Source organism: Thamnophis elegans, chromosome 5 (genome assembly GCF_009769535.1).
Source record: "Thamnophis elegans isolate rThaEle1 chromosome 5, rThaEle1.pri, whole genome shotgun sequence".
Taxonomy (NCBI): Eukaryota; Metazoa; Chordata; class Lepidosauria; order Squamata; family Colubridae; genus Thamnophis; species Thamnophis elegans.
The window spans coordinates 84,472,546-84,544,634 of record NC_045545.1 but is presented as its reverse complement, the minus strand read 5'-3'; the positions used below and the strand labels follow the sequence as shown (position 1 = coordinate 84,544,634).

At 41.9% G+C, this 72,089-nt stretch overlaps 2 protein-coding genes across 2 annotated transcripts in view; one reads left to right on the top strand and one right to left on the bottom strand.

The window, feature by feature from the left end:
- The window catches only part of PCK1 (phosphoenolpyruvate carboxykinase 1), an 18,469-nt gene extending 2,871 nt beyond the window's left edge, over positions 1–15,598 (bottom strand). The window contains exons 1-8 of the mRNA XM_032217298.1: positions 15,311–15,598; positions 14,474–14,740; positions 10,750–10,931; positions 8,517–8,720; positions 6,898–7,085; positions 4,275–4,437; positions 2,104–2,328; positions 1,866–1,997 (exon numbers count right to left, since the gene is read on the bottom strand). Coding sequence (XP_032073189.1) covers positions 1,866–1,997; positions 2,104–2,328; positions 4,275–4,437; positions 6,898–7,085; positions 8,517–8,720; positions 10,750–10,931; positions 14,474–14,697 — 1,318 coding nt within the window. The 5' untranslated portion in view covers positions 14,698–14,740; positions 15,311–15,598. The remainder of the gene's footprint in view (positions 1–1,865; positions 1,998–2,103; positions 2,329–4,274; positions 4,438–6,897; positions 7,086–8,516; positions 8,721–10,749; positions 10,932–14,473; positions 14,741–15,310) is intronic.
- A 20,745-nt stretch (positions 15,599–36,343) lies between these two features.
- CTCFL (CCCTC-binding factor like) lies at positions 36,344–68,021 on the top strand. The gene is made up of 7 exons (XM_032218609.1): positions 36,344–36,841; positions 48,479–48,509; positions 49,167–49,343; positions 52,860–52,993; positions 65,063–65,187; positions 66,172–66,326; positions 67,933–68,021. Exons 1-7 carry the CDS (start codon positions 36,344–36,346, stop codon positions 68,019–68,021), a joined length of 1,209 nt encoding a protein of 402 aa, XP_032074500.1.
- Positions 68,022–72,089: the final 4,068 nt, after the last annotated feature.

Genomic DNA, 72,089 nt, shown 5'->3' with positions numbered 1-72,089 from the left:
AGAATGTAAACAGTTCTATCTATCTTAAGGTACAAAGAGTCAGGGAAGGGGATTTATGTTAGCTAAGGCCCCTTTGCCTCCACAAAGGTACTGCTGAGTAATGCCTGGGGTAGGAAGAGAGTTCAGTATTGTGAATGGCAGGAAAATGTGACGTTCTCTGATCAAAGGCTAAGAAATATTCTATAATTTCTATATGTACCATGGCAGCTATTGTGTTTTGCAAATGAACTACAGCTGGATATATTAAGCCCAGGGGTGGGTTTCTCGGCCCGTTCCAACCAGTTTGGTTGGAACGGGGCCGGTGGCGTCCTCGTGCATGCGCGCAGTGCACGCATGCATATTAGCATCTGTGCGATGCTCCAGCTGCTCCTGGAGGATCGCGCAGGCGCTGTATGCATCCTGCACATGCGTGGAAGCGCAGAACTCATCAAAACCGGGTAAGAAACGCGGGCGGGCAGGTGGACCCTTCGGCGTTCCCGGAAGTTACTTACTTCCGGGTTCGCCGACCAACCAGTTCGCAGGGACTGCCACGAACCGCCTGAAACCCACCCCTGATTAAGCCCTATAGCTGGTGCCCTAGAGAAATGTTGGGACTGCAATTCCCACCATATCAGATATTCTGCTAAGAAACATCCTTCTTTTCTGCAGCAGCCTAGCCGACTTTTTAAAAAATGCAGGTGGCCTAGAATCATGGCTTAGAAGAGGCCACAATTCAACCTCTCTGTTCAAAGAAGGAATTCAAATTAAGGCATCTCTGGGAGACGGGTGTCTAGCTCTGCATAAAGATAACTAGAAAAGGAGGACCTCTCTCCGCTCATTTCTCGGTACATCTTCTAGATCAGGGGTATCAGACTCAAGGCCCGGGGGCCAGATCCAGCCTGCGGGATGCTTAGATCTGGCCTGCGGGGTTGCCCTGGAAACAGCAAAGGACTGACCTGCAGTGCCTCTGCCAGAAAAAATAGAGCTTGTGAGGGCCGCACTTGGGACCCCCAGGCTCTGTTTTCACTGGCAGAGCACTCGGGCCACCACGGTGCCCCCGACACAAGTGACATCATGCTTGCCACACCCACCCTAGCCACTCCCACCCAAGGTCAAACACAACTTTGATGCGGTCCTCAATGAAATTGAGTCTGAGATTGCTGTTCTAGACTCATCAAAATAAAATAGCAGTAATGTGTTGAGGACTCGGAAATTCCTCGACATATGACTTGGCTAGCTGCCAGGTCGTATGTCGAGGAATTGGCTGATTGGCTGGGGCGCAGCATCGCCTGTTGCTAGCCGCTAGAGACGCCCTGGTTGACTAGGGAGCAGATAGGCTCCATATTCCTGCAATAGGGATTGAGTGGTGCTATGAAGATGCCATATTGTTTTATTTGTTTCCTAGTATGATTTGATTGTTTATTAGTAACCTATGACTATCACTAAGTGTTGTATATTATGATTATTGAGGAATGTATTCTATGTTATTTTGCTTTACGTACACTGAGATCATAGGCACCAATCATACTTGGCCAATAAACAATTCTTATTCTATTCTATTCTATTCTATCACTAATGAGGAAATGGACTGTCACTAGTCTAGTATCAAGACACTCATTGTTAATTTGTAGTATTTAGCTGAAATCTGACTTCTTACAATTTAAGACAATTAATTCTATATCTCAGGCATAGAAAAGGTGAGATTGTCATCTTTTACGTGGCACTTTTGTTATTTTTTTCCTCTTCTTTTCCTTAATGTAATTTGTCCCCAATATTTATCTTTTTTTTCTAATTTTTCAGACAACGTAATTTACACAAATGACTCTGAATTGTTTTCAGTACTTTTTTAAGCTGAAGGAGCCGTTATCTTAGTTTGGGGTTCTTACCTTCAGGTCTCCGTCCTCCAAATATGATGCCCTCAATTGGGACTCCTTCTGGATTTTCCCAGGCAGGGTCAATAATAGGACACTGGCTAGCAGGACAGCAGAATCGGGAATTGGGATGAGCACAAGGCTCCTCTGTTCAAATATATTCAGACAAATATATGTCACACTTTCATCATTGCAGTAACCAAAAATTCTACCCAAATAGTAAGAGAAATGGAAAGATAGGTCTCCTTCGTACCATTCTCGGCAGTCCATGTTTTCTTTTTCCAAGATAAGAGAGTGACTCCTGGTGGAAGTTCCTGATCAATACCTTCCCAATATACACCCCCATCACTAGTTTCTCCTACGTTGGTGAAGATGGTATTCTTTTTTATAGTCTTCATAGCATTGGGATTGGTTTTCACAGAGGTTCCAGGAGCAACTCCAAAAAAGCCATTCTCCGGGTTGATGGCTCTTAAATTACCTAGGAAACATTAGATAAGATGCTACCTTCAGATAATCATTCACAAGATGGCTAAGATGCCAGAGAGGCAGTGGGAATCTTTTATATTATCACCTCCTCTTCTTTCTGTCCATTCATCACAACTTATTCTCCTCCCTCTGACTGTTTATAGAGATTCTCAGCCATCCCAAGTCATTGTTGTTCCAAAGGTGCTTTCTCAAAAGGCAACTGAACTTTGTTTTTGCTTGAAGATGTTTCGCTTCTCATCCAAGAACTGAAGAAGCTTCTTAGATGAGAAGCGAAATCTCTTCAAGCATAAACAAAGGAAGCCCAATTGCCTTTTGAAAAAAGCACCTTTGGGACCTACCTCTAAATATTCATCAACCCAGTCTTTGGGTGGGATGCAGTGGCTAAGACACTGAGCTTGTTGATCAGAAAGGTCGGCATTTTGGTGGTTCGAATCTCTAGCGACACATAACAGAGTGAGTTCCCATTATTTGTCCCAGCTACCGCCAACTTAGCAGTTCGAAAGCATGTAAAAATTCAAGCAGAAAAAGTAGGAACCACCTTTTGGGGGAAGGTAGCAGCGTTCTGTGCGTCTTCGGCATTTAGTCATGTTGGCCACATGACCATGGAGAAGTCTTCGGACAGCGCTGGCTCTTTGCTTAGAAACGGAGATGAGCACCGCCCCCTAGAGTCAGGAATGACTAGCACATATGTGCAAGGGGAACCTTTACATTTACCTTAGTCTTTACCCAATTCTACTGTAACGTTTCCTTACTTTCACCTCTATTTTTTTGTCTTCCTTAATTTCATCTGGTACTCTCGGGTTGAACTGGGATTACCGCTCCCAAAATTTAAGCTAGTATGGAAGGATAGTGACAGCATGGGGGCAGGCCACCCTAACTTTGTAACAACCGAAGTTGAAATATCATGTGCCTCTTAAATGATCATTTAAGTTTCTTCTCCTCCTTCACTTAATCACCTGCATTCACAAAATGTGCTATTTCCCACCCCGCCCTTCTAGTCTCTCCTGGGAATGTCGGAATAGTCTCCCATTTTGTCCAACTCAGTCTCATCAGTTACATCCTCAAACCCCCACAGCTTCAACCTCTAACTGTCTACCATTGAACTCGCCCCATTCCTAAGAGGTCCGTAAAGGGGGCGTGCATAAGTGCGCCAGTGTCCCTTCCATCCCTGTCCTCTTGTCCCCATTTATTTATACTCATTTCCTTTGTCCATGTCCATGTTTATATTTATCCCTGTTATCTTGTAATGTTTGACAAACTAAATAAAATAAAATAAAAAATGAAATATACTTCAAGGGCTTGCCACATCCTTCACCACCTCTCATTCTATAAAGAAATCCAGAACATTAGAGAAAGCCCTTGGAGAACAATCGTTCTAACGTTCCAGGGCTTGGCATTTCCAGAACCCTTGACTCCAACTAAAACTGGTGTAACTTATAAGGATTGCCGCAAAAACTGCTTTTTGGCCATACTTCTGGCAAGCTCAGTAGCTCACTGGAATAATCTCACAGTTGAAATTGAACTGCCCCCCTCCCCACCCTTTCTGAAGGCTCCCAGAAAGACACTTAAAACTGAATTATTTTGTAAAGCATTTTAGCTTGGATTTTGCCATCAATTTATTTTTACTGGTAAGTGGGTGTAACTTATGAAATCATTTTGTTTTAGAAGTTTTTAATTTATGCCGTGGATATTTTACTGTTGCCTTATATCATGCAAACTGCAAAGTCGATTTTGACTGCCCAAGGATATAAATTCAATATATAAATAGTGCACACAAATGCCTGTCTCAAATGTATACAAATTAATCATTACTTTTTCCTTTCTTGGAACAACACCACAATTGATGGGAGGGAAAAGATATAGATGAGCATAGCTTCCCCAGCTAACCGGAACAGAGCTTTGGACCATCAACTCCCAGCTGAATTCTAAGTAAATTACCTTTGTTGTCGAATTTCATCCAAGCAATATCGTCTCCAACACATTCCACTTTCCACCCTGGCAAAGATGGATTCATCATAGCCAGGTTGGTTTTTCCGCATGCGCTAGGAAAAGCTGCTGCAAAGTATTTTTTTTCACCTTTTGGATTCGTGATACCTAAAATCTGTTTAAAAACACAAGGAATGTTTTTTTCCCCCCCAAAAAAAACTCAACATGCCGCATCAAGCAAAAACATTAAGATAGAATAGAATTCTTTATTGGCCAAGTGTGATTGGACACACAAGGAATTTGTCTTTGGTGCATATGCTTTCAGTGTACACAAAGAGAATAAAAATAAATTCATCAAGAATAAAAAGGTACACCACTTAGTGATAGTCAAAGTTACTAATAAGCTATCAAATCATACTAGTAAACAATAAAAACAATATAAATTGAAAAATACGAGCAACATGATTATAGTCATAAGTGTGTAGAGATAGATACTAGGAAGGAAGAGAAGAATAATAGTAATACATTCTTGGTAAATTATTGACAGCGTTGTGGAAATCACCATATTTTTCGCACTATAAGACACACTGGTGTATAAGGTGCACCAAGATTTTGAAGAAGTAAGTAACAAAAAAAGGACATTTTTGCCTTCCCCAGTCCTGCTAAAGCCTGCAGAGTATTGCTGGGGATTGGGGGGGAGGCAAAAATGCCTCCATTTTTAACTCATTTTTCGCAAAAATGGGTTGTGGGGGTGAGGCTTTGGAAGGCCCAAAATGGTTGTATTCAGTGTATAAGATGCACCAACATTTCCACACTCTTTTAGAAGGGGAAGTTGCATCTTATACTCTGACTTCAACTCCCAGAATACCACAGCCACAGGATGAAGTTGAATTCTTAAAATTATCAAGGAGTTGAAGTCCACAAGTTTTAAAGTAACCAGGGTTGGACAGCTCTACTTTACACTGTGCTAAAATTGTATAGCTGTACATACATTTTCTTCAGAGTGCCTATACTTTTCTCTGTTTGAGGAAATACCACTTTGAGATGAGAAGCAGAGCATAAATGTTATAAATAAATAATTGCATGTCTGCTGCCTAACCCTCAAGGACTCTGGTTGGCTCACAAATAAATATGTCCTTCTAAATTTTTATTTTTACTCCTATTCAAAGCATTCGGGGACTACTACTTTAACTTCAAAATAGGCATCTTGTGAAAAATAAGGCAGGCATACAAAGACTGAAATTTATCTCCCATGCCTAATTCATTCTTCTGGTTGCTAGGCATGAATTTTCCATATTTAAATATTTTGCTCCTTGTCCAAGCCACGTTGTGATGGAGACTGTAACTTACAGCATCTTAAAAGCATCACTTAACTATTGGAATGAAACCTATCCTCATCATTATTTTGGGACCATATAGGTAATCCTCAACTTACAACAGTTAATTTAATGACCGTTCAAAATCACAACAGTACTGGGCTCATGACTGTTTTTCACACTTATGAGCATTGCAGCCTCCCCAGGGTCATGTGATCAAAATTCACACACTTGGCAACTGACTCATACTTATGACGGTTGCATTGTCCCAGGGGCGATCTCCTTTTGTGGCCTTCTGACAAGCAAAGTCAACGGGAAAGCCAAATTCACTTAACAACCCTATTCCAAGCTAAACAACTGCAGTGATTCGCTCAACAACCATGGCAAGAAAGATCGTAAAATGGGACAAAATTCACTTAACAAGAGTCTCGCTTAGCAACAGAAAATTTGGGTTCAATTCTGGTCATAGGTCAAGGATTGCCTGTAGTTGAATGATTCTGGAAGGTTGTCGGTGGAGAAATTACTTTGGTTTTTCTGGGAACACAGCATCTCCACATAATTTTTGAACTTGTAGGTGTTATATGGCTTAATTTAATAGCATCACCAAATTGGACATCCTAAGCCAAGTATGCTGGACACACTCAGGGAATATAACATACTGAGAATAGGTATTTATTCTGGTTAGCAGAATTGACCCGAGAGCTTACAATCTTCATTAACAACATTCTAGTTGGGCCCCTATTCTCTGTGACCTTATTTTTCCCCATTCCTGAAATCAGAAAGAATTTGCTGATTCAAACTCATATTTTTCCCCCCGTGGATGCCTATCTATCGAAACATCCTTACAGAATTCAGTGAAAATCCTTCTCCTTTTTTTTAATACTCCAGAGATGGGATCTAGGAGGAACTAAGCAACCATGAACTTCCATTCATGGGTCTATAGCTGTGATGGCGAACCACAGGTGGCACGCAGAGCCCTCTCTGCGGGCACGTGAGCCGTCACCCCAGCTCAGCTCCACCACGCATTCGTGCGCATCTCCCATCGGCCAGCTGAGTTTCAGGTCTCTGCGGCACATGCACCAGGGGCGCATGCAGGAGACGTGTGCCCATGCACAGAGGGTGGGGAGATTGTGCGCACATGCACGGGGGTATCACAAGAGAGGTTGTCACATGTGCATTGCATTATGGGAGCAGGCGCTTTCAGCAGGTGACAACAAAAAGGGTAGCCATCACTGGTCTATAGCCTTGCTGGCCCTGGATTGATATCTTAGGCTGTTGACTGGAATTGAAAATAACTCAGTTGTTAAAACCTTTCTCACCAGCATGTGCTCCGCAAGCCAGCCCTCTTCCTTGGCGATCCTGCTGGCAATTCTGAGAGCAAAACACTTCTTTCCTAGAAGAGAGTTTCCCCCGTAGCCACTTCCAAAGGAAATGATCTCCCTGTGATCAGGGATTTGAGCAATCAACGTCAACTCTGGATTGCATGGCCAGTTATTCACGAGAGGCTCTGCAAAAGGCAAAATAGAGTTTGTTACTTCGGATTGAGTACATGAAATAAAGGTTACATCTTTTTTTTTGTATTTTTGGCATGTACCCTTTCAAAACTAGAGAGCATGAATATACAGGTAGCCCTCGACTTACAACAGTTCCATTTAGCAACTGTTCAAAGTTACAACAGCACAGGAAAAAGTGACTGATGACCATTATTCACACAATCATTGCATCATCCCATGGTCATGTGATCAAAATTCAAACACTTGGCAACCGGCATGTATTTATGATAGTTTCAGTCTCCTGGGGTCCTCTGATCTCCTTTTGTGAACTTCTGACCAGCAAACTCAATGGGGAAGTCAGATTCATTTAACAACCCTGTTACTAACTTAACAACTATCATTACTCACTTAACAAATGTGGTAAGAAAGGTTGTAAAATGGGAAATATTGTCTTTACAAATGTCTCACTGGGCAACAAAAATGTGGGCTCAGTTGTGGTCATAAGTCAAGGACTACCTGTAGAATAACAGAGTTGGAAAGGATCTTGGAGGTCTTCTAGTCCAACCTCCTGCTTAGGCAGGGAGCTCTAAAGCATTCCAGACAAATGGAATCTCTTCTTAAAAACTATCAGTGTTTTTAACTTCTGGAGGCAAGTTGTTCCACTGATTAATTGTTCTCACTGTCAGGAAATTTCTCCTCAGTTCTAAGTGCTTCCATCCATTGCTTCTTGTCCTGCCCTCAGGTGCTTTGGATAATACATTGACTCCCTCTTCTTTGTGGCAACCTCTGAGATATCAAACACTGCTATCATGTCAACCCTAGTCCTTCTTTTTATAAGACTAAACATATCCAGTTCCAACAACCATTCTTCATATGTTTTGGCCTCCAGTCCCCTAATCATCTCTTCTCTGCACTCTTTCTAGAGTCTCAACAACTTTTTTACATCGTTGCGAAATTGGATGCAGTATTCCGAGTACCTTACACCAAGTACCTGTATTACTTTCCTCTTTTGTCTGGTTACAAAAAAAGTTGAGTTGTAATACAGTGCAGAGTTATTTGCTTAGCTAGCAGTGATACAGTGGCTCGTAGCAGACCACGTTCTTTGAAAAAAGCTAAGTCTTCATGGGAGCTTTGAGAAAAAGATGTAATGGGAAACAGTGGACCAGATTGCACTTAATTTTCTCATCCAAGCTACAATTCAGTCATTTGGAAGAGCCCCAAAATATTTAGGAATGCTTTGTTGGTTCTTTCTTTAATGAATAATTTCTGGTTTGTTGCATTTAATGACCAACCAGTCCCAACTTACCATCTCTTATTCAAAGAGATACTTGGCAACTCCATAACTACAGTGCTCTGAATATTCTGCTTGGTGAATAAATTAATGACAATTATCTTTTGGGAAAGACAGGATGAACAAAGTACATTTTAGCTTAAGAATGGCTTACTTTTTAATGGTAAAGGGCACCCAACCGAATGGAGGCATTTTACAAATTCTCCATCACCCAGAGCCTCTAGGACAGATGTTCCCATACGAGTCATAATTTTCATACTGGCCACCACATAAGGAGAATCAGTCAGCTCAATCCCAAACTTGGATAAAGGAGAACCAATCGGTCCCATGCTGAATGGGATGACATACATTGTCCGACCTGCAGAAGAGAAACAGAGGATAGAATCCTAAACAAAATTATAACTCTCTACTAAGTTACTATAGTAGTTTTAGGAAAAGATTGGACAACCATTTAATCAAAATGGTATAGCATCTCCTGCTTGAGCAGGTGGTTGGACTACCTTTGGGGCCCCAGGGACCACTAAATTCATAATTTTAAATCCTGCAGGCCACTAATATGATCTGCCTAATGACTGGCTGGATGGTGTGGCTAGGTGGTCATGTGATTAGGTGGGCGTGGCCAACTTGATGTCACTCACATTGAGGGGTGCCTCGCCAGCATCTACTCATCCCTCCTCTCCCAGCCACTCCTCACCTTCCTGCCCGGACTCCTTAAGGCCCCAACAGGAAGCAGTTGTTGGAGCTAAGCAGCCACCATGAGAAAGAGTTGGCAAAACAGCTCAATTCAGATTGGATCTGACTGAGAAGGAGGCTCAGCAGAAGCACCTCCCTGAGGACTACGAGCATAGGCTTTCCAAGCAAAGGAAAGACCTGCAGGAGTGCAAGGCCAGGTACTGGCACCTGGAGGCTCAGTGAGCTGAGATGGTTAACCAGTTCCAGGCCATGATTCAGTCCCACTGGAACAAGGCCCTCTGGCTGTTTGCCACCAGTGGCACATCCCTCCATTCCTTCCAAAATCAGCATGTTATGGCCAGATTCCAAATTCAGGAGAATTAAACAAACATTCTGCCAGATAATGGGAAATGGATTTATTGATTACGACTCTTTAGCCCCATGTTTTACTGCAAATGCCTGCCAAATTCCAGCAGTATATCATTAAGCTGTTCCAAGTTTAAGTTTAGAAGATAAGTGTAGATTGCAGTCTCATTCTATCTTTGTGGAGATTGTGCTCTCACTAAGGAAGTTCATCAAAGAGGACATATCAATAACATTGGGAAATCTTTAGGTTTTGCAGAGGTTCTGGAACATTCGCAAGGGAAGATGTTTGAAAAAAATAAAGGGGAGGGCAGCTCTCATGCAGGGCTACCAGGGAAGGAAACACAAGTGGAGCTAAACAATAGGAGCTAAACAATAGCACTCTATATTGTAAGTTGTTTTTTTTTTGTTTTTTTTTTGCTGAAGATCAGTCTGGGCCATTCTAACCCTTCACAAAATACATTTTAAGAAGTAGATGACTGGATTCCAAAACAGTAGAAATAGAAATAACCCTTATATACTGCTTTACAGTGCTTTTACAGCCCTCTCTGAGCAGTTTACAGAGTCAGCATTTTGCCCCCAACAATCTGGGTCCTCATTTTACCCACTTCGGAAGGATGGAAGGCTGAGTCAACCTTGAGTTGCTCAGAATCGAACTCCTGGAGTAAGCAGGGAGTTAGTCTGCAATACTGTATTCTAACCACTGGGCCACCACAGCTCTTCCACAGTAGTTCAAGAGTGACATACTGCTGTCCATTCAAATCCAGATGTGACTTCTAAGTAGACTAGCAAATCTAAAGAGAGCTAGTATAAAATAACTGGCATTGTAGGCCCCCCCAAACAGAACTATAAGTAAACCATCATTCTACTGGTTTTCCCTTGGTAAAAATAATTATAATAAAGGCGTCATTGGTTGTGGCATTCACACTCACTCCATTATTAACAGAATTTGCTCTTTTTTGTTGGGCTCGCAAGGACTGCTTAGCCATGGAACAAATGAAAAAAAAAGTTTTGTGAATATCTTTGAAGCAATGTTCTTCTATCTCTTCTATGTGAAGAGTTGTGGTGGCGCAGTGGTTAGAATGCAGTACTGCAGGTACTTCTGCTGACTGCTGGTTGACTGCAATTTCGAATCTCACCAGACTCAAGGTTGACTCAGCCTTCCAGCCTTCCGAGGGGGGTAAAATGAGGGCCCAGATTGTTGGGGGCAATAAGCTGACTCTGTAAACCCCTTACAGAGGGCTGTAAAGCACTGTGAAGCAGTATATAAATCTAAGTGCTATCTCACCGCAGGTAGGAAGCTGCAGTATTTTACTTCTAAACATAAAATTAGAGGTTTTTTGTGTCTCTACCTTCCATGCACCCAGGGAACCTGACCCTGAAGGCTTTCTCAAAATCTTCTTCTGACATCCACCGTCCCAACTGGCTCAATCCGCTTTGGGGGATTGGGATGGTGTCTCGCTGCTCTGGTGTCACAATTACAGTTTTGCTTTCAATTCTGGCCACGTCCCTTGGATCGGTGCAGGCTAACCAGCTGTGGAGACGAGAAGCTGAACATTTACACTTGTCATGTGAGCAATAAAAATGACAGAAATCCAATTCAATTTCTCCTTATTTCAAGACAGTCTAGCACCATACAATGCTGGATCGTGAAAGGAATATTATTTATTTAAGTGCAGTCAAACCATTGACTCCTGGTGATGTTTTGCTAATGAAGATGACTTTATTCTGTATAGAGACATTTCAAAAATGGGGCACAACTCCTACTAGGTTCTCAGCTATCTTTTTAAAAGATATATATCTTATATTTTTAGGGAGGAGAAGCAGGAAAGAGATAAAATAAGCAATAACAACCTCATTATATAAAATAAGCCGTATATTCCCCATTTCTAATTGGAATGAAAAATAATGGAAATGCCTCTTTATATTTATTTCCAAACATTAAAACTTCCAGACGCTTTATATTTACTTCCAAACATTAAAACTTCCAGAGGCTTTATATTTATTTCCAAACATTAAAACTTCTAGAGCTTGTAGAATGGAATTTTCAGACTCCATCATTGGAATATTAGAGAATATTAGACAAGATACTTTCAGTCCGGGAGAATCTTTAGGGCAGTGTCCCCCAACATTTTGGGCACCAGGGACCAGTTCCATGAAGAGAGACTTTTCCACTGCCCAGAGGGGGTGCATGATTTTGCATGCTGTCTGCATCCCTCAGATGGGGCTTTGCTTATTTGCTCTAGGCAGAATGCTACTCATAATTCATTTGAAGCTGCTGCCTTAACTTAGAGACAATAATGAAAAAAAATGAGAACTGGGGCTGCATTTCCTTGAAGGTGGAACTACGCATATGAATGCATGCATGTATGTATCAGTGGTAGGTTTAACAACCAGTTCGGTGATCACAGGCTTCGGTCCTGGGGAGGAAAACAGCTGAGGCATAGCAATCCGCTCTGTCGTGCGACTAAGTGAGAAGATATAGGTCAGTAAAGCACAAGGGTGGGCTGACGAGCCCACTTATTTGTCAGAGCGAACCAGTCCAAACCGGTAAAATCCTACCCCTGGTATGTATGTATGTATGGTATGGTATGTATGTATGTATATAGCAGTGGTGGGTTTCAAAATTTTTTAGAACCTCTTCTGTAGATATGGTCTGCTTTGTGGGAGTGGCTTGCTGGCCATGTGACTGGATGGGCATGGCCAACTTGTAAAATGTGGTGAAATTCACTTAACAACGCTCTTGCTTAGCAACCAAAATGTTGGCTCAGAAACTCTGGCATTTGAAGCACGCAAGTTTTAAAGCTGTCAAGTTACAAGACCTTTGCATCCCTAACCCTTTAGGAAAAAAAATCCCAGGGGTGTTGAAACTTGACAGCTTTAAGACTTGTGGACTTCAACTCCCAGAATTCCTCCTCTCGCTCTTCATCTTGATGATGTGCAGACAGGCGAAAGGAGGGAGCTGGAACCAGTTCTAAACGGCACTGTAGATTTGTGGAACCTCTTCTATAGAAGAGGTTAGAACGGCAGGAACCCACCCCTGGTATATAGCCAGTTTGATCTAATGGTTAAGGCACCAGTCTAGAAGCAAGCAACTATGAGTTCTAATCCAGCCATGAAAGTCAGCTGGCTGACTTTGGGTCAATCACTCTCTCTCAGCCCAACTCACCTCACAGGGTTATTGTTCTGAGAAAAATAGGAGGAGGAAGACGTGTTGGACATGTTTGCTGCCTTGAATTATAGGTAAAAAATAATAAAGGTTGGATACAAATTATATATATAATACAAATATTTGTGCATGTATGTGTATATATATATATATACATATACATACATACATACCTGCAATATATACGTGTGTGTGTGTGCGTGTGTGTGTGTGTGTGCATATCTCTATCTCTATATCCATACCTATTCCTTCCTCCTGATTTTCAGATGTTGCTGCTTGCCTATGATAGGAAGGAAAACATTAACGTATCTCCTTCCTATGCTAGTCTCCATATTGACTCCTAAAATAACAAAGCAAAATTTTATGAAGCATTTTAGAGTTGCATATACTGTAAAGAATAAGGTGGCCAAGCTTCAGTAGATTGTTTTAGAATAGAATAGAATAACAGAGTTGAAAGGGACCTGGGAGGTCTTCTAGTCCAACCCCCTGCTTAGGCAGGAAATCCTACACCATTTCAGACAAATGGTTATCTAATCTCTTCTTTAAAAGATCCAGTGTTGGAGCATTTACACCTTCTGGGGGCTCCAATTTTTATTTTATTTAGATCTGTATTAAGACTTTTAGGATATCTTATATAAATGAGACAATGAAAACTCATTTCAACTAACCTCCAATTAATTTATTTAACCTCTAATTGTAGGGAAAGTCTGGTAAATCAAAGAAGACCATCAGTTCAATAAAGCCAAAGATGCACACTATGCTACTTGGGTCAAATTACATTACTATATTGGTGTGATTGCATAAGTTGTGCTAATCACAAACTGGTGTTATTGTTGAATTGGCATAAATTGCAATGGAATTTGATCTGTGACATGAGAAGTCTGTGGTATCAAGTACTAACAAATCTAAGTTTCAGTGAACTAGGAAACTAAAGATGAGATAACTGTCTTATTGGCTTATTCTTCTAGATTCCAGCTAAATTGTCTGTTTTATTTTGTGTTCTTAAAGTGCCATGTGTGTAATTATTCTTTTAAGCAGTTGAAGAAATAAATTTATAAGATTTCTCCCTAAAGTTTGGAAAAAGGGAGAGCCAGTCTGCACTCTATATACCCGTTTCTAGAAATTAGATTTATAGTTGCTTCACCAGACCAGATTTAACCCCCCGTGGCTTAAATCATGTTACATTTACTCTGGGCACAAAAGGTTGAAGGCATTACTTGATTTTATTCCATCTTTTCTGCACAAAGAAGCTAGATCCCAAAAATTAAAAATCAGAATGACTGCAAAGTGACAAAGAAAGGTGGTATTTTTAGAAGAAAACTAATGATTTTGAGAAATATTGCTATCTGAAGTTTTCTCCGGCTAAGACATTCAATAATGAGAAAATCTTTATCTATTGATGTTTTGATAGCTACGTAGCCACTAAAAATATGGCACATCCATTAAAGAGAGGCAGTTCTGTATTGGAATAATGTAAAAAAAAGAGAAAGAAATGGAACTTCAGTTTTTATTCTTGCCTACATTGAACCGTCCAGGAAGAACATAACATTAATGGCATTAAAACACTTATGGACAGTTCCCCATTGCTGAGCTGAACCGCTCTCCATCCCTCATTGATCTAGTCGGGTATGGCATTTGCTGCCCCATAGCTGATCCCTATCTTGTCTTTATTGTCTCTCTTCCTGGTTACTTCTCTCTTCCTGGATATCCCTCCAAAAAGTTTTGTACACACTTTTAGGATGCTTTTGGATAATGCTGGAATAAGGGATAAAACGCAGAGGAGAGAAAAGTTACTTCAACCCCTTATACCACCGCTAAGTACAAGTTGGGGAAAGCCCTAAGGAATGGAATATGGTACAGTAAATCATATATTTGGCTTTGCGCAACATACAATAGTGGTGCCTTACCAATTTTCATATTTTCTAAGCTTCTTGATCATGCCTTGTTCCACCATGAGCTCCAAGATCTTTTTGTTCTCATCCTCTGATCCATCACAGATGTGGATGGCCTTCGGTTGGCACAGCTTGGCATTGCTTTCAATGAACTTTCTCACATTGGGTGCCAGGCTCTTGAAGTCTCCTTGGACCACTTTTGGAGTGGCATTCATTCGTGTTTTCACTTGGGGTGGCATTGCCTGTTCTTTACCACTGATGAGGATGGTGAGAATATTTAGCCTGTGAGATGAATTGCGAATTATACAGAGTAAAAAAATATGTCTTTAGTTCATTAAAATGCATAATTGTTGGCAAAAAAAAACCCCTCTTAGGGTGATATTGCCATCAACGGAACTGAACCAAACGAATGGATGTGCTATCTATTTCAAAGGGTGAACAACACATTATGCATTAGGTGTTTGGAAATTATCTCCACCAGGCCACTGTCATTGGTTGAGTTAGAACTGATGGGTTCTGGCATCCAACAAATCTGAAGAAAACTTATGTTAGTAATCTTTACTTATACTAGCAATATCCCAAACTGAAAACATCAAAAGTAGAAGCCAAGAAGAGAAACACCAGGATTTTTTGCATGGCGTGAATAAGTTCTAGAATTAGAATTAGAATTTACTTTATTTGTATGCCGCCCTTTTCCCTGAAAGAGACTCTACTATCAACTTACAACTTTTCTCAAAAAAGAAGCATTTTTTTTCAGACTAAGCAATACAAGTCACCCCAAACAACTCCATCAATTTTTGGTTATCAAACTATCAAAATGCACGCAGGTGATTTATATATGTAAACACTTACTTTACCAGAGTAGTTTCAGTTCTTAGCTTTGGAGAAGATTTAGTTGGTCCTTTCAAGGAACATGATGCTGCTCACTAAACTTCTTCCTGGGACTTCTGGTTTCCCTTCCTTAAATACTCTTGTCTTGCTTAGTCCGTCCCACCACTCAAGGTAAAGGAGGCTTGTCTCTAAAATCACCCCAGGGAAAAGTTCTTCTGACATCTTGCCAAGGATGGATATCCGAAGAAACAACGGTAGTCACAAAGGGTTTATCATTTAACTGGCTCCATTAATGAGTGTTTGAAGTAGATGCTCTTCAGACCTCCTGTCTTCTCAGTGGTTTTTTTTTTTTAAAGTCCCGTTTACGAAATGCCTTGGCTTGACCAACCTTTGGCCCAGTTCTAGCCTGATTGGAGGGGGGGGAACCTGTCGTCACTTCTCAGTAGAAGTGAAAGGCTGAGCATACACAGCAGATGGTTGCAGCAGCTGAGACTGAAGGCACTTGTTTGTAGTATTTAGAAAAGCAGGTTTTGTCGTCACAGTAACGGCCTGTTGGCTGTGAATTGGAGGCTTGCCCTGGGTGTGTTTTCTACCCTTTGGATTCTCCCTAAGAGAGGAAGAAAGGAGGAGGACTAAATAGCAATTCAAGAGCAGCCAAGGCAATGTTTGCATTCTGTTCACATCTCATGGTTCCCATATTCCGGATGAATGGAAATATTTTAATTTGGCTTGGAAGAAGGGGTCGGAGGTGCATTGCTTTGGATACTTCTTCCGTTTTTCAGGGTAGCAAGTTGTTCTGTCACCTTGTAGTCTAGATCTCAGTAAAATTCAACTATTTCCTTCCTTTCCTGTTTTTGTTTTCCAAAAGTAGGGGCAATTGTTCATTTCCAGGATTAACTGAATGCATGCGCCAAACTGAAAAACAAGATGGTGGCACCAGCAGGAGAACCGGTTTGGGGACGTGACAGGCCTGGATCGCTGCTGGTTCCAGCGACCCAGGCTGCCAAATCACTACCAGTTCGCTGAACCAGTCCGAACTGGTAGGAACCCACCACTGAAGTGGACTATTAGATGTATCCTTCTTCAACATGCCACATCAGAAGAGGGAGGCAAGCTATTCTCCAAAGCACCTGAGGGCAGGACAAGAAGCAATGGGTGGAAACGAATACAAGAGAAAAGCAACTTAGAATTAAGGAGAAATTTCCTGACAGTTAGAACAATTAATCAGTGGAACAACTTGCCTCCAGAAGTTGTGAATGCTCCAACACTGGAGGTTTTTAAGAAGATATTAGATAATCATTTGTCTAAAGTGGTGTAGGGTTTCCTGCCTAAGCAGAGGGTTGGACTAGAAGACCTCCAAAATACCTTCCAATTCTGTTATTCTATTCTATTCTAATATGGATGGTGGAGAGAATAGTCCATTGCCCTGTAGGAAGTATGCTGAGCAAGCACAAAGAGCAGACAAGATGGAAAGGAGGAAGAAGTAAGGCGATCACATAGAAGATCAAGATGTACTCTTTAGCAAGAGGGTAAGGAATACAGATAGTCCTTGACTAACAATTATTCATTTAGTGACTGTTCGAAATTACAACAACACTGAAAAAAGTGACACAATTGTTTTTCACATGACCTTTGCAGCATCTTCATAGTCACATGATCAACATTTAGAAGCTCGGCAAAAACAGGCATGTGTTTATGACGGTTGTGATGTCCCGGGATCACATAATCACCTTTTGCAACTTCTGACAAACAAGGTCAACGAGGAAGCAAGATATACTTACCAACTGTGTAACTAACTTAACAACTGCAGGGATTGACTTAACAACAGTGGCAAGAAAGTTAGTAAAAGAGGAGAAAACAAATGTTTCACTTAACAACACAAATGTTGGGCTCAATTGTGGTTGTAAGTTGAGGACTACCTGTATGGCTTCAAGTTACAGCAAGGCAGATGTCCGTCAAATGGCACAAAAAAACTTCCTAGCAGTTTGAGAGTAGAACCAATTACTTGAAAAGGAGGGATCTAAGTCCCCATGTCCCTCCAAACAAGGACTGGAGAGCCCTCTGTCAAGGGATGTCTTGATATCTTAAGTTTAAAAGTACACCAAATAAATAAACCTACCGCATGTGGTCAAATAGTCAAGATGGCAGCCAAAATGGTATGCCTGAAGCAGAGGTGATATTCAGCCGGTTTGGACGAACCAGTAGCAGAAATTTAAACTGGTTTGCCGACCGGGCAAATACCACCTCTGGCTGGCCCTGGCCCTACCCCCAGCCACCTGCTCGTCGCCACTCACTCCACCCACTTGCTCACTCTGCCCACCCACTAGCCCCGCTTGCCCCACCTTGTCGTGAGTAACATTGAGTTGGCCACGCCCACTCAGTCTCATGACAACCCCCCCCCCCCCCCCATGAAGTCACGTCTACCAAGCCACGCCAACAGAACAGTAGTAAAAACCTTTGAATCCCACCACTGGCCTAAAGCACCATTTGGGTTTTTTTTATATGGATTGCATGGGTGGGCGTTTTGATCATCAACTGTGAATATCCCTGCTGGAAGACACCAGGGCCGAAATCCAACCTCAGAGAAAAGGTCTACATGACTACCTAAATGCTGTGGAACAGAGGAACTGAAAATGGGCAATCACTGCTCTTAGAAATCAGGCAAATAAACATAAATCAGTCTGTGCTTCCCTACTGACATAGCAAGATTTTGCTTCCTTCCCTCTATCTTCATGGAAGCCTGGATTTAAAATAAAAAGAGTCAAAAAAAAGACATGGGTGGATGAAAGAAACTCGAGAAACAGAATCTAATGGAGCAGTGATCAGATGTGCTCAAATAAAGTGCATAATCTGGACATTTTTTTTTTCCTCATCATCATCAACCAGATATATCCTTTGTTCCATAGTTTGTGTGTGACAGCCCAATAGATAGATAAATATATGTACGCATGTATGTAGGTATATGTGTGTATGTGTGTGTGTGTGTGTGCGTGTGTGTGTGTGTGCGTGTGTGTGCATATGTTCCAGCATAACTCTGGAATGTCTCAAGCAATTTCAACCAAACTTCGTACACAGATGACTTACTCTCTGGAAACAAATACTATGGGGGTAAGACACCCCTAACACCCCTCAGGGTGTGTATTCTGTTAAGATACAGCCTGTTGTGCCTTAAAATAGCTTCTACTCTACTGCCTTAAAATGGCTTCTACTGCACAGCACAGTGGAGTTGCCATGGTAACGGCTTCACAGTACTCCACAAGGGAGCTCCCTCTGGTAAGGGGGAAACTCCAACATTAGAAATTACGTTTGGTCTGGACATTTGTGAATGTCTAATACAAGATTGGGATAAACAAATGCCCAGGCAATGCTGGGTTAACAACTAGTTCACAATAAGGGTCAACATCTGCAAGACAGTGCCAGTGGCTGTGCAATTAAAGCCCTGCCATTCTTTTTATCTAAACCTCATCCTGCCTTTTTTAACCACCCCATCCCAATACCCCGATCAAAAGTATCTTGAAAATAAGGTGGAATAAAAGAGAAGTTTCATACAGACAGTTGGAGACACAAGAAGAATCTTTTTTTTTTTACAAGGGAAGAAAATGTAACACAGTACAGATCGTACTGAAATTTGTACCAAATGAAGATTTCATTATAATATTAGCAAAGCCGATGATAAAGATAGAAATGTAGGTCTGTCTTAACTGTGTTGAAAATGTTTTACTTGCAGCAATTTTTATTCCCTAAGAGAGGCCAAAGTATAGAAGTTCAGCAAGTGCAGAGTGAATCGAAAGATAACTGTGTCACTGCCTCAGCTGAATTGCATAATGGAGTGCCCTCAGGCCTTGTATTTAGAATATTCTTTAAAGAATTTTTATTCTTAGAAAGAATTAAATGCAATTATGGAGCAAGGGGGGAAAGTATCTAAATGGTGAGGGGGTGGGATTATTTCACCCATATGGAGAGATAGCTATATTTGAGGCTTTTTAAAGTAGAGAAGCTAATAAAGAGAGAAGTGACAGAATGCGATAGAATAATGCAAAAGGCTCAAACAGTTTCCCCATTATATATTAGAGTTTGCCCAATGAGTTTGAACTTGTGGACAATTCATCGTCAAAGTTAAAGTACAGAATTTGACTGACACAGTGCAAAGCTAAACTAAATTACTTCGAACAAGAAATGGGGTGAAGGCCACCAAGATGGCTTTAGAAGAGAGCCTGCATCAGTTCATGGAAACAGGTTATCAGCATCTGCTAGATAGGATGACCTCTAGGATCAGAGGCAACATAACTCTTGAGTACATCCCTTGCTGGACAATAACAGAAGCTGGACTAAAGCAGCTTTAACCTGATCTCCTCGGGTTCCTTTACGCTCTGTCAATAACTCAGTAACCAACAGTTGAGCAAGTAATTGCGTCAATAAACAACATATGCTCCATTCCATATGAATACTGAATGGCAGGGCAGGCAATGAGGGAAAAGGACATTCATGGTCCCCAAATGAATTTGGCTAGTTACTGGTTGAAACACAGCACTGTTCAAAAGAGACATGGGCAAAAAAAGATATCAGTGGTGGGGTGCTGTCAGTTTTACAACCGGTTCGGTGAGCACACACTTTGTGCCCATGTATGTTTTCCCCATGCGCAGCTCTGAAAATGGAGTATTTAAAAGCTCAGATGCTTAACTTCCAAGTCAGCAACAGTAAGAAAAACAGCTGGGGGAGAAATCAGCTGTGCCATGCAATTGAGATGAGCTAGAAAGCAGGAAATAAAGGACAGGATACAGCAGGGCTGGGTGGGTGGGGCCAGCTGATTATCGGAGCTACCGGTTTGCCTGAAGCAATCCGAACTAGCTGAATACCACCGCTGGATATTATGTCTTATAGAATGAAAGCTTACATTGAGAGATTTTCAGAAATCCGGAGACATTGCTACCATTTCATTCACATTGGAAAGATGGTGGCCATTTCCCCGAAGAGACATATAGCAGAATAGCATCTTCAAAGCATCATTCAGCCATAACTGAAGTGACCCTGTCCCCCCCAAAAAATCCCAGTCCTCATTACTACTGATAGTCCTTAACTTACAACATTTGCTTAGTGATTATTTGAAGTTACAATGTCATTGAAATAAATGAGTTATGATTGTTCTTCACACTTAAGACCATTTCAGTATCCTCCACGGTCACATGATCAAAAAATGCAACTGACATGTATTTATGACTGTCGCAGTGTCCCGGGGTCATGTGATCACCCTTCGTGAACTTCTAACAAGTGAAGTCAACGGGGAAACCAGATTCACCAAAAAGCTGCAGTGATTCTTTTAACAACTGTGGCACAACAGGTCGTAAAATGGGGCAAAATTCACCTCATAACTGTCTTGCTTAGCAACAGATATTTTGGGTTACATTGTGGGCATAGGTTGAAGATTACCTATATATTTGGCCCAAAGATGATCAGAGGATTGTCACATCATATTAAGAGATACATGAGCATCAGGTGTGGGTTTCAGCCGGTACGTACCGGTTTGGGCATACAGGTTGGTGAAATTTAGCGTGCCTCTTAGTACCCGTTCTTCCAGAGGCCTGGTACCAGAATACTCCCTCCCCTGGCTTCAGCGATACTCTGAGCTCCTGAAAATCCTCCCCCTTTCTCCTCTTTCACAAGCAGCTTGAAAATGGGGTTCTTCTCAAAGAGAAGGAAGGAGGGGAACATGACCACAATTGAGCCCAAAATTGCTAAGCAAGAGTGTTGTTAAGTAAGTTTCACCACATTTTACAAGTTGGCCATGCCCAGCCGGTCAAATGACCACCAAACCACTCCCACAAAATAGGCCACACCTACAGAATAGGTTCTAAAAATTTTTGAAACCCACCACTGATGTGCATATACTTCAAATCTACACATTAATGATTCTTGATGTGGCCACTAATTGAGTGGAGGAATGAATAGATATTTCTCCACTGCTATTAGATTGCAAATGCAAAGAACTGGTTTATTTGTGTGTTTATTTGTATTAAATGTAATGGGAACTTTATAATCTGTATGGCATAGCCTATACAGATTATGGTTCACTGACAAATGCGCGCACAACAAAAGCACGCTGACAAAACCGCGGCGAGAAAACAGCTAGGTCGAAATCGCGGCCACAACAGTGCGCCGACAACAGTGCGCCAACAAACAACATGAAAACAAGATAATAACCCTAACCCCAACCCTAACACTAAACCTAACCCTAAACCTAACCCTAACCCTTACCTTAACCCTAATCACGCTTTTGTTGGCGCGTTGTTGTCGGCACGCTGTTGTGGGTGCGATTTTGACCTCGCTGTTTTTTCGCTGCGGTTTTGTTGGCGCGCTTTTGTCGTGCGCGCATTTGTCGGGTCACAACAGATGATGTGTGCCTACTGGGACCATCAAAGAAATCATGATGGTGTTTGAAGCTATTAGCTTGATTTTTTTTTAAAAAAAAAAAATCTCCCTGCTGAAGCAACTGATACAGGAAATAAGTAGTTAAAGCTACAATGAAGTCAGAAATTGGTGGTGTTTATTCTTTAAATAACTGAACCCCATAATTAACCAAAGTGTTGTGCAGAATTCTGTGGTAGAACATGTTTTATATACAGAAGTTAGTATTCTTAGTCGCAAAAGCAGGAATGAGAAAATTACAGTCGACATTAGAATTTTTTTCCCATTTAAGTTAATAAATACTAAGAGCAGGAGGTCAAAAGATATTAGCTGAGATCTTAAAAACTGCTACCAGCCAAACTGAAGCTACTAAAAAAAAATCAGTGGTCCCATTACTAGAAAGCAGGAAAACATTAGGTATGCTAACATTAATTCCAAATGTTTTGGAATTAATTAAAGAATAGATATAAAATCTACTCTAGCAAGATTCTAGAGAGGGTTAAATCATTAAATTTGCAGCTACTAAGATTGTCAGATAAGCAGGCACAAAAACAGCCAAGGAAGTGATTGGAGCTTGGGAAACAGGAGTGCTTTTTTACCCACAACCTTATCAAGTATCTAAGATATGGGGTGGGTGGAGCAGGATTTGCAGCACAAGGAAACAACAGCCAACAATTTAATAGCCAGCCATCAACACCCCAATCTACATCTAAAAAGCTACACACAATGGCACCAAGGATGGGCTGCTGGCGGTTCGCACAGGTTCATGCGATCCTCTAGTTAGGATTCTGCCCAGTTCAGCAAATCCCCAAATGCCACTCCTGGCTGGCTCCGCCCACCCCTCCCCTTCCAGTCTCCACGTGGCCCATTCATCATACCAAGTAAGTACAGGGCCCATGTGAAGACTTGGGGAGGGCAAAAATTAGCCTACCAGAGGTTCCGGAAGTCCGGAAATGGACCATTTCCAGCCTCTGGAGGGCCTCCGGAGCCCATGAGAAGCGGTTTTCCCTTTCCCAGAGGCTTGAGGAAAGCCTCCAGAGCCTGGAGATGGTGAAACCCACCCACCCCTGCTGTGGTGCAGGCGTCCAACTAGATCATATGCACCCAGTAATGGGGCTGCGAATCCATTGCTGGAACTTTTGAAGCCCACCCCTGAATGGCACAATATAAATACCACACAAAGAACAGCACCCTGAGGACGGGCTCTTGCACGAGTCCTAAAGTTCAGAAGACAAAACCTCTGGTTTTGACTCGGATTGGATCCTGTAAGTCATTAAAGGTTTGATAAATAAACATTGCTGAAAGAATTGAAATGAGGGTTTCCACAATCCTAGTTTGGGGAAAGAAATACATTTGTTTTTCAGAAGCCTAAGACACTGTCTTCTCTTGAGTTCGTCCATTAATCCATCTAGGACGTTGCTTTTGACAACAATTAGTGGGATCTCTCTGGAAAGGGTGACTTTTTCAGCCCCATTTGATGAAGTTGGCCTTTTTGCATGCAAAGCATGTACTCTACCACTGACCTACATACAAAGGCTTCTTTTCCTGGAATTTAAATTGCTGTATTACTGGGCTGGGTAAATCCATTAGATTGCTGAAGATCAAAACAATAAAATAAAAAGAATTCTAGCCTCATGCATATCACTGGCAGTTTAAAACTCTTGAACGGTTTTAAACATAAGATTAATAACCGATGAATCTCAAAAGTGTCTTCATGACAACCTTCTAGAGACTTTTGTTATATTTTCAAAACTTAAGGATGAAAACAGTGAAGAAACGTGGCATGTCTTTTATCACACCAAGGCCAAACATAGTTGATAAAATGTAAGCCCTAAAAAGCAAGGAAGGATAAAAGAAATTGCAGGTTGCTCTAAAGGGGTTGCTTGCATTGAGGAAAGGTCAAAAGCTAAGAAAATTAGAGCACTGGGATTCCCACACTTTGAACTTACATACATAATAAACATGAGCACAGAACACAATTCCAGTTTGCTGCATTATTTGCAGGAGTACTTTTGGGAGAGCTCTTTCCCCTTCCATTTAGTAAAGGTAAAGGTTCGCCTCGCGCATACTGTATGTGCTAATCGTTCCTGACTCTAGGGGGAGTTACTCCTCTCCATTTCTAAGCCAAAGAGCCAGCGCTGTCCAAAGACATCTCCATGATCATGTGGCCAGCATAACTAAATGCCAAAGGGGCATGGAACGCTATTACCTTCCCACCAAAGGTGGTTCCTATTTTTCTACTTGCATTTTTAACATGCTTCCGAACTGCTAGGTTGGCAGAAGCATGGCGCTAGGGATTCGAGCCGCTGAACTGCCAACTTTTCTGATCGACAGTCTTAGCCACTGAGCCACCGCGTTCCTCTTCTGTTTAGACTGACAGATAAATATGTTAATTCTCTGAGTGGAGCTGAGAAATACAAGGAAGGAAGGAAGGAAGGAAGGAAGGAAGGAAGGAAGGAAGGAAGGAAGGGAGGGAGGGAGGGAGGGAGGGAGGGAGGGAGGGAGGGAGGGAGGGAGGGAGGGAGGGAGGGAGGGAAGGAAAAGATACTTCTGCTTGTGAGGGGAAAAAATCTCAATAAAACTTGCAATTTTCAATTGTAAGACAAGCATTTGTATAAACAAATCCTATATTAAGGAATGAAAATATTCCACAATCTTTTTTGCTGGAAATTTCCCTCAAGCAAAGCACCCGTCTCTGGCATCATTTTAAGAGGATATAGGCAATTTAGAAAATATAAAAAATTATGGGTAACTGCAACATTGCACGTTCTTGGGAACTGTGTTTAGCTGTCTAGGTAAAATAAAAGAATAAAAAACCCAAAACCAATAGCAGTTGCAAACTGTTGTGGAAGACAGCAACCAGGAAAGGCTCGGTGCAAATCATTTGTTATACCTACAATGGCAGCTATTTTATTAACCAAGAAGTCTTTTCTGAAGAGTTAGCTCAACATTGTTTCAACATTTCAAATATGCCCGCTACTTCCAAAACATTTGTACCTATCACAGGTTGATCCAAAGCTGTGGTCAAAGCAGGATTTTTAAAAATGTAGTTTCAGTTTAAATCAAGCTACATATATTTACTCCCCAAAAATGAGACAGGGTTCTTTTGACCCCCGAAATAAGAGCTTGGCCTTATTTTCGGGGAGGTCTTATTATTTTTGAGGTGCAAGAGACCCCTTAACCTCGGTGTCAGTCTCTGCTTTGCTGCTGCTTCGGCAGCTGTTGAAACAGGGAGGGGGGGCATGGTATTTGGGAGGGGAATCATTATGTGCAGGAGGAGTGTTCTAGAAGCTGTCCTGACCATCTCTTTCCGCATTTGGAGAAAGGGAGTTTCCCGCCAAGGCTAACTGTCCAGCATTCCACCCTGATGATGCTTTTTGAAGATATCTCCCACCTGACAGTTGGGTGAATTATTATTGGACTATGGAATGGGGTGCCAAGGGGAGGGGATTGAACTATACATGATATCTATTGCTTTTGCGTCAATTTACCCAGACTCAGCTTTGCCTTGCTACTTATTGTTTGTAATTAGTAAAAGTACACTTAATTTCAAGAATAGAGTTGAGTGGTTTCTTTCCTGATTATTAAATGAAGCAGCACCTGACACTCGGCCTGTGGCCTACAGGTCAGCTGAGCCAGAGAGGACCGGAGGTTCTGTTTCTGTTTCTGGCACATTCTTGCCAGCCCTAGCATCACTGGGCCTACTACTCTTTTTGCAGTCACCACTAAGAGAAGGTGCGTGGTAGGAAGGTGAGTGGCAGTGGTGGGTTGCAGGTGGTATGCCCCGGTACGGGTGTAACGGAGCCTGCCCGGAGCACCAGATACTGTTCCGGTATGGTGCTCCGGAGGGCTCACCCGCCCTCCCAAGCTCCTTACCAGTCTTTTAAGTCTTCGGCGCTTCCGTGCATGAGCATGGCCCGTACAGCACCTGCGCAACACTCCACTGAGCAACTGGAGCATCGCAGAGGCTCACGGAGGCGCTAAGACACATACGTTGCATGCATCATGAAGGCTGCTGGGCCTGTTCCAACCGTATCAGTTGGAACGGGATCCGGAACCCACCATTGGAGAGCGGCCTCCGCGAGGCCGTTTCACATGGATGGCAGGCACATGTGGGGCCTGTTCGCCCCCTCCCCCTAGAAAATGGCTGGGACCAGCTGTGCATGCGTTTAAATATTTTAGGGGAGGGCTTATTTTAGTGCATGCCCTCAAAAGCCCAATTGGGCTTATTATCCAGGGAGGGCTTATTTTCGGGAAAACAGGGTATGTTTATTGTAAAAAATGTGAAATTGCTTTAGATCTGCCTGAAAAGAAGTTCAATTGTCTCATTTGCATTTTGGCATCATCAAAAGTGAAGGTTCCATGATATCAGCCATTTTATTTTTAGGGGATTTTTTTTCTTCATTCATTCTCCATGCTGAGCTGATACGACTGCATATTGAAGCTTTACTCAAAGCTCTCTTTCCTGGATAGTTACAATAAACGGTGATCTCACAGTATATATCTTATCTTTAATGCTAGCCTTTCGTTAAAACCTTACCTTATGCTAAGTTTGTACAGGGCCACCATGTCAATGCTTAAGAAAATGTGGAGACAGTTAAAGGCAGCAAAAGGTTTGAAGAAGTCTTAAATTTTAAACAACTAAAGATGGGCTTGTAACAGTTGGAAGGCAGAGCGATACTATCTTCTACCTACTAAAATGTTTTCTTCCTGATTACCACTGATCTGATCACTATAGTTAATTTGCTAATGGATTGAGACTTTGCTTATTACATAGAAAAACCCTAAGAGCCAAGGTGGCGCAGTGGTTAAATGCAGCACTGCAGGCTACTGCTAGATCAGCAGGTCAGCGGTTCAAATCTCACCGGCTCAGGGTTGACTCAGCCTTCCATCCTTCCGAGGTGGGTAAAATGAGGACCCAGATTGTTGGGGGCAATATGCTGACTCTCTGTAAACCGCTTAGAGAGGCCTGAAAGGTCTATGAAGCGGTATATAAGTCTACTGCTATTGCTATACTGCTATATACTTTGATATTCAATAGCTATCACTCTTTGAACTCAGCAGGATATTTGTACGCTTATTTCTTCAATGTGTATATGCGCTTGTGTGTGCGTCTATGCACACACACACACACACACACACACACACACACACAATTTTTCCATACGTTTTCTGTCTTATCTGCATTCCTTCACTCTGTTCATGGCATCTCCAAACCTTTTGCTGTCTTCCAATCATTCAAAGACAAGATTAGTAGAGAAAAGTCCTTGACTTATGATCACAATTGAGCCCCAAATTTCTGTTGTTAAGTAAGACATTTGTTAAGTGAGTGCCGACCTATTTTACAACCGTTGTTAGGTGAATCACTGCAGTTGTTACATTAGTAACTCAGTTGTTAAGTGAATCTGGGTTCTCCCTTCACCTGTCAGAAGGTCACAAAAGGTGATCCCAAGAGCTTGGGACACAGCAACAGTCATAAATATGAACCAGTTTCCAAGCATCTGAATTTTGGTTACATGACCATGGGGATGCTGCAAAGATCATAACTGTAAAAAATGGTCATAGGTCACATTTTTCAGTGCTGTTACAACTTTGAATAGTCACTAAACAATCTGTTGTAAGTTGAGGATCTGTATGTTATAGCACAGTGGTCCCCAACCCCCGGTCCGCGGACCGGTGCCGGGCCGTGGAGTACCTGGCACCGGGCCGCGCAGCGGCCGGGGGCCTAAGGGAAAGTCGCTAGGCCTACGGGACAACGTCGTCCAATCAGTATTCTGGCTGGTCGGCGAGGTAGGGGAGGTAAGCTAAAGGGGCGTGAATTAAGGCCGGGCGTTCAGTTGCTGAGCAGCGCACGCAAATTGGTGGCTGGGGTGGCCGGGCGCGTGCCTGGGACGGTGTGCGGAGTGGGGCCACCGGACTGAGCCTCTCTCAGAGGCGGTTGGTGGGGGTGTGCCATCACGAGGTTTCGCTGCGAGGAATGTGAGAAGCCCAGGTGGTTGTTTCCTCCCCCCCTCTTCCCCGCGAGCTCTCGCCGGCGCCGGGCTTTCCCCTGGCTCGTCTGCGGCTGCCGTTTTTGTCTCCCGCAGAGGCTGTTCACTGAACCACCACCACCACCACCACCAACCCGGCCTCCCCTGTCAGTGCCCCGCATCATGTCGTGATCTCCGGGCGGACGTGTGGGACCAGGGAGGTGGCGGTGACGGCGGCTGCTGCTGCTGCTGCTGCAGCCACCGATGGGGCTGCTCCGGATTATGTTGCCGCCTAAATTGCAGCTCTTTGCGGTGATGGCGTTCAGGGTGTCCGTCCTCTTCCTGGAGAACCAGAGCACTCAGGCCACAACACGAGTGATGTCAAATTGACCACGCCCAACCCAGCCCCACAGGGTCAAACACAATCCTGATATGGTCCTCAATGATATCGAGTTTGACACCCCTGCTTTAGATCCTGATAGTGTTTTAATTATTAAAATTTAATAGACATAAAAAAGATGAAGAAAGACTAACCTCTATGTTATTTTTATGGAAGGCCTGCCTGAAAGTTATAATGGTAGCTCCTGGGCCGTGCGCAAAGGCTCCAGGGAAGAGATGCTCCCCCACTCCTGCGCGCGCTCAGCGGGCCACGGTAAAATTATCAAAGGCTGACTGGTCCGCGGTGATAAAAAGGTTGGGGACCACTGTTATAGCAGACATTGTTTAGACCAGGGGCAAAGTACTGAAATCCTTCAGGTATATTCCAAGCTTGTTATTCTACTCTGGTGAATATTGGATACTTCTAAAGTTCTATTGTCCTACAACCAATCATTAACAAATGTACTGCATTTTCTGGCAAGTCAGCCCAACTCAAAGAAAACTTCCCTATATCTGATTTTAAGTATATAAAAGACTGATATCCTAATAAGCCTTGCTTATACATAAACTATATTAACACACTAGCCCTCCCAAAGAATAGTGGAAACAACAAGCTAAAGGCACAATTTATAAAGGAGAATATTTGCAGTTCAGGGTTGACACGTGAGGGATCCTTGGTGCTCTCTGAGCTTGCTTGTTTTCTTGCAGATGTTTCATTATCCAACCTGGAAGAAAACAAGGAAGCTCAGAGAGCACCAAGGACCCCTAAATGCACTATCAATTGCTCTTTTAGGAAACAGATTTCCTGAATTACATAATGTACTAACTACAAGTCTGGGAGCAGTAAACTTTCAGCCTGACAGGGAGAAGGAAAATAATCGGTAGAGCATAGACCAAATTTTCATTCAAGGCACTAAAAAAAATTAGGAAGGCAATAAGGCCAGATGTGCTGAAGGCCCAATATTAGAAAAGTTAGAAGACAAATTGATGGCTATTAAAACTAATGAATGAAATTCAGACAACAGAAACAGTGCCCAAGAGGTGGGAAGAAGCATATATCATCTTAATACAGAAGAAAGGAACGACAGACTGAATAATGTGTCTACTGAATATTGATTACAGGATAATACATACTATACTGACTAAATGTATAAGGAAATGCACTCAAGGAGATCAGACAGGTTATATTCTAGAGAGGAAGATGTTAGGCAATAAATTTATCATAAATGCATCAGAATATATCCAGATTAAAACAAAGAAGGAAGCAGCAATATTTTTAGATGCAGAAAAGGCTTTTGACAAGTTGGAATGGTTATTTTTTTTTCCAGAGGTTCTAAATAAAATGAATCCCAGAGAAGAATTTAAAACCCGGGATAAAGGTTATAATATCAACAATAAAAAGCAAATACTATAATGAATGGAAACTTTTATACACATTTTTCAATATGTAAAAGTACAAGGCACGGATATGTATCCTCTTTCTCCTTTGCTATATGTAATTTCGAATTCCTAGCAAACAAATTCTAAAAAAAATAAACAAATAACCAGGGTTATAAGGGAAATATAAAATGAAGTGTCAGGCAGATGATATGGCAGTGAACTCTAGTGAGAATTGTTTTATATAACTATATTCAAGAAAAGATATACAGTGAAAAAGAACAGTTGCTGGTTGAGATCTACCTCAAAAGGACAGGAAACTACATAATTGATTTTGGTCAATCTTGCTCAGAGGAGGTTCTCTGGTTTGTTAAAAGATTGTGGTTTACCCATCTGGCCCCGTTCTATAGTTAAGTTGGTCTCTGATTAATTTAGCAGTGCTCATCAGTTATCAGTGGACAGAAGGAAAAGGAAAGCTTTGTGGAGAAGATATAAAATGCCAATGGGAATTGCAGCAAGAAGGACAGAAACAGCTTTGAAGGGGAACCACTCAGAAACAGAATAGAATAACAGAGTTGGAAGGGATCTTGAAGCTCTTCTAGTCCACACCCCTGCTTAGGCAGGAAACCCTACACCACTTCAGACAAATGGATATCCAACATCATCTTAAAAACATCCCGTGTTGGAGCATTCACACTTCTGGAGGCAAGTTGTTTCACTGATTAATTGTTCTAACAGTCTAAAATTTCTCCTTAATTCTAATTTGCTTCTCTCCTTGATTAGCTTCCACCCATTGCTTCTTGTTCTACCTTCAGGTGCTTTGGAGAATAGCCCCTGAAATATTGGAACACTGCTATCATGTCATCCAGAGTCCTTCTTTTCATCAATCTAGACATACCCAGTTCCTGCAGCTGTTCTTCATATCTATTAGCCTCCAGTCTCTTAATCATCTTGGTTGCTCTTCTCTGCACTCTTTCTAGAGTCTCAACATCTTTTTTACACTCTGGTGACCAAAACTGGATGCAGTATTCCAGTATTCCAATATTTTTTCCTTTACAAAAAAAAATAAGAGGCAAAGATTTTACAAACAATGTGTGTTTTGTAATTGCTGCCTCTAGAATATGAGCTAATGGAAAACAACTATTGCACTGTATACGCTTTCACAAACACCAGATCACTCATAGGCTAAGAATGCTGCAGAAACACTTTGGAAAGAGTTGCATTGGGGCTTAACAAACGTTTCACTTAACATATATTTTGGGCTCAATTGTGGTTGTAAGTCGAGGACATTCGTCCCATTATGAGAAGAAAAACGTCTCAAGCTGCAAAAAACCTACATTAGTCTCCCTGCACTTTCTTCAAATAAAGAGTCCAACTGACAAATGTCCTTTTTTTATTTTTTTTATTTTAATTGAACAAAAACACACAAAAAAAGAATCATCCTTCATTACATCTTGTAGAAAGCATGTCAATTGGTTACAGAAAACATTCGTGCATTTCTTCCACAGTCATTATTTATAGTTCATATTAGATTATACACTTTAAATCAAAAATCTTTGTATATCTTACTATCAATGTACCACAATTCTCATTTGACTACAGTTATTTGAACATGCTTTTACCTCAAATCATTCATACTTAAAGACACAACCACATAATGGCATTCATTAGCTATTTCAAAAAATCCTCCAATAACATCACACCTTTATGACATCTTTTAAGTAAAAGTCAATTAATAAAGTTTCTAAACCTTTCCCTCATCCCCCCCCAACTCACTGATTAGAATTTATATCCAAGTTACTTTTACCAATACCATATACCATGTATATATTGTTAAAACAATGTCCATTGACATTTCCTTGTTGTTATTATAATTGGCTAAAAATCATTTACTATTTATGTCCCATCTCCTCTCATCAACCGCCCCCCCAAAAAAATAACCTTACGCCTTTATAATAAGATCTAAATAAAAAATTGTTAATATATAGGTCTTTTTCCCAAGTCAATTTGCAAATGTCTTTTTTGAAAGCTAAAGAGCTGTTACTAGTCCAAGGAATCAAACTTCCCCATCCTAGTGCCCACCCCTTGAAATGTTGCACTATAGTTCGCAAACTAAAATTTGCAGTCCCAGCACATATGATAAAGCAACATGGTTTATGGTTCTGCTCCTGTTGCAGCTTGTCCTCCTTCTCCTACCAGCCTTCTCCACACAGGGCCCAAATGTTCTCCAGAAGATCCACTGGATCTTCCAGACCAGGACACTGGTGGTACAAAAGGACAATGATAAAAGAAAAGAAATCCATTTCCCTGGCAAGCAAATGCAATTAGATGCAATCCAGAGGAGGAATAATACCAGGATATTAGATTGCTTAATAATGGTGACAACTATGCTGTTTTGTAGGACATTCCTGACAGCCATTTCTACATCTACGGATTTTGCAATATTCCTGGTATTTCAGTAACTCACAGCAAACTATATATAATTGCTGGCGGAAGCAGGGAAGTGCAGATTTCTAACAGGTAACTACGTAAGATTGACATGTCAAAATGTGCTCTAGAGCAGTGGTGCTTAAACTTTTCCAGGCTGCAGAACCTGTTAGTTAAAAAAAAAAATATCCCAGAACCTGTGATTCAAGATGTATAGTGACTGAAAATTGGCTCTGCTCAAGTGATCCCCCCCCTCTTCTTTGTCAGTCTTTGACAAAAACCACTGCAAGTTCCCTCAGAATCCAGGGTGTGCCACAGCCTTGACTTCTGTCCCAGAACACACAGTGAGATGATCCTGGTGGGGAATACAATATCATTCTACCTTCCTGTTGTCACCACTGGGAGCAAGGTTTAAGTGGCCATATTTACAAAGCAGGAAGGATATTATAAAAAGATCTGGCTATAAACAAGGTAGCGTCCACTCATTTATGACCGTGAAGATGTGCAAATTTTCAATCTTATCTTCTGAAGCATTCTAGGCCCATTAGGATTGCCACAAGCTTCAGCTGTTGTGGAGTTCACCTTTCCACTGGCATGCTTGAAAATCAACACAGAGTGATCAGCGTTTGTCCTGAGCTTTCTTTGCAGAGAAAAATATTTTTGTTATTATTCATTTAGTTTGTCAAACATGTACAAGATAACAGGTATAAGTATAAACATGGACATGAACACAGGAGATAAGTACAAGGTTGACTCAGCCTTCCATCCTTCCGAGGTGGGTAAAATGAGGACCCAGATTGTTGGGGGCAATAGGCTGACTCTGTAAACTGCTTAGAGAGAGCTGAAAGCCCTATGAAGCGGTATATAAGTCTAACTGCTATTGCTATTGCTAAGTACGAATAAATGGGGACAGTAGGACAGGGACGGTATCCCTGGATCCATAGTGAATTTAATTGCACATCTCATTAAACACATGGCCGCAAGAGACAATTCTGTGCACCTTGAAATGAAGTTCCAATGATAAAGCAAGACACAACTTCTTTGAAGAAAGGCACAACAACAACAACAACAACAACCCTTTGCTTCCCATTTAGGCTCAAAATATGTGAGGCCTTTTGCTTTCTGTGGTAATTATCCCACTAGCTTAGAAGGCAACTTCCTAATTAAATTCTGAATGACTGATATTTGTTTAGGATTTTAGCTGGACAATGCCGATTGCTTACTTGTGAGTAAGCAGCACACAGACAGTTCCAGTCTGTGGATGGTTTCCTCCACAGAGCTGAATGAAACTTCCAAATAGTCGTAAAGCCCATTTCCCATTTACGCACCAAAGCCACATTGGTGGAGACACTTAAAGCCATTTTTTTCTTTCAGCACCGTTTGGGCTACTATTTTATGTTGAGAAACGTGTTTTGACTCTCAAGTTTGGTTGAGTTCTTAGATGCCATTGGTGAGTTGGGTAAAGGGCTAATACTATCAAGCCTTAATCCCATCATCCTGGAGCTGAAGGGGAGAACTCTTTAGAGTAGACTGGCTTGGGCATCTTAATGGACCATTGACAAAGTGGGATGGGCAGGGAGCTGCAGGGAGCTACACTTTTCTCCCTTTTCACATCCAGGGAAATATAATATTCTGTCTTTTCAATATTTCCTAGGATATTTCATTCTTCTAGGAGAGGAATAGGTTTTAACTTCCTACAGTGGAAAGCATGTCTCTGCAGAAGAGACATGCTGGAAGAAGAGAAATTGTGGGTCTTTTTCTGTGTGTGTACTTTCAGGATGGAGGGGGCTCCGCTGGCATCCAAAGAGGGTCTTCAGACTTGGGTCAGGAAGTGATCAGAATAAAAATTGTGGGTGGGTGGGGAACCAGTTCTATGCGAAGTTAATTTGCAGCTTTGGAGGGAGAGGGGGGAATCTGGAAATCGTAAGGAAAGGCGAGAAATAAAGGATTCGGGTAGAAGGGATCCCCTGACAGAAGATTTGAGGTGGGGAGTTTCCTACGCCTATTTGCTTGGAACTAAATCTCGGTATTTTTCCACAGTAAGTATTCGTGGGGATTAAGAGGAGTTAATCCAATACGTATTTCTTCCGAGTAAATACTCTGAAATACTGCCCGGTGCGCAGAAACGCTGAACGCCCAAGTGGTCGTTCAGGAACAAAGTTAAATAGGAATTCCACACGGATGTCTAAATGTGCGCGTTGTTTATTCCGAAAGTTCGCCCGATTTCATTAGAAATGAATTTTAAGACGCCTTGAAGGCATTTTTTTTTTAAGTCCGGTGGAATCAATTGCTTCAGCATGGGTTCATTCAAATCACATTCGCACGTTACGGATTAGGAATTAACCGGAAAGCAAAATGTAAAAATGAATGGAGAGTGAAACGCACCCTGAGCGTTCAGTTATACAACGGGATTCTGCAGAACTTTTTTTTTTATAAAAAAAAATAGGAAACTATTCAAATAATGGCGCTGGGATCCGGAAGATTGAAAATTCAAAGTAATTTGAAAACTGGGTATAAAACAAAAATAGAGAAATTAAAGTATGTCATTTAATTTGAAAAACTGAAAAAACCCGCAGCTCTCTAAGAAATCAGATTGGTAGAGGAATAATCTAATGAGGGGAGTTTCTTGTGCTATTAAATATTACATACACAAATATCCAAGCAAGTTATGTTAGTCATTTATGGCTTAGTAAAATCTCTCTGTATGTGTGTGTGTGTGTGTGTGTGTGTGTGTGTGTGTGTGTTCGCCCTCTAGCTATTTCCCCCCCTTTAATTTGGCATAGGCAGCCAAAGCAATTAAAACTGAAAAAAAGAAGTAAGAGTTTGAGGATTAGAAAGAGAAAGGATCACAAGGGCTTGTACCACTTTAGCGATAATCTAGAGTTGAAAAAAATGAGTGTGTGTTGCCAACATGTGAGATCAATTAATATTGAGTGCCTAATTTGATCTTTCTAAAATATGAGAGGGAATTAAGGTGTAAATCGTGCTAGACAGTAAAAAATTAAGAATTGGGCCTCTTTTTTTAAAAAAAAAAGATCAAATTCTTAATAAGTAATGTTGATGTTTGAGTCTTGCCTGCAAATCAGGATAAGTGATGTTATGCTTTTGAGTTTTTGTACGAAAAAGGAAAATAAATTTTACTTTCTCCCAATTGCTGCTTCGGGTAGATGAGGAAGAGTTTTAATGTTACTGTACAGTACATAAATTATGCCTTGTAAAGTGTTTGCCCCTGAGGTTAAAATAGAAAGTGCACTTTTATAGCCAAGAACTTCATTTAGTTTGGAGGGTTGCCAAAACAGGACAAAAAGCAGGGAGATACGATGATTTTATCGTTTAGCATTTCCTTTTAAAAGCTCAAAAGGATTTAAAAAAACCCCAAATACTGGCCTGACCCAGGGTTAGAACCTAGATGATAGCATAGTACTTAGACTTATATACCACTTTATAGTGCTTTACAGCCCCTCTCTAAGTGGTTTACGGAGTCAGCATATGGCCCCCAACAATCTGGGTCCTCATTTTACCAACCTTGGAAGGATGGAAGGCTGAATCAACCTTGAGCCAGTCAGGATCAAACTCATGGCAGTGGGCAGAGTCAGTCTGCATTCTAACCATTGTGCCATCATTGGGTTAGTGTTGAAAAATGGCCCAGCCTTAGTAAGCTATTGAAATTTTTGTCACTGGTTCCTCTAAACCAGTGGTTCCCAAGGTGTGGTCCATGCCCCACAGGGGGGCAATTTGTTTTTAATGGGGGCAATTTGAACTTTATTTAAAACAAGTTAATAGCCTTTTAGGCTTCCTCCACATGAGTAGAGTTCACTTTTTGAGTAAAGTAAGAATTATATGTCTGGGATGGGGGGGGCATCAGGATTTTAGAGATGCTTAGGTGGGGCATGGCCCAAAAAAAGGTTAGGAGCTACTGCTCTAAACTAAGTTTACCAAATATGGGGGACAGAATTGTGGACAATCACAAGATAGAAGTAAAGAGAAAACTATAACTGTTTGCCTGGTTTGACTGGAGATTTGCAATTCAGATCTGGCAGATATGTAATGGTGGACGTTAGGATGGCATGTTGGTTCATAACATGCCTATGATAATTAGTGTGGTCTGCAACTCATTTGTGTAAAGGTGATCTGATGCTCTACTTTCACCTCTTGTGTGTTCTTGACTATTTTAACTTACCTTTTTCCCTTCTTCTCAGGGTTGATTTGTGAGCAAAGCATTGTGTTACAGCCACTTACCGTAGTTTTATTTTCTAAGAATTTCTTTTCAGTGTATATGGGACTCAAAGCCATCCATGCAAATAAGGGGAATGTTAGAGGCTCCAGCTTCCCATTTATTTATTATTATTTTTATTCTTAAAAGAATCTAAAACTAAGTGGGGCATGGAAATTTTCTAGGAAAATATTACCTCCCCCATAAATCTTTCTTTTGTGGTCCTTCCAGTCCTCGTTTTAAAGACATCATAGACCATAATGGATCACCAGGAGGACACAGAACCCGATGAGCATTTCACTAAAATCAAAATCGAGGAAAGTTTTCAGAACAAAATGCAAAGGGAAAACGTATCCTTTGGACATCTTGTCCAACTATCCAGAACTGGGTAACTATCCAGAAAAGATCGAAGCTGTAGATTGCATCTTGTTCAAGAAAGTGCTGGAAGAAGTTGATAAGTGGCCCCTATCATCTTCAGAAGGAGGGAAGATCCTCATTTTGCTGAAGACCATGCATTTGAAAACAGCGAAAGATCATATCCAGGGGCCTTGTTTAGTTGATCACCCAGTGGAGCCTCACACTATGTTGCGAAGAGAGGCAGATTTGGCGAGGATGCCAAATAGCATAGACATTCAGGAGAACCCAGGGAAAGTCTTGGCAATAGGTTTGCCAGCAGGCATTTATGCACTCCACGAGATGGAAGTGGTCAACAGTGCAAAAGAAACACCAAGATTTCATGAGGAGCGATGGTCAATTGAGAAGGATTCAAATATTCCTGGGATTCGGGTCACTTTTGTTCTTGATTATTCATTAAACATAGCATGTGTCCCCGAAAATAAGACAGGGTCTTATTTTCTTAAATAAGAGCTTGGCCTTATTTTGGGGGAGGTCTTATTATTTTTGAGGTGCAGATCAGCTGATCCAGAGGTGGTCGGAAGTTCTGTCTCTGTATCTGGCACACTCTTGCAAGCTCTAGCATCGCTGGGCCTGCCGGACTTTTTGCGGCCGCCACTAAGAGGAGCACAGTAGCTAGGGTTTGTGGGAGTGGCGTCTGTGAGGCAGGTGCACGTGGGGCATGTTCCCCCCTCCCCCCAGGAAATGGCAGGGGAGGGCTTATTTTAGCACATGCGCTTGAAAGCCTCATTGGGCTTATTATCAAGGGATGTCTTATTTTCAGAAAAACAAGGTAGACGTCAATTTATGACCATAATTGGTAGCAAACAAGGAGAATTTTTGTAGCTCGGGGTTGAAATGAAGGGGTCTTTGGTGCTCTCCAAATTTGGTTGTTTTCTTGCATGCGTTTCTTTACACTAACTAGGTAACAACATCAGGACTTGTAAGGAGTGGAGTCTACTCTCAGTTTATAGTTTCAGGACATATGGACAGATTTAATCATAGCTTCAATTGGGAAATCATGACCATCCTAGACCAAGCCAAATCTAAAAATGCTAGGAAATTTTTAGAAGCCTGGCGCACTGACAAAATTACCATCAATAGACCCATAGACATAAACAATTATTTATATACTATGCAAAAGAGACAATCAACACGCCAAAATGGGAACAAAGAGACCAAAACACCTCCCCACCAGCAATCAGCAGCCAGATGAGCATAGATTAACTGCAAGATTATCATCACACCAACAATCAAGGAAACAATACTCTAATCAAGGAAGGGCCAAACAAGCCCAACCAAAGAACCTGTAAGATTACCCTCACCAACATTGACAGGGCAAGCCAGGGGTGTCAAACTGGATTTCATTGAGGGCCACCCATTGTGTTTGACCCGGGGGGGGGGGAAATCTGGCCAGGGTGGGCATGGCCAGCTCAACGTCAACCATGTCGGGCGGGGGGTGCCTATGGTTGCCTGAGTGCTCTACCAGTGAAAATGACTCCTAAGCTCTGTTTTCGGCTGCAACGGTCTCCTGCAATCCTTTGCCAGCGAGAACAGAGCTCAAGAGCGCTGCCTGCAGCCTTCCAGAGCTCCGCTTTTGCTGTCTGAGGCACCGTAGGCCAGTCTTTTACTGTTTCCAGGGTGGCCCTGTGGGCCAGATCTAAGCACCCCTTGAGTTTGACACCCCTGGGGTAAGCTGAGAGAAAACCCCATTCCTTACTAGCACTGATGATATTACATACTTTGGGTAATAAAACGTCTGCAAGAAAATACCCAAACTCAGAGAGAACCAAGGACCAGAACTGGGACCAGATTTTCTGTTGCGAAGCAAGGAAATGTGCAGGGATTTATGTGTATCTCTCTTTTTTTGGTTAGAGAGAGAGAGACAGAGAGCAGCATTAGTCTGATAGTGGACACTATGCATCTGATGAAGTTCACAAATGCATTAAATTGGCTCTTCGCTTTGAAACAAAGATGGGCACTGCCCCCTAGAGTCAAGATTCCCCTTGCACATACTGTATGTGCTAGTCATTCCTGACTCTAGGGGGCGGTGCCCATCTTCGTTTCAAGGCGAAGAGCCAGCATTGTCCAAAGACTGTGGTCACGTGGCCGGCATGACTAAAAGCCGAAGGCACACGGAACACTGTTACCTTCCCACCAAAGTGGTCCCTATTTTTCTACTTACATTTTAACGTGTTTTCAAACTGCTAGGTTGGCAGAAGCTGGGACAAGTAACGGGAGCTCACTCCGTTATGTGGCGCTAGGGATTCGAAATGCCGAATTTTCTGATCAACAAGCTCAGTGTCTTAGCCACTGAGCCACCGCATCCCTTTGCTATGCAGTAGGGTATAAATAAAACAATTTGCAAAGAAACTGTAAGAAGAACAACAATACAGATCTGAAGGGATTCAGTGCACACAAGGATATCCACATCAGCAAGTCTTTACTGGAGTTGCTCCTGTTCCTGAAATCTTGGGCTTCTGTCCCAAGAAAAGGCGGATTTGATTTAAGGAGGCAATGCCAATAAGCATAATGTGAGCCCTCTTGGATGCTCCCAAAACCAGTTTCCCTTCTGAATCAGATCACTGCACTGTCCTTGACATAGATGTCCAGTGAACCCAGCATGAGGATTCTTAATACAAATTGCTCTGACATTTTCGTAAAAAAGCATGAAGTCTATAAATCTAAGGCCCGTATCTTGCAAGCAGTGGAACAGATGTGAAATGTTTCTGGAAGTGATGCCACCCACCAGCAAACAGACACTCCTTTTCTGCATTCCTGATGGAACAAATAAGGTTGAAGAATTATTGCAAAGGATTTGTCTCCCGATTGCAGCAAGGAATAAACGTCTTCAGCAGTAGGAAATTCAGTGGATATACTTTCACATCTAAATACGTTCTGTTTATGCTACACAGTCGCCAGGTATTCATCAAAACCTAATATCCACATCTATTAAAAATATACAACGCCTGAAACAATTGAACCAAGTATATACATTGTAAAATACCTCACCAAAATAGAACTGACTCCTGAAAAATTTGGGGGATGGGTGGATGACCGTGATGGCGACTTAGAGCCTTCTGTGGGCACACCAGCTGTCTCCTGAGCCCAACTCCACAGTGCATGTGCGCGCACCTCCCATCGGCCCTCTGATCTTCAGGTCTCTGCCGCACATGAGGTGGGGGCACATGCCAGGGGGGGTGCTCGCATTGTGCAGCACCCCCACACCCTGTTTTGTGCTGGAAACCCTCCTGCACCAATCTGGAAGCAAAAAAGGGAGGTGGGGGTGGGCTGCATTTGCAGGTGGGCAGGGGAACATGGGATGGTTGTGCGCGCAGGGGGCATTGCATTAGGTGTGCGAGCAGTGGGCCTGCTGTCGTCCATGCGCACTTTCGGCACACAACAACAAAAAGGTTAGCCGTCACTGGTCTATGACAATTTGCCACAGCCAACTCACTGCGAGGCAAGAGTTCCATTAATATCAAAGAAATGGTGGAATAGAATCCTTAAAGAAAGGATGCAAAGGAGGGACAGAATGAAATGTGAATGGCAAAAATTAAACCAAATTTTATTTCTTTTAAATAATGAAATAGAATTGTTAAATTGTCCCGCAATGCGTTGTCTGTGGGGAGTTGGCCGTGGCGAGTTGCCTTTGGTGAGTTGGCCGCAGCGCATTGGCCACACCGAGTTGGCTGTGGCAAGTTGTCCCATTTCCATTTGGGAGAACATTATTAGTGGGGGAACACCCGGCTTCTGTTTTTGAATGGAAGACATACTTTAAGATCAGGCTTTGCCCATTGGAAATACACCATATAAAAATTTTTACAATAATCGACAGGCAAAAACATAGTAAATTGTGGTCATTTGACCTCAAAGTGCTGCAAATTGTCATAATTGTTTTACAGAGAACCCAAAATGTGACTGTGTCACTGGGGAGGCAGATGTCAAAATTTCAAATCCAGATCATAAGTTCCTTTTTGCGGGATCTGTTTTAACTTTGAATGTTTGCTAAGTCGTAAGTAATACCAAGAAAGAGATGAGAATCTCCTATTTATTGTGTAGCTTTTTTCTTCCTTTCTCTTTTTTTATTATTGTTTTCTCTCTTTCTTCTTCCCTTTGTTGTGTTTTATTAATCAAATAAAGCAAAACAAAATATCATTGCAATAACTTCTAAATGATACAGTATAAGAAATTATCTTTCTGGTTGTGGATGCTGCCCCCCCATTGAAATTGGATTGTCTTCATGCACATATATTGTATATAAGTAAAGGTAAAGGTTCCCTTCGCACATATGTGATAGTCGTTCCTGACTCTAGGAGGCGGTACTCATATCTGTTTTAAAGCTGAAGAGCCAGCGCTGTCCGAAGACATCTCCGTGGTCACGTGGCAGGCATGACCAAATGCCGAAGCTTATAAAGCCCTTCATGGTATTGGACCTGGGTACTTGAGAGACCGCCTGCTGCCAATTACCTCCAACAGACCGATTAGATCCCACAGATTAGGCCTCCTCTGAATTCCATCCACTGGGCAATGCCGATTGGCTACCACCCGGAGGAGGGCCTTCTCTGTGGCTGCTCCGGCCCTCTGGAACAAGCTCCCCATGGAGATTTGGACCCTCACCACCCTCCAGGCTTTCCGCAAAGCCTTAAAAACCTGGCTGTTCCGACAGGCCTGGGGCTGATGAGTTCCTGTCCCCGCTCGAATGGTGTGGCTGTTGATTGTTTTTAGAATTGTGGTGTTGTGTTGTCCGTTGTCTTTCTTTTTCTTTCCGTTTGTAACACACACACACACACACACACACACACACACACACACGTCTTGGTTGTGAGCCGCCCTGAGTCCCTCTGGGAATAGGGCGGCATAGAAATACAATAAAATCGAAAATCAAAAAAAAAAAATCAAAATGGAATGCTGTTACCTTCCCACCAAAGGTGGTTCCTATTTTTCTACTTGCATTTTTACATGCTTTAAAACTTCTAGGTTGGCAGAAACTGGGACAAGTAATGGGAGCTCACTCTGTTACACGGAGCTAGGTATTTGACCTTCCGACCTCCGTCTTAGCCACTGAGCCACCATGTCCCTTCATGATATTGTAAATGATATGGTGTAAGAAATTATCTTTCATGTTTGTTGGGGATGCTGCCCCCCCCCATTGAAATCGGATTGTCTTCATGCACATATATTTTATATACTGTATTTCTCCTTTAAACACAGGTCGATAGAGAAGAAAATAGAGATGGAGGCAGGGACCAGCAGCTCCTTGTAGCTGAAGAGGGAAGGATTGTCTCTCTGCCTGACTCTGAAGCAGCGGATATTCCAAATGGAGCCTCGCTGTTGCACAATTCTGAAAATAAAGCCCAGAGCAAGGACAGTGAATCCCTACCTCCTGTTGCAATAAGCCATGACGTTTCTTCAGAAATCCAGGGGGACATAGTCCAGCAAGGGAAAGGCATAAAATCACTTGCATAGTTTTATTTTTAGATACCTATGGTTGTAAAGGGAAGGACTTCCTGTTCCTTGAAGAACACTGACATCAGCAGCTGGCTCTAATCTGTTATTAGGAAAGTGGGTGGACTTTCACTCCAATCAGCAGAAAAGTTCTTAACAATGTTTGCTTCACCTCCTCCTCTTTAACTTGTCGCCTTTTAGTTCATCTACCCATACAGGTAGCCCTCGACTTACAGTGGTTTCACTTAGTGACCGTTCAAAGTTATAACGGCACTGAAGAAGGAGACCGAGGACCTGTTTTTCACACAACCACAGCAGTGTCCCCATGCTCAGTTGATCAGAATTCAGCCACTTAGCAACTGGTTCATATTTATGACTATTGCCGTGTCTGAAGGTCATGTGACCCCCCCTCCCCTTTTGCGACCATCTACTGACAAAGTCAATGAGGAAGCCAGATTCAGTGAACAACCATGTTACTGATTTTACAAGTGCAATGACTCACTTAACAACCGCAGCAAGAAGAGTCGTAAAATGGGGCAAACTCACTTGACAAATTTTCCCATAGCAATATAACTTTTGGGCTCATAATTGTGGTCGTAATTCGAGGACTACTTATAATTATCTACGTTGAGATAACTCAGACTGAACTCGTGTTTTTACTGTTAAGAATGTTCAAAACATGGTCAATTGACTCCTCAATAATACTAGAGAAATATGAATTATTGGAGCACACATGTAGGAAACCCATAATATAGAATGCTTCCTCTTATTTGTTACCTAGTGAAGTCATAAGAAACTCGAACAATGAACAACCTTTCGGTATTGTATTAGGTTAATTATTTAGTTTATTGCCTTGAATAAGAAATCTTGATCTATCTAGGCTCTCCTCTAGGGCAGTTCTAATTATTCTTCCCCAAACCTTGATATTTGCTAATAATTTGTTATGTATGTGTTCCACCCGTCATCTAAGGAACAAAAGCCTGCATATAAAGTTTCATTTCTCCTTTTTTTTAATTTTAAGGGTTTTTTTTTAGCTTGCCTTTATTATTTTTATAAATAATTTCAAGGTGCTGAACGTATCGAACCTATGCTGCTTCTTCCTGCTATTTTCCCCATAACCACAACCCTGTGAACTGGGCTGAAAAAAAGTGACTGCCCCAAAGTCACCCAGCCAGCATTTGTGCCTAAGGTGTGCTTAGAATTCACAGTCTTCTAGGGATTGGCCAAAAGTCGCCCAATTGGATTTCATGCCTAAGGCAGGATTAGAACTCCCAGTCTCCTGATTTTCAGTCTGATGCCTTAGACCAGGGTTGTCAAACTCGATTTCATTGAGGGCTGCATCAGGGTTGTGTTTGAAGTCAGGGGGCCGAGGTAGGCATGGCCAACTCAACGTCACTCGTGTTGGGGGCGCCTGTAGTGACCCGAGTGCTCTGCCAGCGAAACCGGGCTCCCAAGCTCTGTTTTCAGCTGTGACGGCCTCCTGCAACCCTTTGCCACTGAAAATAAGAGCTCGGGAGCCCCCCATTAACTCCATTTTCACTGTCAGGGGCGCTGTGGGCCAATCCTTCACTGTTTCCAGAGTGGGCCCAAGGGCCAGGTCTAAGTATTTCATGGTCCAGATCCAGCCTTGAGTTTGACAACCCTGCCTTAGAGGGAACTAGCTCTCTTCCTCTGGTCTTGTAATGTAGTTAGTTCTCTTACTCTGCTCTATGATGTAGCTAAGACTGAGTACAGACATAGCCATAGAGATCTTTCCTCTGGCATGTTCCCACAATACTGTCTTTAATTCATCTCCTGCCCACATGTGAGACAGACTCAAGTCTCCTTAACTGTTCAGAGTTAACAGTATTTTTCTTCTTCCTTCTTTCAAGGCTGTACAAGGACAGCCTCAAGTTTTATAAAATACTAGCCAATAACCCGGCATTGCCTGGGTATTTATTTATAGGGTGGAAATGTCCAGACCAAATGTAATTTCTAATGCTGGATTTTCCCCCTTACCAGAGGGAGCCCCCTAGTGGAGTACTGTGAAGCCATTACCATGGCAACTCCACTGCACTGTACAGTAGAAGCCATTTTACAGCAGTACAGTAGAAGCCATTTAAAGGCACAACAGGTTGCATCTTAACAGAACACACACCCCAAGGGGTGTTAGGGGTGTCTTGCTCCCACAGTATTTGTCTCCAGAGAGTAAGTCATCTGTGTAACAAGTTTGGTTGAAATTGCTCAAGGCGTTCCAGAGTTATGCTGGAACACACAGGCACACACGCACACACAGCCATATATATATATATGAAGAAAGATAAGAAGATAAGATAAGATCTTTAGTTTGTCACCCATTCACTTGCAAGGAAGTACTAGCTCTAGAACAATGTTTCTCAAACCTTAGCAATTTTTAGATGTCCAAACTTCAACTCCCAGCTGAGTTAGGAATTCCGGGAGTTGAAGTCTACATATTTTAACTCAAAGGTTGAGTAACACTGCCCTAGAGTAACTTGGGACAGGCAGGAGAGGCAAGATAAGGTTCAGTGATGAGGCAGCATTTTTCTTGCCAAAATAGTGTCTTGCCAATTCAAGGATTGGTGGACAGCACAGCTCAAAAGTTGGGGGAGGGGGGGATTAAATTCCTTTATGTCAAAATCAGATGCTAAATATAAATATAAATATGGTATTCAGATCTGTGCAGAATCAAGGGGTTGTTTAAATTGTGCTAAAAAGGCCAAAGGTGTAGCCGGTAAGTACGAAAAATGAATGAACTCACTTTATGACTTTTGTTCTAACTCAGTAAAGAACGGACCAGTGATGGCTAATCTTTTTTTTGGCTCTGGTGCTGAAAGCACATGCGCAAGATTGTGCACACACGCATGCCCACACCCATAATTCAATCCCCGCCCTCCCCCACATATGCACGCAGGTCCCCACACGCTCCCCCCCCCATGCATGCGCGCACACCCTCTCCATTCCTTCTTGAAGCCTGGGGAGAGCGAAAACAGCTCTCCCCTCCCGGAGGCCCTCTGGAAGCCGGAAACGGCCTGTTTTCGAACTTCCAGTATGCTTGGTAGGCCCATTTTTTGCCCTCTCCAGGCTTCAGAGCTTGCTGATGCGTGCTGCCATTAACTTCGGACAACGGCTTTCATGACCTCAGAGATGGTTCCATATGCCACCTGTGGCACATGTGCCATAGGTTCACCATCACGGGTATAGACAAATAAAGGAGAAAATGCATTCAGAAGTATTTTACGTACAACAGGTTTAAAGAGAAGACATGCTGCAGAAATAGTTTATTGGAAAATGAATGAAAAAATACTGAAGAAATAAAATTGTAGAGAGATTTTTCAGTGATTTCTTACTGCATCGGCAGATGTCAGAGGTTTTTACTACACTTATACCTGAATTGTTATTTTGTAGTCCTTTTAAAGGGCTCCGACATGCATAAGTAACACATAGAAGTAATTCAGTTTTACAAGCAAAAAATCCAACATCACTTAGGAGAACATTGAACAAAGGATCGTTAAAGAATGCAGCTGTGAAATGGTTTACCTTTCAGATACAACACACAACATCGCTAAATCCAGGAACAGCTGTGGGGGATTCAGAAAGTCAAGATGGTGCTTGTCTTAATAAGATGAAAATCCACCTAAAACTTAATCCATCTGCCTTTGACTTGTAACAATTTATATAACCATCCATCTTGCAATTTTGAGTGATGCGAACTGCTCACAAATATGCAATATAAGAAGGCAGGGATTATATTTATGGAATTATATACTTATGATAAATCTGTGTAGGCCAACTTTGTGGGTTGTCAGCCTCTACTTCGCTTGCTTGCTATCGGCTGCCATAGTAGCGGGGAGGATGGGGGCTGGTAGTTTTTTGGGGGGAATTGCTAGGTGCTGGAGGAGTCAATAGGGAGTTTTGTTCTCACCATCTTCTGCACATGCTGATGGCTCGTGTTTAGGTTTGGTCAAGGTTAATCGTCTCTGCATACCAACTGATAGAGGTCAGTTGAAGATGCACCCCACATGACACCTTTGGGAGTTGCAGATTGGACATTGGGTTGGGGTAACAGGAGAGGGTCCTGGGTAAAAGTTTGATATGTACATGTTCACGCCGTTTTGCTTCAGATCTTGCTTTTCTTTAGCTGTTTTTATTTCATGTCCAGTAAAAGTACCTTTATCTCTATTCAAATGGAGTTGGGGTTTTTCTTTTCTTGGATACTGAATGAGGCACGCCTGACATGGTTAAAGAATTTTCACAGTTCTCCCAAGACTTCTTAAACAATAGAAGCAAATGAAAATAAGCACCAATAAAAAACCTGTAACAATCAAATGAACATTTCTTTATTAGCAATTGTTGCAATGCCATATCAACAATTTCGTGAAAATCCAATCAAAATGAATGTTTAATTGACCAAGCCTATTTCATATTAGTGGTTTGTTGTTGTTGTTTTCTAAAGTACATTTTATTGAAACATTTGACATTCCTAAAGGGTAATGCAAACTGAAATAAAGAGAGAAGAGTGTAGAAAAGAATTACAAAGTTTGAAGAGAAAAGGATACAGGAAAAAAAAAATTACTAAATGAATCCCAATCTTCCATGCAAGAAGCGTAATCAAATGTAATACAGGTAATTCTTGACTTACGACCAGTCACTTAGCAAGTGGTCAAAGTTATGTTGGGTGCCTCAAAAGATGTTTTAAGACCCACTTCAGACCTTCTGAGGGTCATGTGACCACATTTCAAGCACTATGCAACCAGCCTGCCATTTGCAGTGTCCCAGGATCACATGGCCATGATTTACTAGCATTTTTTTCCAGTTTGCCCAAAATGCTTCGTAATGAACCATGAGTTTGCTTAACTACTGTGGATTCGCTTAATGACCGTGGTGATTCGCTTAATGACCGTGGTAATGACTGCTGCAAAAGTAGGTTGTAAAATCAGGTCAGTCACTTTACGACCATAATGGGCTGGCTTCATTATAGTCATAAACCAAGGACTACTTGTATTCCCCCACCCAATATTAATTGTGTTGATAATCATCCCATCTTGTGCAATCTCTGACAAGTTCATTAGATTTACAAAAGATGATATTATTGGTTTAATCTCACCTTAAGAGCATTAGGAGAAATCATTAATTTTTTTTCAAATTGATTTGCTAGGGTGCATATCAATCGCTCAAAAGCAGACATGTAAACAGTGCTTCTCCTGAAACATGTAAAATTCTGTCAGACTACTGTAAGCGGAAGCAGTCCTTTAATATGCCCAACCCCACATTTAAAGCTTTTAAACTTAACCCAGGACGCAGAAGAGCTCCAGCAATCAGGCTGGTCACTGTAGTGCATTACATGGATTGCCTACACCTAAGTCAGAAAAAAGATCTGTAAAATTTGATTCTGGTCCAAAATTTTTGCAAAATAGATAAGCCAAAAAATTTGCAGGCTGATGGATGATAATAGCTGGAATCAGGGACGTGCAGTCAGGGGAGGCAGAGCCTCACCACTGTCATCATGAAAAGAAAAAAAATGTAAAAGGAAAAAGGCAAGAGCTGAGGTCAGGCTGAGCTAGTTGCTGCCAGAGTCACCGTGGATGACTTTACTTAGTGCTTAACTGTTTAAAAAAGCCTCTTAAAAAGCGCCCTCTACAGGAGGAGGCAGGAGAACGACATGCCTCATCTAGTCTGACTTTAGGTGTTTTATGATCACTCAAGCAGAGTTAAGCAAGGGTAAAAATGCCTGATGTAGGTGAGGCACGTCGCTCTCCTGCCTCCTGTAGAGGGTGCTTTTTTAGAGGCTTTTTTAAACAGTTAAGCAGAGTCATCCACGATGACTCTGGCAGCAACTAGCTCAGCCTGACCTCAGCTTTTGCCTTTTTCCTTTTACATTTTTTTTCTTTTCATGATGACAGGCAAGAGCAGAGTTGAAATCCTCCCTGAAACAGCTGGAAAAGGTACGTGTGGGTCGCAGGGAGGGGGAGTTCAAACTTCATCCCTCCCCAAGTGTAGTTTAATTGCAGGCATAGCCACGTTGCCTTTTCAAAAACACAAACACACACACACACACACACACAGCTGGATAAAACTATATAAGCCCAGCTTCACTGATTACAAGTTTGAAAAGGCAACGTGGCTCCGCCTGCAAACAAAGGCTCGGATCGGCTCCCCTCCGGCTTCTCTGTCTCCTCTCTCACCCCAGCCTGCAAGAGCATGTGTCTGTTTGAGAGAGGGGGGAGAGAGGGAGGGAGGAGGAAGAGGGAGAAGAAAAAGAATGAAGGAAACTTTTTCGCAAAGGAAAAAACAAATGCTGTTGCTTTAAATCAGAACTGAGCATGCCTGGCTGTGGAATTCTGGGAGTTGAAGTCTACAAGTCTAAAAAAATTTAAAACCCACCACTGTGTCCATGCCTCACTAGCCATAAACCTCACTGCACGTCAGTGGCTGGAATTTAAGGTGACACCCCCCCCCCAGGAACCTGTCTAGTCTTTTAAAACTGCCTAGTCTTCTTTTAAACCTGTCTAAAAGGATAACACTAATCACATCTCATGACTGAGCTATAGAATATCTCAATCCTTCTAACATGGTGTCTTCCAGATGGCATGGGAGGAATCGCCATTTAGTCAGGGTACGGTAAATCTGGGAGGACAATCCCAAAATACCTGGGAAAAATAACAGTTGGGGACCAGCTGCAAGGTTGAGGGTGGGTGGCACTATTTTGTACTAGTCCTCCTTTCATGGTGTTGATCAGGAATGGGTGGTCTCTCTTGCTCCCTACAATGTGGGGGCCACAGAACTCAGTATTTTCTCCATTCTGCTGGGTGAGGCAAAGCTGGCTGGGGAATTCTGGGAATTGAAGTCCATAGATCAAAGTTGCCAAGGTTGGACATCCCTGCTTTAGAACATCATTTCCCCTAAAGTCAGATTAACTCCAAACCCATTGGCCTTCTGGAAGAGTCTGAAGAAATGACTTTGATATCTATCTGGGTCTTGAGGCCACCTGGATCCGAGAATTTACATTTTTAGTTCGCTAGCATGGATGTGGAACCTGGAAAGTAGCTGTATTGCTGGAAATATTGAATATGGTTTCCCATATATCGGCTGGGTTTTTTAGTTTTCATTATTTTTCGTGTTATTATTGATTTTTATTATTTTATTCGATTGTCTTGTGTTTTTAACTATGTACATAAGAGTCATAGTGAGATAGGCAGCTATGTAAATTTATGAAATACGTAAATAAATGTTACCATCTGGGTGTGACAAGCATTCCTGTTTTACTTTTAAGGAGAGGTGGCTTTTGATGATTTATTTAACCTAGCCAGCAACTTTCTTTCAGGAAGCCTTCAGCAACACTGCAATATCTGTATGTTCACCACATTCAGTCTCTCTGGCCTTAAATGCCACGTGAAGAAACATTCCCATGAAAAGCCACACCTGTGTCACATCTGTCTTAAAGTTTTCTGTAACGCTTTCTCTGTGGCGCAACACCCATACAGGGATGTCTGCCTTCCCGGGTAAATTGAATCCCTCCTCACTGGAACATGTCTTTACAGTTTGTTCGGCTGTTTTTATGACCAACTAGCCGATAACCCGGCATTGCCCGGGTATTTATTTATCCTAATTCTGTATTAGGTTGGAGGCACCTTGTGGAGTATTGTGAAGCTGGTACAATGGTGACTCCACTGTGCTGTATAGTAGAAGCCATCTTAAGGCACAACAGGCCTTAAGGCCCTAACCCTAACCCTCACTAATGCACACTATCACTGTCAAAAGTACTTTGATTTGACACTATAGATATAATTCATTCCTTTTCCTTTCAGCGACCCAGGCGTTCCAGAGTTATGCTGGAACACACACACACATACACTAAGGGGTGGTAGGAGTGTCTTAACCCCCACAGTATTTGTTTCCAGAGAATAAGTCATCTGTGTACCAAGTTTGATTGAAATTGCTCAAGGCGTTCCAGAGTTATGATGGAACATACACACACACACACACACAGAGAGAGAGAGAGAGAGAGAGAGAGAGAGAGAGAGAGAGAGAGAGATTTTTTAATATATAGATTTTAGGAATATCAATCTCATAAAATAGTTCCTCTCTTAGCTTTCTGTTTGGGAATATTTTGCAAAGGCTGTTCCCACCCCCCCAACCAATTGATGAGTATAGAAAGCTACAACTGTCTGCCTTGATAAGCCAAGCCCAAAATTACGGTCTCCTAAAGAGCTAATTCGTCCAGACAAAGTTCTCCACCAACTTTCTTAGGGCAGGATTTGAGATATGCTAAGGATTCACTTCTTCATCTTTGTGCAGAGACTGGAGCATGATTGCCCATTTCATAGCCAGCTCTGCCTTTAGGCAGAATGAGCAGGGTAATTTCATTTAAAAACTATTTATACAGTTACTGTATATACCCATGTACTCTTATTCCCTTTCAGGTTAAGTAGCATAATGTGAAGCGTAGAAAATGAAAAAGAGTTAAAAGGTGATGAGGAGAAAAAAAACCTTAGAGGAAAAATAAAAAAGAAAAGGAAATTACTACTAAATCTATTTCATAGCAGCACCATTGAATATTCCTCACCATATTTTTTTTTTATATATATTTGCAGGCTAGCGTTCCTTTACAGTCCCTCAACTTACAAAAGTTCACTGAGTGACAGTTCAAACTTACAACAGCACTGAAAAAAGTGACGTGTATTTTTCGCACTGAGGACCACTTCGGCATCCTCATGGTCACATGATCAAAATTCAGATGTCTGGCAACTATCTCATATGACGGTTGCCGTGTTTCGGGGTCATGTGACAAGCAAAGTCCATGGGGCAGTCAGATTCATTTAACAACCATTTTATTAATTTTAACAACTGCAGTGATTCACTTTGCAACTGTGATGAGAAAGGTCGCAAAATGAGGCAAAATTCACTTAAGGAATATCTCGCTTAGCAACAAAAAAATTGGGCTCAATTGAGGTTGTAAGTCAAGGACTACCTGGAGAAGCCCTTTAAAGGCACCATCTGTAGTTACTGCAGCATGGAGATAAGAAGGATTGTTCTCTGAAGAATCATTTTGCAAAGTCCTCCTTTGACTGAGTAAACAAAGATGAGGTTTCCTTTGAAAGAGGCACTGCCATTCGTGGTACGTGCATTTTTAGTTAGAAGCATAGGGAATTTAGAAGTAAAAAGAAGTAAAATTCTGCCTAGCATAGCTGGCTGGGGAATTCTGGGAGTTGCAGTCCATACATTGCCAAGGTTGAGAAACACTGGTCGCCTAAATTGAAATTTTACTCTACCTTGAGCTTTGAAATGTGAATTTTGGTTCCATATTCCTGTCCATGAATCATTGCAATTCATTCAGGTTCCAAGCCAAGTGCAGAGAAGAGCAACAAAGATGATTAGGGGATGGGAGGCTAAAACATATGAAGAATGGTTGCAGGAACTGGGTATATCTAGTTTAATGAAAAGAAGGACTAGGGGAGACATGATAGCAGTGTTCCAATATCTCAGCGGCTGCCAAAAAGAAGAGAGAGCCAAGCTGTTCTCCAAAGCACCTGAGGGCAGAACAAGAAGCAATGGGTGGAAACTAATCAAGGAGAGAAGCAAATCTAGAACTAAGGAAAAATTTCCTGACAGAAAAATTCATCAATGGAACAACTTGCTTCCAGAAGTTGTAAATGCTCCAACACTGGAAGTTTTAAAGAAGATATTAGATAACCATTTGTCTGAAATGCTATAGAATTTCCTGCCTAAGCAGGGGGTTGGACTAGAAGATCTCCAAGGTCCCTTCCAACTTTGTTTATTCTATCCTATTCAATTCTATTATGACACCATTTGTATATTAAAATGCATGTTTACATCCCCAAACAATCTCACAAGAATTCTTATCTTTTTAAACCCCAGGAGTCACTGAGAGAGATTTGGGTGGGCCATGTAATTTTTCTTAAATAAATAAATGCTGTATACATTTAACCTTAAGTACAATAAACAATGAAGGATTTATCACGCATCTTTAGTCCTTGCTCAATTTACTTAGCATTCCATTCTTTGTTATATATCCTTTACTTTCATCACTTCAATTGCAACCAACTTGTAAAACATTCTGTAATTCAAGGTTATTTATGACATAATGTGCTTTCTGTAAATCAACAGGCAGACCATAACCTTTTCTCCTCAAATTCATATTCTCAGTTATCTGTTGAAGAGGCAAAATCCAGTTTGCATAACCTATCTGGCATAAAGCCATAGTGTTATTTCAGATTTTATTTACATGTATTTATCAAATTTCTACACTTTTATTTATTTGCCTTTATCTATTATTTATCAAATTTTTACGCTGTTATTTTCCTTTATTATTTATTTACCAAATTTCTACATCATTTTGTTCATTCCCTTTGAATCAAATTCTATCAGATTCCTTCCCACACATACTTAATAGTCTAATTCCTTATAGTTTTTCATTCAGTCTAGCTATTTTTCACTCTGCGTTCCTTCAGTTGCCAAGCACAAACGCCATCCTCAAACTTCAAAACAAGTCACATTCAATAATTAAATCACATCCACACATTAACACTTCTCAAGTTCATTTATTCCATTTATTAATTACATTTTTATCCCGCCTTTTATTATTTTTAAAAATAACTGCAGGCAGCAAACACATCTAAATCTTCCTCCTATTTTCCCCACTATAACAAAATCAGGACTATGTTTCTCCTGCACACCTGATGCTGATTTACCTCATCTCTACCACCTGCTATTTTAACTTTTTTTTTAATTAAAAAACCCCCACTAATCCTATGCACAGAATTAACAGCATTTCTAAGTTGCTTTGAAGTATTTGATGAGCCATTTTCCACCTTATTGGATTCTATGCCTAGGTAGATGTAAAACTAACAGCCCGCTATCACAACAAATTTCTCAGTATTCCGGGTAGATTTGGATTTAAAGGTTTCAACTGAATACATTTTGAAATTCTGCTGCTCTTTTGCAGGGACTAAGCCACAGAAGTGTAATGAATGTGGTATGGCCTTTGTGACAGTGGGGGAACTTTCCCGCCACAAGCGATATAAACATACTCTGGAGAAGCCCTTTAAATGCTCCATCTGTAACTACTGCAGTGTGGAGGTAAGATGGATTGTTCTCTGCAGAATCATTTTGCAAAGTCCTCCCTTGAGTGAGTAGAGAAAGATGAGGTTTCCTTCGAAAGGAAGCACTGCCATTCATGGTACATGCATTTTTAGTTAGAAGCATGGTAGGGAATTTGAAAGTAAAAATAAGAAAAATTACACACACACACACACAGACACACACATACGTGCATTAACAACGCACATTGCAATTAGTAGGGATGAGTGGATGGGACCTTTAGGCTAAGGTGACCAGACGTCCCGCTTTTGGCGGGACACCCCCGCTTTTTGATGCATTTTCCCGCGTCCCGCCCGCTTTTTTAAAAGGCACGCTTTTTTTGGCGCTCGCAGCTCCCGCCCATCAGCTGCTGGGCTGGCTCATCGTTCTGTTCTATGCTACCACCTACAAATTTAAGCCAGCCCAGCCTGCCGCTCACTGATTTGATTGGCTGGACTTCAGCCAATCAGTGAGCTGGCCAACCAGCTCACTGATTGGCTGGAGTCCTTAGCTGAGGACGCATGCGCGAGTCTCCATTTTATTTCGTCTTTGTTTTGGGCAGCTGCGCTTACTCACTGGTGGTGAGTAAATCATGTTTTGTATTGTCTAATTTGGTACCGTGGGAATCGGGAGGCGCTGGGCTGGGGGAAGGAGACAGCCCCCTTCTCCCCCTTTGCAGAGTTCGCAGCCAGCCCCTGTGCTGCGCTGGAACGGGCAGCAAAAGCTCTGGAACCACGTGGAAGTTCTCTAGTGTGGGAGTAAAAAGCCGCTGCCGGTTGCGCAGAGAACTTCCACTCGGTCACGGACGGAGCTTTGTGGTGGCGCCTGTGCTGTGCGCTTGCCTTCCCAGCGACCACGCCGCAAGTCCGCGAGGCGTGGTCACGTCCCGCCGCCCTCCCCTGCAGCTCTCCTGCCGCAGAGTCCGTTTTTCAGCCTTGCTGCCCTTGCAGACAACTTTCACTCGCTTCCGCGGCTCTCTCGCCGCCCGGCAGAAGCCACGTGGAAGTTCTCTGGGCGAGGTGAAAAACAGCCGCCGCCCCGCCCGCCCTCCCCGGCTGGGCTGGCTTAAATTTGTAGGTAGCATAACGAAATGATGAGCCAGTCTGGGCGGGGGAGCCTCCCCCGCCCATCAGCTGCTAGCTAGCTCGCTGGGCTGGCTCATCGTTTCGTTCTATGCTACCTACAAATTTAAGCCAGCCCAGCCTGCCACTCACTGATTTGATTGGCCTGGACTCCAGCCAATCAGTGAGCTGGCTGGGATGGAAAATTTTCAGCACGCCACGTGCTGAAAATTTTCCATCCCAACCAGCTCACTGATTGGCTGGAGTCCTTAGCTGAGGACGCATGTGCGAGTCTCCATTTTATTTCGTCTTTGTTTTGGGCAGCTGCGCTTACTCACTGGTGGTGAGTAAATCATGTTTTGTATTGTCTAATTTGGTACCGTGGGAATCGGGAGGCGCTGGGCTGGGGGAAGGAGACAGCCCCCTTCTCCCCCTTTGTGGAGTTCACAGCCAGCCCCTGTGCTGCGCTGGAACGGGCGGCAAAAGCTTTGGAACCACGTGGAAGTTCTCGGGCGGCTGCTCCCAGCTCTCCTGCCCCGGAGGGAGCAGCCGCCCGAGAACTTCCACATGGTTCAGGGGCTTCAGGGGACATCTCGATATCTAACCGTTAAGGGAGGAAGGCGAGAGCAGCTGGAAGCCAAGAAAAATTGAGAGAGAGGGAATCGGGAGGCGCTGGGGGGAGGAGACAGCCCCCTTCCCTTTGGCTTTGCGGAGTTCACAACCAGCCCCTGTGGTTCCATCCAGAGCTTTGCCGCCCGTGCCAGCGGCAAAAGCTCTGGAACCACGTGGAAGTTCTCGGGCGGCTGCTCCCTCGCTCTCCTTTGCCGCCCGTTCCAGCGCAGCACAGCCTGTGCTTCCTTCCGACCTTCCTGCAAATGCTCCGCGCTCTCCAGAAGGGCTAGGACGGGTCCGGCGGCTAAGCAACGCGCGGCCTTCGCCGGGACTGACAGCCGCGGTGAAAGTAGCCCCCGCCGACCGCCCTCGCTTTTGTCTGCTGGGTAGTGAAGGCGGCGGCGGAGGAGGAGGAGGAAGCAGCCCGGCGTCGCTGCTCGCCGCGCGCTCCCTCGCTCACGGCCAGGCTTTGGTGCTGCCTTTCCCGCTCTGTGCGTGCTGCCCAGACCTCTCCTCCTTCCGTGGAGTCCGTTCGTGAATCAATGGGATTCGCGGAAGGAAGAGAGGTCGTGGCAGCGGCAGACGCCAGCAGAGAACGTCCTCTGGCTTCTGGGGCTCCCCGCTGCTGTCCCGACCTCTCCTCCTTCCGTGGAGTCCGTTCGTGAATCAATGGGATTCGCCGCGGAAGGAAGAGAGGTCGTGGCAGCGGCAGACGCCAGCAGAGAACGTCCCCTCGCTTCTGGGGCTTCCTTCTGGGGCTTCCGCTGCTGTCCCGACCTCTCTTCCTTCCGTGGAGTCCGTTCGTGAATCAATGGGATTCTGTTAAGGTTACAATTGGATGTGTTGGACGAATCTTAAAAGATGAAACTTTTATTAAAACGTTTGACTTAACTAAAAACGTCTTCCTTTTTCTTCTTCTTCTTAAATATGATTTATTTATTTATTTTTACTTCAGAAGTTTGATGACCGTTGTACAAACTAACCCAACCTAAATGTAGAGGAGGAGAAGAAGGGGGGGGGATTTAAAAAGAGCAGAGGAAAAAGAAAAGAAAGCATGAAGAAAACATAAAGAAAGGGATGGGAGGGAGGGAAGGAAGGAAGGCACTTTATGTTGAAACAGAAAATATTATATAAGGAAGAAAATGGAAATAACTTAGGAAGGAAGGAAGGAAGGAAGGAAGGAAGGAAGGAAGGAAGGAAGGAAGGAAGGAAGGAAGGAAGGAAGGAAGGAAGGAAGGAATTGCACTTAATATTGAAGGAAAAGAGAATGAAGGAAAAAGTATTGGAAGGATTGAAAGAAGGAAGGAGGAACAAAGAATTACACTTAATATTGAAATGGAAAAGCAAATATAATGAATGAAAGAAGAAGTCTAGGAAGGAAGGGAAGGAAGGAAGGAAGAAACAAAGACTGTTGAAACAGAAAAGATAATATAAGGAAGAAAATGGAAAGACGTATAGGAAGGAAGGAAGGAAAAAAGGAAGACAATGTTGAAATGGAAAAGAATATAAGGAAGAAAATGGAAAAAATTATAGGAAGAAAGGAAGAAATGTACTTAATATTGAAACAGACAAGGGAATGAAGGAAAAAAATATTGGAAGGATTGAAAGAACAAGGTTTTCCTTGTATGGGATTGATAGTGTCATTCTTAAATTTATTCCCCAAAATTGTTCCCATTTGTCTAGTTCAATGTTATAGCCAAAGTTCTGTGCCCATTTTATCATTGGTTCTTTTACAGTTTCCAATTTCCTCTTCCATTTGATACTTCGAGAGGAATTTGTATATTTTCCCTATCATCTTTCTGTCCAGACTTTGAATAATTTTATTCAATTTGTGTGGTTCTGTTTCAATACCATATATTTTAGTGTCTTTATTGTATTTAGTTTTAATTTGGAGGTAGGTTAGCCAATCACCTTTCATATTCTGATCTGCCAATTCTTCAATTGTTTTTAAATTTCCCTGTCTATCAATTAGATCTCTGTATCTTAGAATTTTGTTCCAATCTGTAAAATTTGGGTGTGTCGTTCTTTCTGTTGGTGATAGCCAATTTGGGGTTTTCACATAGTGTTTTTTTTTTTTTTTTGAGCCATTGTTGCACTAAAGTTCCAATTAAATGATTTTGAAAGTATTTGTGCGTTTTATGTTTGTCATTCCATAAGAAATTATGCCAGCCTGCCTGCAGGTCATGGCCTTCTAAGATCAGAATTCTTTTATTCTTTAACTCAATCCAATCCTTCATCATTGTCATTGTTACTGCAGTTGCGTATATACTAGGCTCCCTGTGTGCTTCCATCCATCGCTACGAAGATCTGCTGACTCTGCCTGCCTGCTGGTAAGTGAGCCGGGTTTTTTCTTTTATTTTTTTAATGTATTTTAAAATAATATTTTATTTATTGTGCATATGATTTTTTAAAATAGTGGTATTCTGTGTTGATTCTTTTTTTAAATTGTCTTAGACTATTTAAAAAAAGATTCTATCCAAAATAAATTGAAACAAGCCATTTTTAAAATTTCTATGCACAATACTTTGAAATGGACTCAGGAGTCATGATTGACACTGAGTGAATTTGCACTTTAATAATCAGGAAGATACAATGGCATTGAAAAAAGTGACTGATGACCATTTTTCACACTTAGCGACCATTTTCACACTTAGCGACCGTTGTGGAACCTCATGGTTTAAAATGATTTTACTTCAATTTATTCTGTGTGGAATAGTTTGAAATGGTGACAGTATAAATTATTGCTGGTGTAATACTTAACAATGGTTTTTAAGGATTTCTTTTATTTATAGAATACCTTTTTATTATTTTGGGGGGATTTTTATTTTTAAATTGTTTATAAAATGTATTTACTACAAGAAATGTTCCTTTTTGCAAATGTGATCTTTGCAAATCTTTGTGATGCAATATGTTCAGACCAGGTTTATGTGTCTCAAAGTGGCTGCTATTCTATGGGCAGGCCAGGTTGGTGCAAGGCAGCTTTGCCAGATTTGGTGTGTTTCACCCTCATTGAATTTTATATAGTATAAAATCATATAATTTTAATTTTTTTTAGATTATTAACATGAGTAAGAAAAGAGGATGCAAATTCAACGATGATCTAAGAAATGAATTTCCTTTTCTTAAAAAAACAAAAAGCGATCACATAGTAAGATGTGAGAAATGCAATGGCGAATTTTCTATTGCGCATGGTGGGAGGCATGATATTACAAAGCACTTGGAGACGCAGAAACATAAGAGATATGTAGATGCTGTTGCATCTTCCTCCAGAATGCAAGACTATTTTCATAAACCAACATATGCAGACGAAGACAAGAAATTAGCATTGACAGAAGGACTTATGTCTTTTCATACTATTATCACAATCATTCCTTCCGATCTATGGACTGTACATCACAAGTGGTCAAAAAGTTATTCAACAAAAAAATTACCTGTGCTAGAACTAAATCCGAGGCAATTGTGCGTAATGTGCTTTCCCCATATGCATTTACAGAATTAAGCAAAAATCTAGAGAAAATTAATTTTGTATCCATATACTCTGATGCATCAAATCATAAGGATATCAAATTATTTCCAACCCTTATTAGATTTTTTGATTCGGAAACTGGAATAAAAATTAGAATGTTAGATTTTGTTTCTTTGCCTGGCGAAACTTCGGAAATAATTTTCAGTTCCATTGTTAATATTTTGGAACAAAACAATTTAAAACACAAAATAATTGCATATTGTGGAGACAATACGAATGCAAATTTTGGAGGAAAAGTGAGAAGGGGTACCAATAATATTTTTTATAAATTAAACCAAAACCTTAATCAAAACATTATTGGTGTTGGTTGTGCAGCGCACATAATACATAATGCCATTCAAACAGCTGCTGACTTGTTGCCCATAGATGTGGAAAATATTATTGTTAAAATATATTGTTATTTTCATATATACACTGTGCGCGTTGAAAGTCTTAAAGAATTTTGTGAAGATGCGGAAGTCGAATATCACAAAATGCTTGGATATAGTAAAACACGCTGGTTAGCTCTTTTGCTAGCTGTCAAAAGAATTTTGAAACTATACGATCCTTTGAAGTCCTACTTTCTATCACAGGATAAATGTCCTAGAATTTTAAAAGAGCTTTTTGAAAAAGAATCTTCAAAAATTTGGCTAGAGTTTGTACACAATCAAGCAGCTCTTTTTCAAAATAGTATAAAACTTATTGAAGGTGACAAAATTTCGGCAATCGAAGTAGCAAATGAACTTAATAATTTAAAATTTCAGTGTCAACAGCGGTTAGATGCAATTTTTATTCCCATTACTATCCGTAATACTATAAGGCAGCTAGAAGAAGAAGGTGCAATAAATCGTGCAGATACCATGAATCATTTTAAAAACTTCTATAGTAACTGCGTAGATTATTTAGAAGAGTGGACGGTACATTTTAACAATATCGAACATTTTAATTGGGTTGAATTAAAAAAAGAACTTGATTGGCATGATGTGCAAAAATCATTCGAGCATATTCATCAAAATTTCCCAAATAGTGATATTTCCGAAACTAATCTTTTTACTGAGGTATCACATTTAAAACTATATATGAATAAGGAAAAAGTTGAATCTTGGGCATCAGCAAAAATGACAATAGAGAATAAATGGATAGAAATGTTTAATCATTTTCAAAGAAACCATATTTCATATAATAATGTATTAAAAATTGTGGAATACGCGCTGTCCTTACCAGGAACTAATGCTGCGATTGAACATGTTTTTTCTACGGTAAATCAAGTGTGGACATCAGAAAAATCACAATTAAGTTTTGAGACTTTGAAAGCCATTTTATGTGTAAAATATAATTTAACGAATTCGTGTGAAAAATTTCATGACCTTTTAAACAATGACAGCAATCTACTAAAAAAAATTCACTCAAGTGAGAAATATGCCAAAGAGTAAAATTATTCTGTACATAATTTTTGTCAATATATTTAATAAATATAAATGTAAATAAACGTATTATATTTGCACTGTACATAATTTTTGTCAATATATTTAATAAATATAAATGTAAATAAACGTATTATATTGTAGTTATGTTGAAATAAAAAAATATTACAATACTATTTTTGTGATGTATGAAAATTTTTGTTGCTCCATATAAAATTTTTAATCAAGCCCCCCCACCCGGCAGAAGCCCCGGGACTGAGTGGAAGTTCTCTGCGCGAGGTGAAACGGCCGGCAGCTGCCTCTCCCATGAAAATGAAAGAATGGAAGGAGGAAGGAAGAGAAAAAAGGAGGAAGGGAGTGAGTGAGGAAAGAAAAGGATGGAAGGAGGGAGGAAGGAAGGAAGAGAGGGAAAGAGCAGAAGACAGATAAGGTGAAGGTAGATAAGCAAGAGGAATGAAGGAAGAAGTGAGGAGTCTCGAGGAGGGGGAAAACATTTAATGACCAAAGTTACAATGGCATTGAAAAAAGTGACTGATGACCATTTTTCACACTTAGCGACCGTTGCTACCATTTTTCACACTTAGCGACCGTTGCGACCATTTTTCACACTTAGCGACCGTTGCAGCATCCTCATGGTCACGTGATCAAAATTTTGTTTGGCAACAGATTCGTATTTATGCTGCTTTCAGTGCCCTGGGGTGACCTTTTGCCAAAAAATTTTTTTTTAAAAAAAGCCCCCCCCCCCCCCCCGGTCAAGGGTGTCCCTCTTTTCCAATCTGAAAATCTGGTCACCTTACTTTAGGCTGGCATGAAGCTGCAGTGTGGTTGAGATTCAACCTAGAACTAAGAAACTTCCTGACACTGAGAATAATTAATCAGTGAAATGGCTTTCCTCCAGAAGTTGTGGGTGCTGGATAGACCAAGGGTCAGATATGACCTGGGGGGGGGCTGTAAAATGGCCAGATCTAATCCAGCCTCTGCTTGAAGATCCTAAGGACATGGAGCCATATTGGTGGGCACATGAGCTCAGCTACACACGTGTGTGCCAACCAGCTGATTTTCAGGCCTTCTGGCCCCATCAGAAGTCAGGAAACAGGCTGTTTTTGGCCTCCATGGGGGGGAGAGGCCATTTTCACCCTCCCCACGCTCCTAGAAAGAGTCTGGAGCCTGGGGAGAGTGAAAAATGGACCTTCCAGTCTGACCGGAATTTGGCAAATGTTGTTTTTGGGCTCCGGGGGAGAGGGGTAGGCCATTTTTGCCCTCCCCAAGCTCCTAGAAAGGGTCTGTATTATGGGTCTGGACGAAGGACAAGGCAGGAGGCAGTCTGAGGTAAGAACAGCTTCGTTTATTGTAGAACAATCAACTATGTACAGAAGTAGCAGTTCAGCACCTTCCCTGCTTGACAGCTATTTATACGGGCTGTCAAGCAGGGAAAACCAATAGGCACGCCCCTAGCGGCCCGCGCTTAGCCAAGCCGCCTCTTGGCCAATCAGGACGTGGCTTGGCTTATTGCTAGCCGCTAGGTCATAAGTTGAGGACTTACCAATATTCAATAGTCTGGAGCCTGGGGAGGTAAAAAAGCAGGTATTAAGACACGCCTCAAAGGCTCGTCTCAAAGTCTTCCAGCCACCTGAAATATGGAGGGTGACTTCAAACAGGAATTGTCTACAGCAGCATTTCGCAACCTTGGCAACTTGAGGATGTCCGGACTTCAACTCCCAGAATTCCCCAGCCAGCAAACGCTGGCTGGGGAATTCTGGGAGTTAAAGTCCGGACATCTTCAAGTTGCCAAGATTGCAAAACACTGATCTACAACCATCTTGGTTTTAATTCAGTGTTAGATTAAACCCTGTATTTGCTTGAAGATTGCCATTACATCTTCCCTTACAGGAAGCTTTCCTTTAGCAACGGCCTTGTTTAGTAACCATTTACAGTTGCGACAATAATGAAAAAGTCACTTTCCTACCAATCCTCCCATGTACGATCTTCACAAGTCTCTAAAGCAAAAGAAAGGTGAAGTAAAATCATAAGAACAATTGCTGTTCATTTACTGAACCCTTTCGTTTAATAACCAAGCTGCAGTTGCTAAACAGCTACTTTTACAGTATAATTGTTTTTTTTATAGGCTAGATCAGGGGTGGGTTTCTTGCCCCGTTCCAACCGGTTCGGTTGGAACGGGGCCGGCAGCATCCTCATGCATGCGCGCGGTGCACGCATGCGTACTAGCGTCTGCGCGACGCTCCAGCTGCTCCTGGAGGATCGCGCAGGCGCTGTATGCGTCCTGTGCATGCGTGGAAGCGCAGAACTCGTCAAAACCGGGTAAGGACCGCGGGCGGGCGGGCGCGCCCTTCGCCATTCCTGGAAGTTACTTACTTCCGGGTTTGCCGACCAACCGGTTCGCAGGGACCGCCGCGAACCGGTTGAAACCCACCCCTGGGCTTGATATATTCAGATCTTTAATTGTTCCCTGTAGGACTTGGTTTTACAGACCCTTCACCTTTATCCCTTTCAAACTTGCTAAAAATTTGTCCTTTTCTTAAACAGCAGTGCTAATTCTTTATTAGGAATACTCCTTACGTGGAAGGGAAAAAAGCCTCTGAGAGATAATTTTAAAAGCAAGGACAACAAAATCCCAACAAAAGACACTCTGGAAGTATTAAGCAAATGCGGGGTTTTGTCTAATGCTGAATGAAAACCAAGATGGCCACCAGGAATCCCTGTTCGAGGTCATCCTCCGTATTTCAGACGGCAGGGAGATTTGAGAAGAGCTTCTGAGGCTTGTCTTAATACCTGCATTTCATTCCTGCTTCTGGTAAATAGATTTTGTATCATGTTCAGAAATCTGTTTGCCTTGCTGGATGAAAGAAAGACAAGAAGCTTAAACCCCTTTCAACTCTTGTGAAAACAGTGGTTTGTTTCTAATCAGCGTTAACATATTCTTGTGGATGTTCCGTGGATGAAGCAGGAGCCCTTAGCATTGATTTTTTTTTTTTTTTTAGAAACTAATGAGACATCAGCCACGGGAGAGCTGATCGCAGACTCCTTTAAACAATATTTTCTTTCTTTTTTTTCATTTTTGGAAACAACATATAAACTTCTATCTATCTCTATTGATAGATAGATAGATAGATAGATAGATAGATAGATAGATAGATAGATAGATAGATAGATAGATAGATAGATAGATAGATAGATGATATAGATAGATAGATAGATAGATAGATAGATAGATAGATAGATAGATAGATAGATAGATAGATAGATAGATAGATAGATAGATAGATAGATAGATATGGCTCTGTGTGTGTGCGTGTGTGTATCAGGGGTGGGTTCCTGCCAGTTCTAACCTCTTCTATAGAAGAGGTTCCACAAATCTACAGTGCCGTTTAGAACTGGTTCCAGCTCCCTCCACTCGCCCATCCGCACATCATCAAGATGAAGAGCAAGAGGATGAATTCTGGGAGTTGAAGTCCACAAGTCTTAAAGCTGTCAAGTTTGAACACCCCTGGTTTTTTTTCTAAAGGGTTAGGGGTGCAAGGGTTTTGTAACTTGGCAGCTTTAAGATTTGCACACTTCAATGCCAGAGTTCCTGAGCCAACATGACTGGAGGAGGAATTCTGGGAGTTGAAGTCCACAAGTCTTGAAGCTGTCAAGTTTAAACACCCCCGGGGTTTTTTTTCTAAAGGGTTAGGGGTGCAAGGGTCTTATAACTTGACAGCTTTAAGACTTGTGTGCTTCAAATGCCAGAGTTTCTGAGCCAACATTTTGGTTGTTAAGCAAGAGCGTTGTTAAGTGAGTTTCACCACATTTTACAGTTGGCCACGCCCACCCAGTCACATGGCCTGCAAGCCACTCCCACAAAGCAGGCCACACCTACAGAAGAGGTTCTAAAAAAAATTGAAACCCACCACTGGTGTATGTGTGTGTATGTGTGTGTATGTGTGTGTATGTGCGTGTGTCCCAGAATAACTCTGCAAAGCCTGAAGCAATTTCAACCAAACTTGGTAAACAGAGGACTTACTGTCTGAAAAAAAATATGCTGTGGGAGTTAGACACCCCTAACACCCCTCGGGGTGTGTGTTCCATTAATATACAGCCTGTTGTGCCTTAAAATGGCTTCTACTGTACTTCCGTAACATAGCTTCTACTGTACAGCGCAGTGGAGTAGCCATGGTAACGGCTTCACAGTACTCCATAAGGGGGCTCTGTCTGATAAGGGGGAAAATCCAACATTAGAAATTATGTTTGGTCCAGACATGTTCCCGCTATAAATAAATACACGGGCAACGCCTGGTTATCAGCTAGTATTAAATAAAAGGGGAGTAATATAAAAGGATGTGAGGATCTGTATATATCTGTTGTCTATCATGCTGCATATACGCACAAAATCACCAGTTGCTCAGGTTTGCTATGCAATTTACATAATTAGCCATAGTTTATAGGGTTTTTATGCATAGTCAAGCCACTGCGTGCTTTTTTTTCTTTATAACTGTCTGTAATATGGCATTTATGCACAACTTACTTGTGCATCATTTGTATGCAGCTTTCACAAAGTAGAAACAGTTTGGGCTGCAACTTTCTTGAACATTTTTTTTTTTTTGTATGTAACTTTCAGACTCGCGGATTTCATCTCCTAGAATCCTGAGAGTTGAAGTCCACAAGTCCTAAAAAGTAACCAAGTTTGGAGACCCTTGCTTTAGAACAGGGTTGAGGGTTGCATCAGGGTTGTGTTTGACCGGGGGGGGGGGGACATGGCCAGGGAGCATGGTGAGCTCCATGTTACTCATCAAGGGTCTTTTTTCAGCCACAATCACTTCCTGCTGCCCTCTGCCAGTGAAAATGAAGCTCGGAGAGCCATGTGCAGCCTGCCCGGGCTCCATTTTTGGCACATCGGCCTCCTGCAGCCCTCTACCAGTGAAAACTGAGCCCAGAGAGGCCCCACCAGCCCATCCGGGCCCCATTTTCAGCCACGACATCCTCCTGCAGCCCTCTGCCAACAAAAACAGAGCCTGGGGAGGCCACACACAGCCCACCCGGGCTCCATTTTCGGGCACAACATTTTCCTGCAGCCCTCTGCCAGTAAAAACAGCACGGGGAGATCATGCGCAGCCTGCCCGGGCTCCATTTTCAGCCATGACGGCCTCCTGCAGCACTCTGCCAGCAAAAACGGAGCCTGGTAAAGCCACGCGCAGCCTGCCCGGGCTTCCTTTTGGCTGGCAGAGGCACCGCGGGCCAATCCTTTGCTGTTTCCAGGGCAGGACCGCAGGCCAGATCTAAGCATCCCGTGGGCCAGATCCAGCCGATGGGCTTGAGTTTGACACCCCTGCTTTAGAACTTGCAATGGCATATTCTAGTGACAAGCATTTAACAGCATTTCTAAAAAGTCAACTTTATTTTTTAATGGTGAATTGTTTCAGCAGCACCCTCCATGCTCTTGTAATTCAGAATCTTCTTTTGTAAATTGTAGGCCGGCAAATTGAAGCGCCACATTAGCTCACATACAGGAGAACGTCCTTACAGTTGTACGATGTGCTCCTATGCTAGTAGGGACACTTACAAATTGAAAAGACATATGGCAACTCACCCAGGTACGTATTAAAACTATAATGGCTGCCATTAAAGCAGAGTAATGCTAATGCCCAGTCCTGTGGGGCTATGAGATGCTGAGCCACTAAAGGAAGAAAGATAGGCACGTGAGCAAAAAAGCAAGGCGGAACAGTTGGAAGCAGATGGTACTCCAGAATAGCAAAGTCGGGTATTCAGTGGATTTGAAGACAAAACAAGAGAAATTATTTGGAAACTAATCCAAGAGAGGAGCAATCTGGAATTAAGGAGAAACTTCCTAACAGTGAGGACAATTAATAGCAATAGCAATAGCAGTTAGACTTATATACTGCTTCATAGGGCTTTCAGCCCTCTCTAAGCGATTTACAGAGTCAGCATATTGCCCCCATAGTCTGGGTCCTCATTTCACCCACCTCGGAAGGATGGAAAGCTGAGTCAATCTTGAGCCGGTGAGATTAGAACCACTGAACTGCATATAACAGTCAGCTGAAGTGGCCTGCAGTACTGCACCCTAACCACTGCACCACCTCGGCTCCTAACCAGTGGAAGAGCTTGCCTTCAGAAATTGTAGGTGCTCCATCCCTGGAAGTTTTTAAGAAGAGACTAGACAGTCACTTATCTGAAATGGTACAGGTTCTCCTGCTTGAGCAGGGGGCTGGACTAGAAGACCTTCAAGGTCCTTTCTAGCTCTATTCTATTCCATTCTATTCCAGTCCAATCCAATCTAATCTAAATGGAGTTCAATGAAATGGTGTCAAGGAAGTGGGAGAACAAAGAGAGATCTCTAGGTGGCCAGATGGGCAAAACTTCCCGTCAGTGAGAAAACATCTGTCCCATTATTAGCTCAGGAGTTCATGCTTGCAGCTTTTCTTCTTCTACTATAAAAGAATCTGAAACCTGCAGATATCCTACAGATGCAGCATCCTTTTGGGGTGAGGATGCAAAAAGTAAAAAATATGCTATCATTTTCAGCTGTGGCATTTTGCTGTCTAGTTCACCAGTCCTTACAAGTATGTGTGAAAAACCCTTTGAGTGTGTGATTTGCAAATCCAGATTAACACAGGCTGAGACTTTGAAGTTCCATGGTTTGCATAAACATGGGGAAAATGTACCAAAATACCAGTGTCCACACTATGCCGCATCTGTTGCCCGGAAAGGCGATTTAAGTAAGTTTCATAAATTCCTCCCCCCGCCCCCAAAAAAATCTTTCTGTAAAAGTACATAAAAAATGAAGGTCACCGTCAGTATCCAGCTTGACTTAATAAATCTATCCCCAAAGTATTGTGCTCTGGCTCATTAATTTCCAAAGCAAGCTCTTGTCTTTTTGCAGTAAATAAAATCTGATTTCTCCCTCAAAGATGCGATCAGTGAGCATTGTTTCTATGTCCAATATCAATCATTTGGGCTTAGCATGTTCCTGACATTTTCATTTTTTTTTCTTGCAATTTTTTTAGGATCCCAGTTCCTGGTTCACCAACAAATGTGCGCTCGACAAAAGTGCGCCGACGAAACCATGGCGAGAAAACCACGAGTTCTAAATCGCACTGACGAATGAGCGCAGAAGCGTGCCGACAACAGCGCGCCTTCAACAAAGAAGTAATAACCACAAGTTCTAACCCTAACCCTAACCCTAACCCTAACCCTGAACCTAACCCTAAACCTAACCCTAAACCTAACCCTAAACCTAACCCTAAACCTAACCCTGAACCTAACCCTGAACCTAACCCTGAACCTAACCCTGAACCTAACCCTAAACCTAACCCTAAACCTAACCCTGAACCTAACCCTGAACCTAACCCTGAACCTAACCCTGAACCTAACCCTAAACCTAACCCTAAACCTAACCCTAAACCTAACCCTGAACCTAACCCTGAACCTAACCCTGAACCTAACCCTGAACCTAACCCTTACCTTAACTTAAATCGCGCTTCTGTCAGCGCACTGTTGTCAGCGCATTGATGACGTCGCGGTTTTCTCGCCACGGTTTTGTCAGCACGCTTTTGTCGTGCACGCATTTGTCGGGTCACGCTAGTAATTAGGAAAGTCACCAAAATTGGAGGGATTCATTTTTTTTTACTACTGGTTCTGTGGGCGTGGCATAGCCTGGCACGTGTGGCAGGGCAAGGATGCTGTAAAATCCCCATTCCCTCCCCACCCCACTAACTTGGTTTCCAGCTCCTTTCTCCTGTGCATGGCAACAGAAGACCCAACAGATCAGCTGGGACTCAGGAGGCAGCAAATAAATGGGGGCGGAGCCATCCAGAGGTAGTATTTGCCAGTTCTCTGAACTACTCAAAATTTCTACTACCAGTCAACTGGCTGAATACCTCCTCTGTCAGAAATGCCTTAGCACTCTGTTCTATTTTTTGTTAATTTTCACTGATACTTTTTTTTTAGATTGCCCTGAATTCTTCTCATGCTTTCCAGCCCTTCTTGGGCCATTGCAAGTGTTCCCTAGTATACTTGCACATGGATAGAAGTACAATGCAAAAAGATGCCATTGTACCAATAAATGATAATATTTGTAGCTCAGGGTTGATGCCTGTGATTTATCTGTGATGTGTCATTTGATTTTAAGTTCTGAGCCTGAATATTAATATACGTTTTAAAACTGTACAGGGATAAAGCAGGCGAGACCATCAAAAGAAGCCACCTATTAATTTTACAAATTCTTCAAATCAAACTGCAGGGCAGGCAAGATGCTATATATCTCTGAGAGAAAGCCTTAGGAAAATGTAAGGTTTAAGTAGGATTTTAACCTGCATGGAATAGAAGAAGGCAGTGTGGCTTTGAAAACTATTCGAGAGCAAAGCAGTCAGTACATCAATGCCATCTTTGATGGGTTTATTCCCAGGGTTTGAGGTGAATAAGGTACATTTCAGAATTTCTTCATTTTGTGATCAACCCCATTGATGTATGGGAAGCAATTAAAAACCGGTACTTGAGAAGTCTTTATCCCGGAGATGGTTAGAAGAAGATGACAGGACATTTGCTTAGTTGACTGTCATGAATGCAGAAGTGGCTTCAAGAAGTCTGTGCGAATGATGAGTACTCAATAGGCCAGGGACATCCACAGTAGAGGCAAATAAATAAATAAAATCAAGGCAGCAATACAATTGTGCAATCAAAAATCCTCCTCCCTTTTTAAATGTGTCAACGTGTATGTAAAAACGGGCACAGCATCAGTCTTGCAATTTCATCCAACGTTTGCCCCTGCTGTAGGCCCAGATTTTTAGAACACAAATTGATTCATTATTAGGTGAACAAACCAAAATATGGAATCTTTTTTTAAGTGAAAATTTTAAAAAACAAACCTTTACAAATATTTATTTCCCTCCACCCCCCAACCCCCCCAACCTCCCCCCCGGACTTCCCAGAACCAATACAGGGTATAAATCTTTAACAAAAATATTTTAAAATAAGCTTAAAAAGAAAAAAAAGTTAATAACATCTTTCACTTGAGCTTTAACTCCTCCTTGCTAGGCTAGCTCTAAACAATTTTTATCATTCCTGGTTTCTTTAGTCATAAGCTATCTGAAATTTCTTAGTCCCGTATTTATTTTGAGTATACTCAATCCATCTTTTCCACTCCAGTTTATATCTCTCGTTTGAATGGTCCTTAAGATATGCAGATATTTTAGCCACCTCAGCTAGGTTTGTTACTTCCAATGTCCATTCTTGAATAGTAGGAAAATCTTCCTTCTTCCAGCATTGCGCCACCAACAGTCTAGCTGCGGTTATTAAATGCAAAATCAGGTTAATCTCTACAACTGTACAATCAGTAATTATACCTAACAAAAATAACGCAGGGGTAAACTTTATCCTTTTTTTAAGAACATTTTGCATAATCCACCATATTTTTATCCAAAATGCTTTAACCTTTTTGCAATATATGAAAGTAGGTAGCATCAGCACAATCACATCTCCAGCATTTAGGTTGTAAATTCGGATACATAGAAGCCAGTTTTTTAGGATCTAAATGCCATCTATAAAACATCTTGTAAAAGTTTTCTCTCAAATTTTGGGCTTGTGTAAATTTTACATTTCTTACCCAAATCTTTTCCCATGTTATCCAATATTATTGGTTCTTCAAAATTTTGAGCCCACTGTATAAAATACAGTCTTTAACTAGTTCTGTTTCCGAATCCATTTCTATTAGTACATTATATAATCTCTTTATATGCATTGGACTTTGATCTCTAATTTGTTTGAGTAAATTATCCTCAACTTGCATAAAGCCGACTTTTTGATCTATTTTCCATCTGGCCTGTAACTGCCCATACTGAAACCATGATTGAATTGCCTTTTCTTCTTTTAATACATTCAAAGGTTTTAACTGTAATACACCTTTTTCTAAGGTAATAAGCTGTCTGTATGTAATTACATCCTGTTTTTGTACTATATTTATATTTTCTATTATGTGTCTAGGAATTGCCCACATGGGTATCTTATCACATAATTTGTATTGATATTTGTTCCAGACCCGCAGTAGAGCATTCCTTAAAATGTGACTTTTAAAGTTCTTATCTACCTTTTTGTTATATAACAAATAAGTGTGCCATCCATATACCAAATCATGTAAAATATGGAATCTTAAATGGGAGACTATGCAGAGGAATAAAAAAGTTGATGGCAAGAAACTGAGGGTTATTACAGCCTTTCCAACTTAATGCTGTCCAATGTTTTGAGATTATATCTTATCAAATTCCCAGCCACCTTCAGCAAAGGCATTATAATCCCAGCGAGGAAGCCTACTAAATGTGTAATTTTTAGGGTTTTCTCTGTTTCATTCAATGCTATGTATGTACATTCTTTGGAAGATGCTTTTGCAAAGATTTTTTTTAGTGAGACTGAATTCAGGACTGAATTTTGAAATAAAGCGAAATAGCACCACCTTTTGGCTACGGGAGGAAGTTCAATATGCTCCATAAACCATCCTTTGCATTTGCTTTTTGTACATTTAAAAGGGCCAGGAATTATTGCTCTTCTTAATCAGAAACCTCCCTCCCTTCCTTCCTTTTTTCCACCCTCCCTCCATTCCTTATTTTCTTCTTCCTCCCTTCTTCCCTCCCTTATTCCCTGCCTTCCTCCCTCCTTCCCTCACTTCCTTCTTCTTATCCTAATCCTAATTAGAGTTCAGTTGGTGCATCTTCCTTGAAGTCATTTAGACAGTTTCATATTACCATATTACCCTGATGTCACAAAGTGGAAGTCTAGACCTTATTGGAGAATTTCTCCTCAGCCTGGATAAATCCAGAGAAAACTCCCACTCCATTTCTTTGCTCATGAAGCTGACAGGGAAATGTTGAGATGCCTCTTGTGTTTCGCTAATGAAAAAAGGACAACCACTGTCATACTTGCAGCAAGGATTCTAGAGTGCTTTCCCCTGGCAGGGCTGGAATAATTATTTTGAGGTTGCATAGTTAGACCTTGAGTTACGCACGTAATGGAGTCTGCCCCTTATGGTTGTAAGCAGTGATGGTTTTTAAGCGAGGCACCCACAGGTCCCACAGGCCTTAGGCCTGCTTCCCACCCCACCGGAGTTTTGGATGGTGCCTGATTGGACCATGTGATGGACATTTGGGTGTTGGGCAGGGATTTGAACTTTCCTATGGGTGGGCGAAACCTGGAAACTTTCAGATTTGGATTTTCCCAGATGTGCCAACATGACATCTGTAATAAAATGGAACTTTGAGCCTCGGAGTCTTCTTTCTTTAGGGGTGTTACTTGTAATCCTGACATTTGCATATTTTAAAAAAGGCACTGATTAAATTACCTTTTTATAATAAGTAAAATTCCAGCACAGATAGAATCACATTTTGAAAATTGCAATAATAGAGAAGCCATCGTAACATCTGCACGTTGAAATCTGTTTCAATAAATGTGAAGGGGGGGAAAAAAGACACTCCAGCTTTTCACTAAAATAATGTCCCCTTATGCTGAGATCGTCCCTTGTCCCTGTACTGAGAAAGCTCATCCCTGGTTAATACAGGTTTCACCAATCCTAGGGCAGCCATCCCCAGGTCTGGTGCCAGCCAGAGACACAGACTTGAACTCACAACATTGCCCATGCTAAACGGAGAATTATGGAAATTAAAGTCTCTCTTCCATTGGAAATTAAAGTCCACATATTTGCAGATGGGCTTTTTGACCTCTTCCTGTATACATTTTGGTTTCCCATGTTGATGGAGATGTCCATTTTAAAGAATTACTTTCCTTCTAGCACAAACTTGTTCCACTTTGGTCTCTTTGTTTGTTTGTTTATTAGCTTTTTATCCCGCCTTTATTACTTTATCAATAACTCAAGGTGGCGGATATACTTAATGCTCCTTCCTCCTCCTATTTTCTCCACAGCAACAACCCTATGAGGTGGGTTGAACTGGAAGAGAGCAGTTGGCCCAAAGTTACCCAACTGGCTTTCACGTCTAAGAGAGTAAAAATCACAGTTTCTTTGTCTCTAAACATAAGCAACTTTGCGTGACACAACAAATGCACGCACAACAAAAGCGCGGCAAGAAAACTGCGACGTCATAAATGCACCCATAACAACAAGCCGACAAAACCGCACCCACAAAAGCGCGATTTCAGTTAAGGTAAGGGTTAGGTTCAGGGTTATGTTCAGAGTTAGGTTTAGGGTTAGGTTTAGGTTTAGGGTTAGGGTTAGGGTTATTAGGTTGTTATTAGTTCTTTGTTGAAGGCACGCTTTTGTCGGCGCGCTGTTGTCGGCGCGCTTCTGCGCTCATTCGTCAGCATGATTTTGACCTCGCGATTTTCTTGCCGCTGTTTCGGCGGCGCGCTTTTGTCGAGCGTTCATTTGTCAGTGAAGCACAACTTTGCTCTATTATTGTTAACTGGATGCACAATCAGCCAGATGTTTGGACTGGATTTAGCATTTTTATCCATATTTTGAATCCTTCCCGGGAGGGGGG

What these genes read in the sequence shown, in the direction of transcription:
- CTCFL (XM_032218609.1), top strand. Translation starts at nt 36,344, where the DNA reads ATGAGCATTTCACTAAAATCAAAATCGAGGAAAGTTTTCAGAACAAAA. An exon ending in CAAATATTCCTGGGATTCGG is followed by an intron (nt 36,842 to 48,478) that starts GTCACTTTTGTT and finishes GGTGTCTTCCAG; the next exon opens with ATGGCATGGGAGGAATCGCC. An exon ending in CATCTGTCTTAAAGTTTTCT is followed by an intron (nt 49,344 to 52,859) that starts GTAACGCTTTCT and finishes GCTCTTTTGCAG; the next exon opens with GGACTAAGCCACAGAAGTGT.